This window comes from Ostrea edulis, chromosome 6 (genome assembly GCF_947568905.1).
Source record: "Ostrea edulis chromosome 6, xbOstEdul1.1, whole genome shotgun sequence".
NCBI lineage: Eukaryota > Metazoa > Mollusca > Bivalvia > Ostreida > Ostreidae > Ostrea > Ostrea edulis.
This window is the reverse complement of record NC_079169.1, coordinates 53054431-53109430: the sequence shown is the minus strand read 5'-3', so window position 1 is coordinate 53109430 and position 55000 is coordinate 53054431. Positions and strand designations below refer to the sequence as shown.

Sequence of the window (55000 nt, the reverse complement as noted above, 5' to 3'; positions counted from 1 at the left end):
TTATTTATATGGCGGCCACCACTCAATTTAAATCATTTATATGGCTGTTGCCAGTTATTCAACTCCTCTCTCTTTCTCTATCTCTCTCTCAAAATAAAAGGGGTGCAATCCCTCAGCCTAAAACCACGGGGCTGACCCTCCATTTTTTTTGACAACGTTCAATTTCTGTTATTTTCACATGCAAACTAAGTTATTTTCACATGTGAAATAAGATTAATTGGCGGATTGGCCCCCACCCCACTCTTTTGGTGGTAGTAATGAATGGTAAAAATGTAATAATGAATTAACTGATCAATTGAAGGATGAATGGAGCCCCCTCCCTCCAATTTAGGAGTACGAAGTTTGGGCAAAAGAGACAGTTTAGGTTCCTTTTCTGCTTGTCAACAATTGTAGAAGACAATTTCTTCTCCGACTGTCCCTATATACTTTGAAAAACGATGCTGCGTCTTTGCGTACTATTCTAAATTTTTCCAAAATAATCACTCAGCGATACGTATTACATTGTTTTTGCAATTGGCAGCTGCCATATATAAATTAAGTGGCAGCCGACAGATAATAAGTGGCGGCCACCACATAAATTAACTGGCGGCCGCCAGTTAAATAAATATTAATTCTATACCCTGGCACCTATCGGCTTCCGTATGATTGCATGCTAATCATGGCCCAGTTGTTTTTGAGAAGATATTTTTCACCCAAATATTCCAATGTATAAGTTTGAATGTATTGTGACCTAAACCTACCTCCTGGGAGCCATGATTTGAACAAGCTTGAATCTGCACTATACTCAAGGATGATTGAATATCAATATGACTCAATCTGATTAAAATCAGATCCTAGAATACGCTTACAATCGCTACCTAGTGTATCAATCTAAGTGAGCGGATCTCAGGATCTGGTTTTAATCAGATTGAATATGACTAATCTTGGTCCTATATCAAAATTCCCATATACTGCCATTTCAAAAATTTGATCCCCTATTCTCCAAGGCCATAATTTGAATCTGCATTATATGAGGATGTTTACATATTAATGACTAATCTGCATGCCCTTCCCGAACCTGAAAACCTACCATTCCAGATCCAGCTACAAACAAGCTTTGAAATTTTAGCATTATGTCCGCGTAGCACTCTCGCTTCTCACCGCTGCGATTCCCCTGGTCAGGAGAGGGTATGGTGGTCACCCACTGCGATTCCCCTGGTCAGGAGTGGGTGTGAGAGGGTATGGTGGTCACCCACTGCGATTTCCCTGGTTAGGAGAGGGTATGGTGGTCACCCACTTGGACACATGTATTTGTATAATATACTGAATAAGGATTTGTTTGTTTTTCTTCCTTTCCTTTTCTATAGCAATGTACAAAGAATATGTACCTATGGAAACCATTGTGTTGATCAGCACACTTAACAGAAAATATACGGGAAAAGTTTCTAGAATGTTTGATGAAATCAGTCGCCCATAAACTGGTGGCTTCTTCTTCATTCAGTGATGATAAGTGTACAGTCATTATGTGCAGAACTTCTGAGAAAATCATAGACAGGAGGCCCACAGATCTCACTGGTCACCTGAGCATAAGTTAAAAGTAGCGGTCCCAAGGCTAGAAAATCTATTACAATTTTCCTGTCATGCATTATCTAAGCTAAATTTCAATATTCTGCAGCAGTATAAAACATTCGGATTTGTTCTTTTAAAACATAAATGCCTTCAAAAGTGCCCATACTGATGAAAGACCTTACATAATATTATATGTTCTCAGTCTATACGGCTATTTGGACCCACCCCAGAGTCAGAGCCCTGGCAATTTTGGTACATCCCTCTCTGCTTTACATGTATCAGCAAAGGGAAGAAGTCTTTCAAATAATAGAGACATCTAATTACTATAACCATTTTGGCCCTACCCTGGAACCAAATCTCTTACCCATGGGATCATCAAATTCACTATTTTGGTAAAGGACTAACCCACTCCTAAATATCTACTTATAGTTTCAATTTAGTATCAATAGCATTAAAGAAGATGTCATTTAAATGTTTTACACATAAACACTTTATGCCAAGTTTGGCCCCATCCTAGAGTCAGAACCACTACCCCAGGGATCATGTTTACCATTTTCGTAGAGGCATATCTGCTCTTACTTACTAATACTTAGTCCTCTTCGTCCCTTACAGAACATAGGGCTGAAACAGTCATCCTCCATCTAACTCTGTTTTGAACAATTTGTTTGGCTTCTCTCCAGGTGGTTCCAATGATATCTAGTTCTTTCAGCCTTGTTCTTCTCCAGCTGTGTGTTGGTCTCCCTCGTCTCCTGCATCCCTGTGGATTTCAGTCCAACGCCTGTTTTGTTATGTTGTTCACAGGTTTTCACATGTAGTCCTCACTATATCTGGTCTACATGACTATTATGTGTTTAGCTTTTCTTGCAGATGTACAGTACAATTGTAGAGAATAATTTTGAAAATTGGTCAATTTTTGCCTTACCCTTAATGCTCCAGGGGTGCACGAGTCCTGGAATTTACAATCTATGTCCCCTTGTCTCAAAGATGCTTCGTACCAAATTTGAAATAGATTGGAATGGTAGTTTTCAAGAACTAAGGAAGCTCATTACATCAAAATTTTATTTGATGGCTCGTTAAAACACCTCTCACAAGCTCTAGATCGTTTTATATGGTTTTTTGTGAACTTTTCCAGAATGATAAAAAAAGGCATTTTGTTTGCAAATGAGAGATTCTAAAGTCCAAATTTTGCTGTGGTTTGGTGCGTATTTAAACAAGCCATCAAATAAAATTTTAGTGTAATGAACCACCTTAAAAATGTTTGATTGTTAACCCATGATGGAAGACAGCTGCAGACCAATAACAGTGGGTCACCTGAGCGACTCAGGTGACCTAAAAAGAAATGAACTAATTCAATGTTTTCAGTTTTATGATTTATCTGTTTTTATATCTGAATACTCTGTAACATGGAAATAGTGGACAACAAATAACAGTAACCATGGCAACATCTTGTCATATCATGGATAAAAATGTTATACACATATTATAATTTGTATACTAGTGAACAGCTATTTCAGTAAACGATCTCAGTAAAAGACATTGTACAAAAAAGCATGATTTTAACACACAAAATTACAAAAACACCAGAGCATTGAACAGAGCTGATCAGGCCTTACAACCAGGTCTACTGTGCATCGTAATATTTTGTGATATTACACATAATATATTTAGTGATATTACACATCATAATATTTCGTGATATTACAGTACTACATGTACACAATAATACTTAAGTGATATAATTACTTATCCTATGTTAAAGATAACTTGTTACGCGGTACATTCAACAGAATAGCTTAAGATTTTGACCACCTTCTATTGGCATTCTACTAAATATACCGATTATTCATTTATAGAATTTATCAATGAACTGACCTTCTGCTGAATAGAAGAACTTGATGTGTAATATCCAGACATTGCTATGTTAGATACCATTGTGTAATGCTGCGGTATGGGGGGCATGCAAGATACCGTAAATCACCTATATTCCGCAAGACTTTACTGCAGTCTCGTCCTGTCAGATTTAACATCGAGGCACTATTTTTGTGAATGTTCCCTTTGTTCATTATAGTTACTAAATATAGGAAATTTTTCAAAAGAGTTCTATATTCACATCATGTTCAATTTGCAGTAAAACAAATTTTCCAATAATATGAAATACAAATGGATGTAGCTTCCAACTCTACATTCACAGTGCAGTAAGGCACTTCACATTGTTACTACTATCTACTGCCTTGCCCCTACCCCCAACCCCAGTATAACTCTGTACATACCCCAGTATAATGCTGTACAGGCCCCAGTATAATACTACTTCAATAAGAGACGCACAGTAAATGAAATATAATAAAACATGTATCAAGCTCTTCTTCACATAGAAACTGACATACAGGAGATGGAATACTGGGATAGTGACAAATCACAGACACCTTATGATTCCAGACACTACGAACATTATCCAATCTAAATTAGCTGTCCATGGCAACCCCTCCCCCTCCCCTATTACAATACCCTCTGATCACAAAGTGACAGAAAATAACATTTATTAATGGTCACCAAAAATTAAGAGCTCTATGGGTGGATTAAACCAACCGACCTTCACCCAAGGTCTTTCTGAGGGGCATGGCGGATTGAATACAAGTCATTCTTTCTGGGAAACCACCCTCTTATTTTAAACCCATAACTCTTGAACAATAAAAATTCAAAAAAGCTATAAGAAAACAATTTCAAAATGTTTGACTTTTACACAAGGTCAAACTGATGGAGTTGAGAGGGGCTTTCATAATAAAGCTATTATCCAGGTATTTCAGTCAAATCCAAAAGGCTTCACAAGTTCTTGGGCCTTTTGAACTCAGTGTCCATGTTACACATTAAGAACACAAGGGGTATATATGAACCTGAAGAACTTAGACTGGGCTGCTGAATCAATGCTCACTGAAACTTCTAGTATTAAGGGATAGCCTATTCAGGTTTTAGGACAATTCTTTTTTGAATATATGATTTTTAGCATCTGAATTAAATACACTGATCCACAGCACAGCATAAACTCTACCCACCATAGTTACGTCAAATCATCAACCAAAACTCGGACAAAAAAGTAAACAACGGCAGCTATTGCAAACACTTTTGAGATAATCCTGGTTTAAATTTCAAGTTATTTTTTATATTTACATTCTACTTTAATTTTTATCAAAATTCCCAGCCGTTAAAATAGATGTACATATGTACTATATTTATCAAGATCCATATGCACATTGTTCACAAATGCATCATATTCATGAGGAAATGGCTATCACCGCAATTAATAAAGATACCAAAGACAAAAATGTAGATATAGCCAACGTGTAACTGTATCTCTCCTGTATCCTTGCATTCAAAGCCACAACTTCAAGAAGTACGAATATTTCCAACAAAATGAAGCCTTCGGGCAACTTTTAAAAGGGACTACACCCCAAACACTGGAAGCATAAGCTTTCATACAATGAATTTTTTCTGATCAAACAAGCTTTTGCCAAGTACAATTGAAATCGGACCCCTGATTCTGGATACGATGATGTATAAATGTTTGCAGATAAACAGATAGCAAACAGATAATGCCAAACTTCAATAAAAAAAATTGTGATTTCTCCTAATGTCCCTAGTAATTCTAACCTACTATCATCTGTTATACTGTTGTCAATATTAGATTCAGAAAGCAACTTTGATCTTCTTGCTTCCATCTGATGTTATATACAATCTATCAAAAGAATGACTAGGCTACATGAATAATAAAAATATGAATCAGCAATAAGTCATTAAAACTGAACTGGATTCAGATAAAAGGCTGAAAAGTAAACGAGTAACAACCACCAATAATTGTATAATGCCTGTAATTACAATGCAACAGCCACTTCTTTTAAAATCCGATAAAACAATTTAAAATCATAAATTTCTCTAAACTTTACATAAATATTAAAAGCTCAAAATAAAAATTTTCTCCATAATTTTTTTTTTATCACATACGATAATGCAAAGACATCTTCAATAGTTCCTTTTCTGGCATTAGTTCACCCCATCATTCACCTGTGCCTAAGTTACATCACTTGCACACAAAAAAAGGTAACAATGCCTTTATAACAATTGACAGGGATGAACACATATAAACTCTGTCGGCACATAAAAGTGTTACAAAGCATGCTTCAGCACACAAATACACATTCTAATATTCTATGCAGTAAGCACACAACCTGTATCACATGATGAGCTGCTTTTAGATAAGTTTGCATGACCACTTTCCATTCGGGTTGTTAGAAAAGCTTTCTATCTCTACCCACTGATGTTGGTATATTACAGAGAAATTTCGAACAACAATTTCACAGACAACATTCAGACTGGCTGATCTCTTAACCACACTGGTACACACCTTCTGAATTTCAGACTTTCAGTGTAGTTAAAGCTTTTTTATACATATCTTACAAAAACAATTTACTCTAAGGAAAATTTCACAGGTAGCTTTTCCTTGCTCCGTGCATTTTTTAAATTATCTGACATTTCGAAGTCAATTTCCGCATACCCTTGAACCGGTGGCCCACTGTCGTCCGGGGACGAGGGATGGCGAGTCTGGCGGAATTTTTGCTCTACTGGAATTTCTTCACTTGATCCAAGGTCAAGCTTGGCATAGTTAAGCATGGGCATTGCTGAAAGCTGCTGGCTGGATGATGATTTCCCCCCTGCGATTGGAAGGGACATTTCTTCATACTCACTGGCCAGGTCAGAACAGCTACGACGATTAAATAACTCCTCCTCTCGTCTGACATCACGACACTGTTCAGATTCCACTGCCACACATGGCATACTGTTTTGTTTTTGAAGCTCTTGATTTGATGTCACAGAGAGCGGAAATGGTATTTTCAAATTTAAAGATTCACAGCTTCTCTCATTTTCTTTATTACTTTCTTTGAACACACTCTCATGTTCCTGTAGGGAACTAACACTTGTCTTTTTCTGGAGTCCAGTGCTCCCTGTCTGATCGCAGCATACTCCATCTTTCCCTGAGCTAGATCTTGGTCTGCTGTCCGTTCTTCTGTCTGTTCTACTGCCCTGCCTACTGTACAAATCTCCATCCACTGACGTCCCCTCCCCCTCGCCCCTGCCTGGTGGCCTGGAGAGAGATGTCCCATCTGCCTGATTTCCCCTGCCTGGTGGTTTGGAGAGAGACGTACCGTCCGCCTGATTTCCCCTGCCTGGTGGTTTGGAGAGAGACGTACCGTCCGCCTGATTTCCCCTGCCTGGTGGTTTGGAGAGAGACGTACCGTTCGCCTGATTTCCCCTGCCTGGTGGTTTGGAGAGAGACGTATCGTCCGCCTGTTTTCCCCTGCCTGGTGGTTTGGAGAGGTACGATAGATCAGAATTCCGTTTCTGGTCTCCGAAGTCCAAGCCCACATACCCGTCATCTTCCTCCCCACTGTCCAGTAAAACAGTCTTCAAAGGGAGCACCTGCCTCACCACTGCCTCACTCTTTTCTTTCTTGCTATCATTCCTCTGTTTCTTCTCCTTCTGTTCATTGCTAGACTTGATTTCTGCCTCTGTTGGAACACTGCCCTGTGATTTATGAACACCTGCTTCCTGTTTTCCTCCAGTTTCCTTCACTAACCTGTCTTCGGACTCCTTATTGATGTACGACCGTGCAACTGTGGGACTTTTTAGAGAGGGTTCCACCGAGTTGTAGTCTTCTGGGGCATACTCCATATAGGAATAGTTTTCTGAAGAGTTAATTTTTGGCTGGGTGTTTGAGTTTTCTGAAGGGCTAACTTTGGGCTGACTGTTTGAGCTTGTCTCTGCAGTCTTCACAGATTCATTTTCTCCAGCTTTATCACTCTCACTACCTTTCTGACTTACTAAAAGCATCTCGCAAAACAAGGGGTCTGTAGACATACTATACTGAGGGAGCTGGACGCTTGGTTTTTCAACTGTTGTTTTGGACACAACTGAAGAATTGCATTCTGTGTTGACCACCTGTGGATTTTCTGCATTATTTCCTACTTCTACAGTACCGGGTTCATAATCAATATACTGATTATCATCTGATTGTTTTGCAGTCTTTTTGTCCACATTTTTCTGAGTCTCACTGGGCACTGTGCTGGTTTTGGGACTGTGCCGGCCAAGTCTGGTTCCCTTGTGAGATTTCTGATCAGCTTTAAATGATCCAGACCTTGGACTTGGCCTTGTATATGTGCCAAAAGAATTAGATCTGGAATCTGGATTTTTATCTGACCCAAATGACCCTGATCTAGATCCAGGTCTTCTTTCAGAGGAAAGTGAATTTGACCTTATACTTGTTTTCTTATCAGAAACTGACCCCGACCTTGTCTCTTGCACTTGGTTTTCTCCAGAAATCCCAGGAGCATATGGAACATAACTTTCATCCTCTGATTCCCTTCCTGATCCACATGGACTCCGGCTTGCTATGGATGATCGAGAATTCACATTTAAACTAGATGATTTTTGAGCAATTCCATCACTGGATTTGATTATTTTTATGCTTGGTGATGTGTCCTGTTTTATTCCAAAACTGTTCATGACTGCAGGTGAAGAACTAAGGCTTTGGTTAGATGAACTCCTAGAATGGCAGGCACTAGACTTTCTACTTTTAGGTGTTCCGATACTCATGTCTATATATCCGGTGTCATTACTTTTTTCCAAGTGCATGTCTACATATTCCGAGTTCCTACTTGAGAGACGCAGAGATTCAGAAGACGATGCCTTGGATGAGATAGACAAATGTCCAATAGAATCATTAGACGTACGGTGAAATAACTGTTTATCCATACCTGGATTACGAACAGATTCAAAGGACCCTACTTTCCTTCTTACATCATGAGCAAGTTGAGCTAGTTTTGATTGTTGTCCATAGCTTGAAGAGCGCTGACGGGATTGTGACAAGATTTTGCCCACACTAGAGGTCCGGGGTCTATAACTTTCACTTGTGGCTCTGGGTCTATACTCCATTTCCACCATTGAGTCCTCTGAGAAAAGAGATTGGCTCATTGGACTGGAACCTAAGGACGATTCAGTGTTCATGTACTGATGAGTGGCTTGTGCTTTTTTCTGAGCGATGAGATGTGGAGCACTCTGCCAGCGGCCATTGTCTGTTGTGTCTTCCTTGGTTTTCGGTTCCACGTAACTAGTGTGGTGACGCAGTGTTTTGGCAGTGGGTCGTGACCCCACAGAGAAGGATCGTTTTGGCAGATCACCAGACATGGAGTCGTCGGAGAGGTAGCAGATCATTTTGGCAGGGCGGAGATTGTCTGTGTCTGGGATTGGACTGTGTGTGGAAGGCGTCATCGGCAGGTAGGCTTCTCCACCTAAAATACACCAACAATATTATATAGCAGGCTTCTCCACCTAAAAACATCAACAATATTATCTAGTAGGCTTCTCCATCTAAAAAAACCAAACAAAAATATCATATAGCAAGTATAGTAGGCTTCTCCATCTAAAAAAAAAAAACCCTAATAATATTACATTGTAGGTTTCTCCACCTAAAACCCACCACCAATATTATAAATTAGCTTTTCTACCTCAAAAATAAAAATATTATATAGTAGGTTTCTCCACCTAAAACCCAACAACAATATTATTATAGTAGGCTTCTCCACCTAAAAAAAACACCAACAATATTATATTGTAAGATTCCCCACCTAAAAAACACCTACCATATCATAGAGTAGGCTTCTCCAACTAAACAAACACCAACATATAAGTGGATTTCTCCACCTAAGCACACATTATATAAGTAGTCATTTCCACCTATAAATCATCATGTTTTCCATTGTTAATCACCTCGCATACCTGACAAACTTATATTAATCAAAATACTCTTGGCAAAAATTATTTTGATACAGTAAATTCAATACAAATGGGATCATATTACTGGATTAGCAGATTTCAAAATGGTACGCAAGAAAGTGGCCCATGCATCGGTTTCAATAATTTCTGTTAATTGTATCATGGCTGCGGTGTTTTTCCTTTTATAAAAAGTGTACAATAACTGGAGATACACCAGAGGGCGGAACCATCATTTGCATATTTTTTAAAACTATGCTGTGTAAATAAACTATTGAACACCACCTGACAATTTCAACACATCATGAATTTCAAATTAGAATTCACTATCAGTAGATCTAGGCTCGCGGCCTTGTCGATATCCATTTTATCATCTCCCAGTTTAATTTCACGAAATGTGTGATCCTCACATGCTTGTGAGAAGATCCTCATGGTCATCATTGAATAAAAACTGTACACCCACATCGTGTTACAAATCATCAATGATCATAGTTGAGGTGCTCAGTGATCAGACACATTCTGCACATCCGCCCTCACCAACTATCGGGCGATAAGTGCGCGATGAGCATGCATGGCGGGGAGAGGAAAATACCCAAGCGATCACCTGACAAAAACTTTACTTTTCATTGGGGTAATTGAAAAGATCATGCAATAACCATTGGTCACATGACAGATATTAAATTTTTAATTGGTCATGATACAAGTAAGTTATTGAATATTCTTTTCGGTGTATCTCGATTTATTTGGACAAAGGGCCGAGACTCGTGCTTCGCACTCGTCACCACCCTTCATCCAAATAAATCAAGATACACCGAAATAAATATACAATAACTATTACTTATAGTATGTCCTCAAAAGTGATATTTTGCACTTATGAAAAAAACAATGCACATGTATGTATGTACTTGCAAGTGTTTTGTTTTGATCTAAATGGTAATGATAAATTTCATTCCACAAAAAAAGATGAAAGGGTATTCTTTGTTTTTCACTTTGCTCTTTTAATATCGAATGCATTATGGTAGAAAGAACTTTTTTTTTTTACAGATATAATACATTAGGGATAAACAAAGTAAATCATCAAGCCCATAAGGAAGTTAGCTCCTGAGCTTTTGAGCACAACTGCACAGGATGCTTTAACTAAGCATTTACTGGTTCAATACTGATCCCATTTGTGCAAACATATTACACATCTATTACTGAACCCTATCCAGTTGAAAAATTTTGTGTCAGTTCAAATTTTGAAAGGGTTTGGCAGGGACTATATTTTGTGGCGGAAAGATGGATTAATCAATAAGTTCTAAATCTGCATGATATTACTGTTTCTGTCTCATCCGATATATCTTCTATTTTCATACTCCTATACATGTATTTCAGTTTTATAATTCATGAAACATGTAGTTCAGATTAGGAAAAAGTTCAAATGTTGTAATTTATTAATTTGGTTGATGTATTTTTTTAAAACAGAACACAGATTAGGCTTTATAAATTAATTTACTCGAAATTTTGAATAAAAATTCAGTATTTTCGCAAATAATTTAAAAATTGGATCTCTAACCTCCACTTTTTTTAGTTCCATTTTAAATTTTGAAAATTATGTTAAATTTTAGAAATTGACATTGCTCCTAATATGTCCTTTTAAACTCTCAAATTTGATATTGTGAATTTTTTCGTATATTGAGTGCAAAAAGGTCATTATTTATTTCCATTACATGTACTTGTATTAAACCTGTATTGTTAAAAGACATGACCATGTATCTATTTTATGTAATGATCATTTTGTATTGCTTATGTTGTGTTGACACTAACAGACAAATAAAGTTTAATTGAAATCTTGAGTAAATATTAAGTGCAAAAAGGTCTTGTTTAAATATCAAGCATTGTGATCCCAGTTTTTCTTTTAAATTTCCTAATTCTCCTTCAATGTAGAAATAAACAAGAGGCCCAAGGGCCTAGAATCGCTCTTCTGATAAATTGTACAACCCCACCATTTCTATTCTTAGCCTCTTAGTATTCTAAATCCTTAGTTAAATCCTAAGAATTCAAAAAAGTAGGTCAATTTGACCTACTTTTTGGTTTACACATTTTGAGAACCCAAGAAATATCAACTGACAAAGTTTGATGATTTTAAGCCAATTAGTATCTGAATATTGAAATATAGCTGTCAAATTCCAATCGTAGGTCATGGTGACCTACTTTTTGGTCAGCGAACTCCGAACATGCAAGACCCATCAACTGACAAAGTTTGATGACTGTAGGTCAAATAGTATCTGAAAATATATAAATATAGCCGTCCAATTCCAAAAGTAGGTCAAGGTGACCTACTTTTTCGTCAACACCCTTCAAACATGCAAGACCCAACAACTGACAAAGTTTGATGACTGTAGGTCAAATAGTATCTGAATTATATAAATATAGCCGTCCAATTCCAAAAGTAGGTCAAGGTGACCTACTTTTTGGTCGACACCCTTCGAACATGCAAGACCCATCAACTGACAAAGTTTGATGACTGTAGGTCAAATAGTATCTGAAATATATAAATATAGCCGTCCAATTCCAAAAGTAGGTCAAGGTGACCTACTTTTTGGTCGACACACTCCGTAGACTCAAGATGCATCAACTGTCAAAGTTTGATGATTGTAGGTCAATTAGTGACTGAAATATATAAATATAACTGTCAAATGCCAAAAGTAGGTCACAGTGACCTACTTTTTGGTCGATACACTCCGAAGACTCAAGATGCATCAACTGACAAAGTTTGATGAGGAGACCACAAAATCTACTAAAAGGAAAAAATGAACAAGATTGTATTTGTTGAGAAAACCATAAAGCCTGATATCCATGAAAATTAATAAAACAACAGTATACATATATGCATGATATAATCATACTTCCTCCCTCCTTAATCTGGGGTAGAGGTTGACTGGAGGGGCCCATCTCCATATAGCCTGGCTCTTTGTTCTGCCTGATGGGGATAGGGGCTGAGACCGCTATCCTCCCAGTATGCCCTGCTCCCATCGAGATATAACCACTATTCGTCTGCGTCAGAGCCGCTGCAGAAAATACAAGCATTCACAGAATAAAAGCCTTTCTAATTGTCCTCTTATCATCAAGGAATTATAATTCTAAATTGTCTTTCAAAGTCAAGAATTTCATAGAATCTCTAGATCTACTGTAACGGGACTCAGAAATGCAACCTCACCTTTGTCTACATGGGGACTGGACAAGCTCATGTCTATGTACCCAGGGTCGGGGTTAGTGCCCATGTTACTCACTGTCCCTGGCTTCATGTCCATATACCCGCCCTCCTGCTTGGGCACTATTTCATGATCTGAGGTAGAAGACCCTGCAAAGAGATGTCATGGTAATACTGACTAGATATCAAGGTAATATGTAACTTTTTATCTCCTATTGGTTATCCCAATGAAGATCCATTAATGAAACTTCACTCTAAAACTACTACAGTTAAACACTCCTATAGTAAAGTACTAGGGACAAACAATTTCGATTCATTATAAATGTAATTCTTAAAATCCGGTTAGTTCATAATATGTTTCTAAACTACAGGGATTAAAAATCAATTTAATAGAAGTGTGAATTCGTTATAAGCATGAATCATTATAAGTGTGAATTTGTTATAAACATGAATTCATTATAAGCATGAATTCGTTATAAGTGTGAATTCGTTATAAGTGTGAATTCGTTATAAGCATGAATTCATTATAAGTGTGAATTCGTTATAAGTGTGAATTCGTTAAAAGCGTGTTTGCTGTAGCCAACTTTTACTGTACTTTGGAGGTCTGAATCAAACATAAAGTATATTCTTTAATTCTAAGAGTGACCAGTGCTTAATCTTGATATCCTATTGTTTACTATCGACCTTTTTTAAAACTTTTAATTAATAATCATTGAAAAATTAGATCCTCAATATCATACATGCATGTTGAAAATCCTTTGTTTGCTGGACTTGATATTACTTGAATGGTCACTGGTGATGTCCAGCGGTTAGTGTCTAACAACCTCAACCAGCAGTCAGCATCTTAAAACAACATCTATCACAACCTCACTCAGTGGTGTGAGGTTGATGGATACTGACCACTGGGTATTACATGTTAGACACTGACCAAATAGTGAGGATGATAGACACTGACCACAGGGTGAGGGTGTGATAGACACTGACCACAGGGTGAGGGTGTGATAGACACTGACCACAGGGTGAGGGTGTGATAGACACTGACCACAGGGTGAGGTTGTGATAGACATTGACCACAGGGTGAGGGTGTGATAGACATTGACCACAGGGTGAGGGTGTGATAGACATTGACCACAGGGTGAGGGTGTGATAGACATTGACCACAGGGTGAGGTTGTGATAGACATTGACCACAGGGTGAGGTTGTGATAGACATTGACCACAGGGTGAGGATGTTAGATATAGAACACAGGGTGATGATGTTAGACATCGGCAGCAGGGCGAGGATGAAAAGTACTGACCGCTGGGTGAGGTTGTTAGATATTGAAAACAGGGTGAGGATGTTACACACTGACCACTGGGTGAGGATGTTACACACTGACTGCTGGGTGAGGTTGTTAGACATTGAACACAGGGTGCGGTTGTTATACGCTGACCACTGGGTGATGTTGTGATAGACACTGACCGCTGGGTGAGGATGTTACACGCTGACCACTGGGTGAGGTTGTTAGACATTGAACACAGGGTGAGGATGTTACACACTGACCACTGGGTGAGGATGTTACACACTGACCACTGGGTGAGGTTGTTAGACATTGAACACAGGGTGAGGATGTTACACACTGACCGCTGGGTGAGGATGTTACACACTGACCACTGGGTGAGGTTGTTAGACATTGAACACAGGGTGAGGATGTTACACACTGACCACTGGGTGAGGTTGTTAGACATTGAACAAAGGGTGAGGATGTTACACACTGACCACTGGGTGAGGTTGTCAGACATTGAACACAGGGTGAGGTTGTTACACACTGACCACTAGGTGAGGTTGTTAGACATTGAACAAAGGGTGAGGATGTTACACACTGACCACTGGGTGATGTTGTGATAGATACTGACCGCTGGGTGAGGATGTTACGCACTGACCACTGGGTGAGGTTGTCAGACATTGAACACAGGGTGAGGATGTTACACGTTGACCACTGGGTGAGGATATTACACACTGACCACTGGGTGAGGTTGTTACACACTGACCACTGGGTGAGGTTGTTACACACTGACCACTGGGTGAGGTTGTTAGACATTGAACACAGGGTGAGGATGTTACACACTGACCACTGGGTGAGGTTATTAGACACTGAACACAGGGTGAGGATGTTACACACTGACCACTGGGTGAGGTTGTCAGATATTGAACATAGGGTGAGGATGTTACACGCTGACCGCTGAGTGAGGATGTTACACACTGACCACTGGGTGAGGTTGTTCGACATTGAACACAGGGTGCGGTTGTTATACACTGACCACTGGGTGAGGTTGTTACACACTGACCACTGGGTGAGGTTGTTAGACATTGAACACAGGGTGCGGTTGTTATACACTGACCACTGGGTGATGTTGTAATAGACATTGAACGCTGGGTGAGGATGTTACACACTGACCGCTGAGTGAGGATGTTACACACTGACCACTGGTGAGGTTGTGATAGACACTGACCGCTGGGTGAGGATGTTACACACTGACCGCTGAGTGAGGTTGTTACACACTGACCACTGGTGAGGTTGTGATAGACACTGACTGCTGAGTGGGGGTAAGATATGTGTACATACCTGGTCTCTCCACTGGGTAGTCCCGGAATGGTGACACGGACCGCTGGGAGGGCGACATAACAAGATATGAGTTTGGGTTCTCTACAGAACTAGGACTGCGAACCTCCAAATGTCTGTAAACAGAGGATTTATTTCTCAGTCAGGTCAATCTGTATAACAATCATACATATCTCAATCAGTCAGGTCAATCTGTATAACAATCATACATATCTCAATCAGTCAGGTCAATCTGTATAACAATCATACATATCTCAATCAGTCAGGCCAATCTGTATAACAATCATACATATCTCAATCAGTCAGGTTAATCTGTATAACAATCATACATATCTCAATCAGTCAGGTCAATCTGTATAACAATCATACATATCTCAATCAGGCAGGCCAATCTGTATAACAATCATACATATCTCAATCAGTCAGGCCAATCTGTATAACAATCATACATATTTCAATCAGTCAGGTCAATCTGTATAACAATCATACATATCTCAATCAGTCAGGTCAATCTGTATAACAATCATACATATCTCAATCAGTCAGGTCAATCTGTATAACAATCATACATATCTCAATCAGTCAGGTCAATCTGTATAACAATCATACATATCTCACAAGATATTTGAAATTTTGTCAATGGTTTACAGTGTTAATTCCTAGACATAGGAAATATCAAGCTGTTCACCATTCCTAAAACTGGGTCAATACACACATATTCCAAAATGTTCATTAATTGTCAATGATTGGCCATCTACTTTAAAACACAAGAGCATCTGATTGGCTACTGTGCATTGAAAATTTCACCCTGGTTTGTTTTTTGCCATTTTGGGGCAAGTATTGTATATTAAGTGAAAATTTTGGCGAGATACAACTTTGGCAATTTTCTCATAAAATTTGCTAGATATCTTCAGGAAGAGCTAATTTTAGCAATTTCATAATTCAAAGAAAGATAACTATTACCTATGATACGGAATAGAATGTTAGTGATAATCAATTTGAGCGATCTCCACACCCTCCATAATAATGTCACAATGAAATCCTTGCTAAAAATTTTGCTTATACGGTATTAAACTGGGCTAATTCAACAAATCTACGTAATTCTAAAGTAACAAAATATCTCTGGGTGAATTTCAAAATAGTCAAAGGACAAAAACTAGAACTGTCCTAATGGGACTAATACTCCCCGCGGGGCATATAAGATGATGGGAAATATTTAATGCAAGCACATTGGATATTTTCACATTATCTACAGGGCAATCAATGTGAATGCAGAAGTGTATATTCTACAGTACAGCAGTACATGAAATATTAAAAATATGCTTAATACAAGAGGCCCAAGGGCCTAGAATCACTCTTCTGATAAATTGTACAACCCCACCATTTCTATTCTTAGCCTCTTAGTATTCTAAATCTTTAGTTAAATCCTAAGAATTCAAAAAAAGTAGGTCAATGTGACCTACTTTTTGGTTTACACATTTTGAGAACCCAAGAAATATCAACTGACAAAGTTTGATGATTTTAAGCCAATTAGTATCTGAATATTGAAATATAGCTGTCAAATTCCAATCGTAGGTCATGGTGACCTACTTTTTGGTCAGCGAACTCCGAACATGCAAGACCCATCAACTGACAAAGTTTGATGACTGTAGGTCAAATAGTATCTGAAATATATAAATATAGCCGTCCAAATCCAAAAGTAGGTCAAGGTGACCTACTTTTTGGTCGACACCCTTTGAACATGCAAGACGCATCAACTGACAAATTTGATGACTGTAGGTCAAATAGTATCTGAAATATATAAATATAGCCGTCCAATTCCAAAAGTAGGTCAAGTTGACCTACTTTTTGGTCGAAACCATTCGAACATGCAAGACCCAACAACTGACAAAGTTTGATGACTGTAGGTCAAATAGTATCTGAAATATATAAATATAGCCGTCCAATTCCAAAAGTAGGTCAAGGTGACCTACTTTTTGGTCGACACACTCCGTAGACTCAAGATGCATCAACTGTCAAAGTTTGATGATTGTAGGTCAATTAGTGACTGAAATATATAAATATAACTGTCAAATGCCAAAAGTAGGTCACAGTGACCTACTTTTTGGTTGATACACCCCGAAGACTCAAGATGCATCAACTGACAAAGTTTGATGATTGTAGGTCAAATAGTGTCTGAAATATAGTAATTTAGCTGTCAAATACCAAAAGTAGGTCACGGTGACCTACTTTTTGGTCGACACAAATCGAAGACTGAAGACCCATCAACTGACAAAGTTTGATGATCCTAGGTTTTACAGTGCCCAAAATATGCATCTAAAATTGAAAATGTGAAATTTGAATATCTGCAAAATTCAAAAAGTAGGTCACTGTGACCTACTTTTTTATAAATATGTTTCAAGGCCTCAAGATGCATCAACTTACAAGATTTGATGATTCTAAACCTCTCGGTATTTGAAATAACAACTTAAAATATATCTAGAAATGATAAACCATAAAATTCAGAAAGTAGGTCACGGTGACCTATTTTTCAGTTGACGCATTTCAAGGTCCCATGATCCACCAACTGACAAGTTTTGATGATCATAGGCTTCAAAGTGTCCAAGATATGCATCAAAATTAATTTTAAAATAAATACCTGCAAAATTCAAAAAGTAGGTCACCGTGACCTACTTTTGAGACAACTTGACACAAGGTCCTAAGATGCATCAACTGTCAAAATTTGATGATCCTAGTCCTTATAATGACTAAAATATCAAAGATTTAAGGAAATATAAATTTAGGTCAACTTTGAAGTGACCTTGAGACCACGCCCTTTGCCCCAGGGTAATGCCTTGAATAATTTTTAATCTACAACATATCCTCATCCTTATGTGTAAGTTTGGTGATAATCTGCCCAGTGGTTCTTGAGAAGAAGATTTTTTTAGCAACCACTACTTTTGTTTGTATTTTCCTGATTATCTCCCCTTGTTAAAGGGTCACATCCCTCTATTTAGTATGTATGAAAGCCCTTGGGCCAATGATACCCTGTAACAAATTTGAAAAAAATTGGCCAAGGGGTTCTTGAGTTATAGCCCTTTTTCTAAAAAGTTTACGCACACCGCACAAATGGCCATAGCATTAGCTCTTTGAGCCTTCGGCTCAGAAGAGCTAATAATCAATGAATACTATTTGGCACATTTTAGGCTGTACGATTGCAAATCCCTGGTCAACTCTTCTAGTCTTTAGTTTATATTCACTTTGTTAAAGATCATTATGTTATGCCAACTTTACTTTGTCATTGATTTTGTCAGTAAATAAATGACATTAGCTCAAGTATTGGTATTATTGTAATCTTTTCCACTGGTATAACAACTCTAAGTAGCTGCAATAAAGGCAGTTTACTATGAATCCCATTGCCAGGGATAGTTGATATTATAAATACTATCTGACAAATAAGTATTCAACACACATGAGCCACTTTATGTTTTACCGAGAAGTCACAAGATTGCAGATACAGTATGTGGATGCCAAACCCGAAAATGTCCGTAACTTCCATAACTGTTAAAATATTTCAATGAAAATAAAAGATGCACAACTACATTATATATATAAGATGAGAATAAAGTTTGAATCAAATCTGTTCAACGGTATTGGAATTAAACTCTGGACAAAGTGCGCAACCCCCAAAATGAAAAGAAAATGTGCGTAACTTCTATAACTGTTAAAATATTTCAATGAAAATAGGAGATGCACAACTACATAATATATAGAAGATGTGCATAAAGTTTGAATGAAATATGTCCAGCGGTATTAGAAATAAACTTCGGACAAATTGCGCCTACGGACAAACGGACGGACAGACAGACGGACAAAGTGATTCCAGTATACCCCCCCAAACTTCGTTTGCGGGGGGTATAATAAAGTAGTTACTTGATAAGAGTGATATCTGGTCCCGGGCTGGAGCCATATAACTCCGACTTTTTGCTGGTGAAGCTGTCATGACGAGGTTTCTGCTGATCCATGCTGTTGGACAGCCCCCGTTCACGGAACGAATCTGATGGAATTTTATGGGAACTGAAATATACAACATAAAAGACTTCACTGTCTGCAAGAAAGAAAAAACTTTTTATACATCAAAGTTCTATACCATTACAATCGTGTACAATAAATACCCAGGTACCTAGATCTTGGCATATAAACTTTTCTGAACATGCTTCTTGTAAATAAGGAAAACTCATTGGATCCAAATAGATGTTAAACTTCAGTTTCTGGAGTTTATATACAAATGAAGTCTAGAAGAAATTAGACAACAAACTTCTGAAGTAAACAAAACTTGCGTAAATCAGAGACTACGTAATTTGTGTGTCTGAAGTTGTAGGTAGTTTATGATCAAGAAATCATTCCTATGGTAGTAACTCAATAATTTCCCAACATGGTACTAGCAGGAAATGACAGGGGATATTGATAAATAATGCAATGTCGGTGATGTCTCTTAATCAAATCAGTGGGTAGGAGTGCACCATGTTCATTCTGTGTTTGACAGATGCATTGTGGGATGTCTGTGCTTGAGGATACAATTTATCAATGTCCAAATGAGATAAGACAACAAGTCAATCAAAATATTCAAGCACTAACCTAAAATAATGACAAATTTATTGTTCATGATTTTTTTCTTACATGCTCATATACCTGAAGTGGTTCATGATGAAGAAATTTTAATGGTATTTCAAGTTTATTGATCATTTCAATTTATGACAAAATGTGTGAACAAAATGAAGTTATATGCCTTGTAAGCACATTTCAAAACACAGAAAATGGTACAAGAACTGAAGTCATCATTAAATCTAAGCTTAAACAATATTTTAATCAGATATGGTTGATCTGACAACCCTGTTTACAAACTATATATCATAAAAGATTGAGTAACAAAAAAAAGTTTATCTTATTCTCACTCCTGCCATTTTATAAGACTGGTGAGAGGTAAAGGAAATCTCTAAGTACTCAGACTGTGAAATTTCTCTACCTCTCTAGTGACACATGCATAACAAAAAAAGAATCCATTAAATCTTCTAAATATAAAGTATGAATGAAGAGTAAATCGGAAGACAGCCATTCTGAAGTGCCACTCTGAGATATTTAGCAGTCACTGTTAAAAATCATCTCAGAGAAAGATGTTGAGTATACATGCTACTATTCTATCTGATAGTATAGTTAAAATTAAAAAAAAAAAAACAGATCAAAGATAGATATACAAAAGAAGAAAATAAAAATCATATCCACCAAAACATTCAGTCATTCAACAGAAAACAAAAACACATTATGAAATTCAAGGTGTTTTTTTTCAATAACAGAATCCCACAAAAAATACAAAACAATAGCTGTCCTGATGTATACAAAACAAGAGCTGTCCTGATGTCATTAAGAACTTTAGGCAAGATAACTGGGGTAAAAAGATTTCAGATCATAGTCCTGGTTTTGTTTTATTCACAATAGATGTTTCATTTCCTGTTGACAATCACTGACCCTTAAACCACCACTTTACAAATCAATACTGGTCAGCTGAGTGTTTCCTTACTAAGCTGATTAGTGAACAATTAACCACATCAAATGTTTAAATTATATAACATTACTAAGAATTAACAGGTGTTTGTCAAGGAGAGAAACTTTAAAGGAAAGAAATCAAGAAATTAAGTGAATAACAAGGGTGGCTTCATACGAAAACGTATTGTATATTTCATAATGTCTGTAGGAAATTTTTTTGTACGAGATTCTATCCCAAGTTCAGTTGATAATGTCTGTAGAAGTTTTTTAAAATGACATTCTATAAGTTGATAATGTCTCTAAGTTTTTATATGACATTCTATCGTTAGTTGAGTTGATAATGTCTTTAAGTTTTTATATGACATTCTATCGTTAGTTGAGTTGATAATGTCTATAAGTTTTTATATGACATTCTATCGTTAGTTGAGTTGATAATGTCTATAAGTTTTTATATGACATTCTATCGTTAATTGAGTTGATAATGTCTCTAAGTTTTTATATGACATTCTATCGTTAGTTGAGTTGATAATGTCTCTAAGTTTTAATATGACATTCATTATAAGTTGAGTTGATAATGTCTTTAAGTTTTTATATGACATTCTATCGTTAGTTGAGTTGATAATGTCTATAAGTTTTTATATGACATTCTATCGTTAGTTGAGTTGATAATGTCTCTAAGTTTTAATATGACATTCTATCATAAGTTGAGTTGATAATGTCCATAAGTTTTTATATGACACTCTATCGTAAGTTGAGTTGATAATGTGTGTATAAGCTCGTAGAGAGGTGCCATTTTGAGCATGTTTGGTTTGTATAGATAATAATATAGCTCGAGGCTCATACCATGCCCTTACCCTTCAGTTTTAACAAATTCAAAACAAATCACAAAGTAGAGCATGTAAACAGCATTCAGCTTCCATATTTAATAGAATGCATGTTGAAAGCAATAACACAAATTTTTTCTCAACATGCATTAAAAGAAACAAGGAAAGAGTTTGCATGAAACATAGTATGTACATGTATTAGGTTGCATCATAATCTGTGCTTTTTTTTTTTATACATGCACATTCTATACATACTTGCTTTTCTTAGTTTCACTTGTGGTAATTATCGATGGCTTGGGAGGATTATATACACCTGCACCTGAAAACCGCCCTTCATTCTCATAAACATGGCTGCTGTAAAATGCCAAACCAGTCAGCAGTCAGTTACAACAAACAATTAACAAAGGACGGCTAGCTAGGCGACATCTACTTCACAACTTTCATATTGAAAAGCAAAAACTGTACATTTATATTACCTAACCTACTACATGAATTGTAACCAGTCATTTCTTACGGTTTCCCTACTTTTGTTTATGTTTTTGCATATCATTAAACAGTCTAACTGTTTCAGTCACAGAATGAACCGTTACATATCATTAAACAGTCTAACTGTTTCAGTCACAGAATGAACTGTTACATATCATTAAACAGTCTAACTGTTTCAGTCACAGAATGAACTGTTACATATCATTAAACAGTCTAACTGTTTCACAGTCACAGAATGAACCGTTACATATCATTAAACAGTCTAACTGTTTCACAGTCACAGAATGAACCGTTACATATCATTAAACAGTCTAACTGTTTCACAGTCACAGAATGAACTGTTACATATCATTAAACAGTCTAACTGTTTCACAGTCACAGAATGAACTGTTACATATCATTAAACAGTCCAACTGTTTCACAGTCACAGAATGAACTGTTACATATCATTAAACAGTCTAACTGTTTCACAGTCACAGAATGAACTGTTACATGGTTAAAGTGTTTCATCGACATTCAAGTGATCAAGACATTTATCAAACGACAGCTTCCCTTTCAATATGGCTAGATTCAGCGACGTCACAGACAACGATTTGCCTGAATTATAAAAAAGAGAGACTCACCGAGTACATAAACATAATTAAAAGGAGCATTGGATGTACTCGTATGTTATTATAGTGTTATTATCATGTGTTATGATATAGATACAATAACAATAGTTATATCTATATAACAGTATGTTATTATCATGTGTTATGATATAGATACAATAACAATAGTTACATCTATATAACAGTATGTTATTATCATGTGTTATTATATAGATACAATAACAATATTTACATCTATATAACAGTATGTTATTATCATGTGTTATTATATAGATACAATAACAATAGTTATATCTATATAACAGTATGTTATTATCATGTGTTATTATATAGATACAATAACAATATTCATATCTATATAACAGTATGTTATTATCATGTGTTATTATATAGATACAATAACAATAGTGATATCTATATAACAGTATGTTATTATCATGTGTTATTATATAGATACAATAACAATAGTTATATCTATATAACAGTATGTTATTATCATGTGTTATTATATAGATACAATAACAATATTCATATCTATATAACAGTATGTTATTATCATGTGTTATGATATAGATACAATAACAATAGTTATATCTATATAACAGTATGTTATTATCATGTGTTATGATATAGATACAATAACAATAGTGATATCTATATAACAGTATGTTATTATGATGTGTTATTATATAGATACAATAACAATAGTTATATCTATATAACAGTATGTTATTATCATGTGTTATTATATAGATACAATAACAATAGTTATATCTATATAACAGTATGTTATTATGTGTTATTATATAGATACAATAACAATATTTACATCTATATAACAGTATGTTATTATCATGTGTTATGATATAGATACAATAACAATAGTTATATCTATATAACAGTATGTTATTATGTGTTATTATATAGATACAATAACAATATTTACATCTATATAACAGTATATTATTATTATGTGTTATTATATAGATACAATAACAATAGTTATATCTATATAACAGTATCTTATTATCATGTGTTATTATATAGATACAATAACAATAGTGATATCTATATAACAGTATGTTATTATCATGTGTTATTATATAGATACAATAACAATATTTACATCTATATAACAGTATGTTATTATCATGTGTTATTATATAGATACAATAACAATAGTTATATCTATATAACAGTATGTTATTATCATGTGTTATTATATAGATACAATAACAATAGTTATATCTATATAACAGTATGTTATTATCATGTGTTATTATATAGATACAATAACAATATTTACATCTATATAACAGTATGTTATTATCATGTGTTATGATATAGATACAATAACAATAGTGATATCTATATAACAGTATGTTATTATCATGTGTTATTATATAGATACAATAACAATAGTGATATCTATATAACAGTATGTTATTATCATGTGTTATTATATAGATACAATAACAATATTTACATCTATATAACAGTATGTTATTATCATGTGTTATGATATAGATACAATAACAATAGTTATATCTATATAACAGTATGTTATTATGTGTTATTATATAGATACAATAACAATATTTACATCTATATAACAGTATATTATTATTATGTGTTATTATATAGATACAATAACAATATTCATATCTATATAACAGTATGTTATTATCATGTGTTATTATATAGATACAATAACAATAGTGATATCTATATAACAGTATCTTATTATCATGTGTTATTATATAGATACAATAACAATAGTGATATCTATATAACAGTATCTAATTATCATGTGTTATTATATAGATACAATAACAATATTTATATCTATATAACAGTATGTTATTATCATGTGTTATTATATAGATACAATAACAATATTTATATCTATATAACAGTATGTTATTATCATGTGTTATTATATAGATACAATAACAATAGTTATATCTATATAACAGTATGTTATTATCATGTGTTATTATATAGATACAATAACAATAGTGATATCTATATAACAGTATGTTATTATCATGTGTTATTATATAGATACAATAACAATAGTTATATCTATATAACAGTATCTTATTATCATGTGTTATGATATAGATACAATAACAGTAGTTATATCTATATAACAGTATGTTATTATCATGTGTTATTATATAGATACAATAACAATAGTGATATCTATATAACAGTATCTTATTATCATGTGTTATTATATAGATACAATAACAATAGTTATATCTATATAACAGTATGTTATTATGATGTGTTATTATATAGATACAATAACAATATTTATATCTATATAACAGTATGTTATTATCATGTGTTATTATATAGATACAATAACAATAGTTATATCTATATAACAGTATCTTATTATCATGTGTTATTATATAGATACAATAACAATATTTACATCTATATAACAGTATCTTATTATCATGTGTTATTATATAGATACAATAACAACATGTTCCCTATGCATCGTCCCTTGGTACCTTTTGTTGTTGTTCAGACATATTGTACTTAATTACAATGTTTATAATGTTTATGCTCCTAGGGGCCCATTATTTGGCAATAAACTATCTGTATTTGTACTTACAGTACGTTATTATAGTTTATTATTATGTGTACTTATAGTACATTATTATAGTTTATCATTATGTGTACTTATAGTACATTATTATACTTTATTATTATGTGTACTTATAGTACGTTATTATAGTTTATTATTGTATGTATGTATAGTACATTATTATAGTTTATTATTATGTGTACTTATAGTACGTTATCATAGTTTATTATGTGTACTTATAGTACATTATTATAGTTTATTATTATGTGTACTTATAGTACGTTATTATAGTTTATCATTATGTGTACTTATAGTACGTTATCATAGTTTATTATGTGTACTTATAGTACGTCATTATAGTTTATCATTATGTGTACTTATAGTACATTATTATACTTTATTATTATGTGTACTTATAGTATGTTATTATAATTTATTATGTGTACTTATAGTACGTTATTATAGTTCATTATGTGTACTTATAGTACTTTATTATAGTTTATTATTATGTGTACTTATAGTATGTTATTATAGTTGTTTATTATGTGTACTTATAGTACATTATTATAGTTTATTATTGTGTACTTATAGTTTATTATTATGTGTACTTATAGTACGTTATTATAGTTTATTATTATGTGTACTTATAGTAAATTATTATACTTTATTATTATGTGTACTTATAGTGCATTATCATAGTGTATCATTATGTGTACTTACAGTACGTTATTATAGTGTATTATTATGTGTACTTATAGTACATTATTATACTTTATTATTATGTGTACTTATAGTACGTTATCATAGTGTATTATTATGGGTACTTATAGTATGTTATTATAATTTATTATTATGTGTACTTATAGTACGTTATTATAGTTTATCATTATGTGTACTTATAGTATATTATTATACTTTATTATTATGTGTACTTATAGTACGTTATCATAGTTTATTATTATGTGTACTTATAGTACGTTATCATAGTTTATCATTATGTGTACTTATAGTATGTTATCATAGTTTATCATTATGTGTACTTATAGTATGTTATTATAGTTTATCATTATGTGTACTTATAGTACGTTATTATACTTTATTATTATGTGTACTTATAGTACATTATCATAGTTTATTATGTGTACTTATAGTATGTTATTATAGTTTATTATGTGTACTTATAGTACGTTATCATAGTTTATTATGTGTACTTATAGTACATTATCATAGTTTATTATTATGTGTACTTATAATACGTTATCATAGTTTATTATTATGTGTACTTATAGTATGTTATTATAGTTTATTATGTGTACTTAAAGTACATTATCATAGTTTATTATGTGTACTTATAGTATGTTATCATAGTTTATTATTATGTGTACTTATAGTATGTTATTATAGTTTATTATTATGTGTACTTATAGTACATTATTATAGTTTATCATTATGTGTACTTATAGTACGTTATTATACTTTATTATTATGTGTACTTATAGTACGTTATCATAGTTTATTATTATGTGTACTTATAGTACATTATCATAGTTTATTATGTGTACTTATAGTACATTATCATAGTTTATTATGTGTACTTACAGTATGTTATTATAGTTTATTATTATGTGTACTTATAGTACATTATTATAGTTTATTATTATGTGTACTTATAGTACATTATCATAGTTTATTATTATGTGTACTTATAGTACATTATCATAGTTTATTATGTGTACTTATAGTATGTTATTATAGTTTATTATGTGTACTTATAGTACGTTATCATAGTTTATTATGTGTACTTATAGTACATTATCATAGTTTATTATTATGTGTACTTATAATACGTTATCATAGTTTATTATTATGTGTACTTATAGTATGTTATTATAGTTTATTATTATGTGTACTTATAGTATGTTATTATATTTTATCATTATGTGTACTTATAGTACATTATCATAGTTTATTATGTGTACTTATAGTACGTTATTATAGTTTATTATTATGTGTACTTATAGTACTTTATTATAGTTTATTATGTGTACTTATAGTACGTTATCATAGTGTATTATTATGTGTACTTATAGTACATTATTATAGTTTATTATTATGTGTACTTATAGTACGTCATTATAGTTTATTATGTGTACTTATAGTACGTTATCATAGTTTATTATGTGTACTTATAGTACATTATTATAGTTTATTATTATGTGTACTTATAGTATGTTATTATAGTTTATTATTATGTGTACTTATAGTACATTATCATAGTTTATTATTATGTGTACTTATAGTATGTTATTATAGTTTATTATTATGTGTACTTATAGTACGTTATTATAGTTTATTATTATGTGTACTTATAGTACATTATCATAGTTTATTATTATGTGTACTTATAGTACATTATCATAGTTTATTATGTGTACTTATAGTATGTTATTATAGTTTATTATGTGTACTTATAGTACGTTATCATAGTTTATTATGTGTACTTATAGTACATTATCATAGTTTATTATTATGTGTACTTATAATACGTTATCATAGTTTATTATTATGTGTACTTATAGTACGTTATTATAGTTTATTATTATGTGTACTTATAGTATGTTATTATATTTTATCATTATGTGTACTTATAGTACATTATCATAGTTTATTATGTGTACTTATAGTACGTTATTATAGTTTATTATTATGTGTACTTATAGTACTTTATTATAGTTTATTATGTGTACTTATAGTACGTTATCATAGTGTATTATTATGTGTACTTATAGTACATTATTATAGTTTATTATTATGTGTACTTATAGTACGTCATTATAGTTTATTATGTGTACTTATAGTACGTTATCATAGTTTATTATGTGTACTTATAGTACATTATTATAGTTTATTATTATGTGTACTTATAGTATGTTATTATATTTTATTATTATGTGTACTTATAGTACGTCATTATAGTTTATTATGTGTACTTATAGTACGTTATTATAGTTTATTATTATGTGTACTTATAGTACGTTATTATAGTTTATCATTATGTGTACTTATAGTATGTTATTATAGTTTATCATTATGTGTACTTATAGTACGTCATTATAGTTCATTATGTGTACTTATAGTATGTTATTATACTTTATTATTATGTGTACTTATAGTATGTTATTATAGTTTATTATGTGTACTTATAGTACATTATTATAGTTTATTATGTGTACTTATAGTACGTTATTATAGTTTATTATTATGTGTACTTATAGTACATTATTATAGTTTATTATGTGTACTTATAGTACGTTATTATATTTTATTATTATGTGTACTTATAGTATGTTATTATAGTTTATTATTATGTGTACTTACAGTACGTTATTATAGTTTATTATTATGTGTACTTATAGTATGTTATCATAGTTTATTATTATGTGTACTTATAGTACATTATTATAGTTTATTATGTGTACTTATAGTATGTTATCATAGTTTATTATTATGTGTACTTATAGTACATTATCATAGTTTATTATTTGTACTTATAGTATGTTATTGTAGTTTATCATTATGTGTACTTATAGTACATTATCATAGTTTATTATGTGTACTTATAGTACATTATCATAGTTTATTATGTGTACTTATAGTACATTATCATAGTTTATTATTATGTGTACTTATAGTATGTTATTATAGTTTATTATGTGTACTTAAAGTACATTATCATAGTTTATTATGTGTACTTATAGTACGTTATCATAGTTTATTATTATGTGTACTTATAGTATGTTATTATAGTTTATCATTATGTGTACTTATAGTACTTTATTATAGTTTATCATTATGTATATTTATAGTACATTATTATAGTTTATTATTATGTGTACTTGCAGTGGGCCTGAATTTCATGTCAGATTGACAGGGCTCAACATTTACCTTTGTCTGATTGTCCATCTACAGTTTATTTTGTGGTTGGACAAGTCAATATTCATTAATAACACTTGTCCGTTTGGACAAGTTGGGGTGGGTTTTTTTTACCATTATGGAATAGTTTTATATTTTAAGAAGAAACACAATCCCTGCAAAACCCAATCATAAAAGTTTAAACATGCTCATCTTATTTTTAAAAATCACAATTATTGAGTGTAATCTGGTCTTCATTGTGAACTATACAGGCTATGAGCAGGTGTGTAATTTAACCAAAATTCACCCAATAAGAACCAAAATAAGAACCCCCATCATCTCATTCAAAAGTAACCAATCAACAAACCCCCATCATCTCATTCAAAAGTAACCAATCAACAAATCCTCATCATCTCACTCAAAATTAACTAATCCACAAACACCCATCATCTCATTCAAAATCAATCAATCAACAAACCCCCATCATCTTATTCAAAATTAACCAATCAACAAAACCCCAGTCATCTCATTCAAAACTAACCAATTAACAAACCCCCATCATCTCATTCAAAATTAACCAATCAACAAACCCCCATCATCTCATTCAAGATTAACCAATCAACAACCTCCATCATCTCATTCAAAAGTAACCAATCAACAAACCCCCATCATGTCATTCAAAAGTAACCAATCAACAAACCCCCATCATCTCACTCAAAATTAACTAATCAACATACCCCATCATCTCATTCAAAAGTAACCAATCAACAAACCCCCATCATCCCATTCAAAAGTAACCAATCAACAAATCCTCATCATCTCACTCAAAATTACCCAATCAACAAACCACCATCATCTCATTCAAAAGTAACCAATCAACAAATCCTCATCATCTCACTCAAAATTAACTAATCCACAAACACCCATCATCTCATTCAAAATCAATCAATCAACAAACCCCCATCATCTTATTCAAAATTAACTAATCAACATACCCCATCATCTCATTCAAAAGTAACCAATCAACAAACCCCCATCATCCCATTCAAAAGTAACCAATCAACAAATCCTCATCATCTCACTCAAAATTACCCAATCAACAAACCCCCATTATCTCATTCAAAAGTAACCAATCAACAAACCCCCATCATCTCATTCAAAAGTAACCAATCAACAAACCCCCATCATCTCACTCAAAATTACCCAATCAACAAACCACCATCATCTCATTCAAAAGTAACCAATCAACAACCCCCATCATCTCATTCAAAAGTAACCAATCAACAAACCCCCATCATCTCATTCAAAAGTAACCAATCAACAAATCCTCATCATCTCACTCAAAATTAACTAATCCACAAACACCCATCATCTCATTCAAAATCAATCAATCAACAAACCCTCATCATCTTATTCAAAATTAACCAATCAACAAAACCCCAGTCATCTCATTCAAAATTAACCACCAGAGAGCAAGTCTGAACACAGTCCATACCTGTAGGACAGAACCAAACAACACATTACTCAACATAATCACCAGATGAAATAATGACACAACCTATAGCTGTAGGACAAAACTAAACAACACATTACTCAACACATTCACCAGATAAAATAATGACCACAGTCCGTAGCTGTAGGACATAACCAAACAACACATTACTCAACACACTACTCAACACATTACCCAACACATTACCCAACACAATCACCAGGGAACAAGTTGTCCAGACTAGCTAGTACTTTTTAAATGCCTCACAGCAAAACCCAGACTAGGTACAGATTCTAACTGACTCCAGACAAAACAATGCTTGTACCATCATGTGCAGACACCATCTAGCCAGCTAGTAGGACTAAAGCAACACAAATTTAATCTTTTAATCTGTATTGACATCCCTAATTGCCACAGATCTTGATACAGTTGCCTAATTATGATCGGCATCATGCTATCTAACATTGTAAAAGATCTCTCTTCATTTTAACAGAATCATTTAACCTAAGTATATTACTCCACGGAGATATCTTCACTGTCTTGATAGAGTCAACTACTACTAGTCTGGCCACCATATTGAAACATTAAATAACCATGGCAATCTGCTATCCTATTGGCACACCTTTTGTTATACAAAGATAGTAAGTTTCCTGATCAATACTTCATTAATCAAATCAATATTCACAGCACATATCGATATTTTGACACATTGTTCTAGCCCTATTAGCCAGAAAAGTTTATTTTTTCCCATAGTACATAAACACTCATTTTGTTTTTACCAGTTATACATAAACTATGAATATATTTATATATATGTATACCTGGCAGGGCTAGTGCTGATGGGGGGCACTGAGGGCACATCGGGGGAGAGTGCACTGCCTGGGCGGGACATTTTCTTTTTTTTATTTCTCAATGAGCTAAAAGAATGAAAAAAATTGCATACTATAGCAAACTAAAATGACTAACAAAACAATGAATGGAGCGGGCGACTCATCTACTACTGCTAGGGAAGCACCTGGTTTTGTCATGTTTGCTGTTCACAGAAAAATCTTTCATAAAATAACTCATAGTATTTTCATTTTTAAAAAGATATTTTATTAATATTGAGTAACCCTTCAATCAAATCACTGAAGTACGTATTTATACTATGTAAAGTAAATAGAATTTCCCCATAACTAGTAATTACAGCAAGAGTCACAATGATTTTCCCCTGACAATAATACACTGTAGTTCACGAATTATTACAATGAGAGTCAATTGATAATTTTACCCATGACATAATTACAAATGGAGACATTGCTTATTTATTAACTAACCTTTGTCCATGACTGCCCTCTCGACTTCGAGTTTCGTGGCCATCAATCTCAGCATCCCTCAGACGACCAGAGGAACTTGTGTTACTCCGAGAACGGAATGGTTCTCTCATTGCACTAAAACAATTAACACACAAAGTATTGATATTAGCAATCCCAATAAAATTCTACATTGACACTTTTTTTTTTACAAATAGTTATTCAACTAGTCAATGTTGTCATTATTTTACAGATGGGCGGACAGACGAACAGTCACAGAGTTTTTTAAAGGTCTTGATTTCAGGGGACTGGGCCTTTCTGATTGGGAAAAATAGCAACATTTGCTGGAAATTGGGAAAAATGTTCTGTGCATGGATAAAAGAACTCAACCTTTTAAGGAATAATTGGACTCCTTCTGACTTGCATTTTGGTTCAAAGCTTACCTCATTTAAATAATCAGAGGCCAAAAAAATTAGGTTTACTTGCCAATGCCAATTTTGAAGCAAAAATTGTAATCTGTGGGCCTGTGAAGGAAATCTATGAACGATAAGGCTACCCTGTTGTGATCTGTTTTCATTGTTTGGGAATTTTAAAGCACAAATTGGGAAAAATATCTGATTTTTAACATTGGGGATGGGGCCTTATTTCGGCCCCTTACAGACCCTAAAAAATCCCTGATGTCAGACAGACAAAAGAGAGGAGAGTCATGTTTATGTCCAGTTATAAAAATATAAACCTGATTGTATAACACTATATGTTAAATAAACCTAACTGAATCATTGTATGTATTTTATGTATATGCGACAGTGCACCTGTTTAAAGTTTGTTTTTTTTGTCTTGTAGAGATTCATTTCTATTCAATTCTTTTACAATATTTGTTCCCCGCCCCCTATTTTTGTTTTTAATATGGACATGTCCTAACAAATGAAATATTATGTATTACCAGGTAATTCATCTGTCAGAAACACCCAGAATTAATTCTACTTATTATGTGATTTTTTTTTTTTTTTTATAAAACATCAATTAAAATACTGGCTACCTGTCCATGTGTTTGTACCTATAAGTGATAGGCAAGCCACACACAGAATGTCACTACCAAAGAAAGAATTCATAAAGTGAAAGTAGCCGATTACAAATTTAATGACATCAATCCAGAAATTTGCTGTAACAGGGTTTTTCACTACACTCTGGTTATCTGGGTTTTTTTGTCTTTCATACCATAGCACTTATAGACTTAAGTCCCTCTAAATGTGACGACACTGCCTCACACACAACACGGCCATTATATCCACTCTGCATCTTGTTTGTTCCCCCACTTATCACCTGATATCACGCAGTCATCACCGTGTGGCCAAAACAACACACCACATGGGCGTCTAATTATTCTCCCTACCTACTGCAAATAGCGTGGAGACAATTATCAATTTCTTCTTGTTTACCATACTTAGCATAGTAAATAACAAATCTATTCTATAATGGGAAAAACATTGCCCAAGTGCAGAATATTTTCCAGTCATGGAATCCACATTGGTTTCTCTTGAATCTATAAAATGTGTGGAATTGTTTCAAATCATTTTTAACCTTTGAAGTAATAATGAAAATAAATAAAGATGTTGAAACTGAAGTGTCCCATGGAACAATGTCACTTTTCAAAACCAATCTTACATTGATTTATGATCAATATTCTCTCCAACTTACACGTAACTTAGTGAAGCTAATTGTATGACTATGGTTTACCTGATGTGTGCTCAACTACCCTTGAATTACGTAGAAATCTACAAGCAGTGAATTACAAATTCTGTAGACCTCAGAGGCACTTAGTGCTGCTACTCCAGTAATCTAGAGGTTCTGTGGACCTCAGAGACACCTATCACTGTTACTCCAGTAATCTAGAGATTCAGTGGACCTCAAAGACATGTAGTACTGCTACTCCAGTAATCAAGAATATACATGGACCTCAGAGACACCTAGCGCTCCTACTCCATTAATCTAGAGGTTCTGTGGACCTCAGAGACACCCAGCACTGTTACTCCATTAATCTAGAGGTTCTGTGGACCTCAGAGACACCCAGCACTGCTACTTCAGTAATCTAGAGGTTCTGTGGACCTCAGAGACACCCAGCACTGCTACTCCAGTAATCTAGAGGTTCTGTGGACCTCAGACACCTAGCGCTGCTACACCAGTAGTCTAGAGATTCTGTGGACCTCAGACACCTAGTGCTGCTACTCCAGTAATCTAGAGGTTCTGTGGACCTCAGACACCTAGTGCTGCTACTCCAGTAATCTAGAGGTTCTGTGGACCTCAGACACCTAGTGCTGCTACTCTAGTAATCTAGAGGTTCTGTGGACCTCAGACACCTAGCGCTGCTACACCAGTAATCTAGAGATTCTGTGGACCTCAGACACCTAGTGCTGCTACTCCAGTAATCTAGAGGTTCTGGGTAAATGCTTTTATTTCATGGTTGCATTAGATCTAAAGTGTTTTCTGGTTTTCATTTTTAAATTATTTGCCTATTTCATTTTTACCTTAATAATACTGTGGAATTAATAGATTTCATGGGAGCTCAATTTTCATGGATTTCAAACCACACTGAACTACACAATTATACAATGTTTCAATGTACGGAAACCATATCCACAAAATTACATCCCAACCAAAAAAATAAAATCTCCACAATCCACGAAAATTGGCACCCACAATTTTAAATCATCCCACTGTAGTATGAAGGTTTATTACTCCAGTCACATCGAGGTTCCATGGTGATAGGCTTCATTACTTCAGCCACCTCAAGTTCCACGATAATTCATTTATTCTGTGTTTAATATCATACATATTTTTATGTTTATAAGGAAGCCAAGACTCTCCCTTGTATGAGGGACCTCGTGCATGCTGAGATTTACTCACCTCAAAAGCACCTCATGCATGCTCTGCGCTATATATGCATCGTCCACCTGCATCCACAGCTCTCCAGAACCGGTTGGAGAGTGGCGGCCAAGCTCCATAAAGAAAAATCCATCCTTATGACCACACCTCCTTATGTTCATCATCTTTAAAGAAGTGCATGTACCGTATATACTCGCCTATAAGTCAGATTTTTGGAAGTTAAATTTCGATTGAAAAATTCTATGTCCAACTCATAGGAGTGTCCTAAGAAGATTAGTATTTTTCTGGACGGCGTAATGTATAACCTAGTATTTTTTAAACAACAAAAACATGGACGAAATAAACAAAATAGTAACCGTTTAATTTGTTGAGAATAAAAAGTTAGATATCGATGACATATCCCAAAATATTATTGGAACACAGATAAATACATAAGAGTATTATTGATATGAAATTGATTTGTTGTGGAAAAAATATTAAATATCGGCGCATTTCTCAAAGTATTATTTGAAACACAGGTAAAAACATTAGAACACTGATTTGAAATTGTCAACCGACTCTTGAAAAAGTTAGGCCGATTTATAAACGGGTCAATGTCAATTCCTTCCAAAATAACCTAAAAACTAGACAACCAATATATAGGCATACCGACTTATAGGCGAGTATATACGGTATTCTTACCTCAATATATAAGTAACAAAAGGTGCTATTTTCTGGTGTAAATATATACTTTCTAGTCTTACATCAGTTTAAAACCTGATCTGATTTTTTAGTTGATAGATATGTGTATTATGAACTTCTACAATTGACAGCCAACATAACATACTGGAATTGTGAATGTCATAAACAGATAGCAAAACCCATGATATATAATGAAGCCCTGTCAGAGATCGTGTAGCACTCACTTGGATTTCGAATTCTATTTTACTGGAGTTATTTTTGACGAAGCAAACTGTGTCCTGGAGACAGAAGCGGTACCCCCCAGACAGGTGTTTGCTGACCCCTAGACCCTTGGGTTTTATCTCCACCTGCCATATGTAATCTGAAATAAAAAAAAACATATGATGTATGCAACGAAAATAAAATATATGTGCATTCCCGGTTTCCAGACCCCACCTACATTTTTGGTACATACCCTAAATATTTTATTAATGATATACATGTATATTCATAAATGCATAAAAATTTGAAATTTTGGCTGGAATATTTTTCAATTCACGCTTGAGTTTCTGTTAAGTGATTTATTAATTGTGATTTATTAATTGATATTGATCTACATAATGTTTGAAAAGTATTTGTAATCATGTAGAGAGGCCTGTATTTAAAGCGTATCAAAAACTAAGATTTCGAATAAAATGTTTTAATAAAATAAACGTTTTACCTACCTACCCTACCTAATTTTTTAGGGAGGGAAATAGGAAACATACATATATATATTTTATTTGGGGCTGAAACACATTAACTATGGTAGACTATCCCATGTATCCTTTAAAAATTTACCATGGATGTAGTTTTCTTCACTAGCTACCATGACGACACTTTTCTGTGCACTACAGTCACCCACATGAAAAGATGTTTTAAGACACAAAATACCCTTTGATGTTTCTGATATCATAATTATAAACATGTAGGCTTAGACACAGTACATTCTGTTCAAGATTTAAGCATGTCAAATGCATCCCTAGGGCATGACCTGTCCAAGAATACTTAATGGTTACTTAAATTTACTATTAAAAGAATATCTCGTATGTCATAGTCTAACACCTTTTAGCTATAAGGCAAGATATGTATTAGTAGTTAATGTAAATAAGCATTAAGGTATGGGGGTGACCTGAGCTGCATCAGCTTTATTTTGTTGAAAGGAGTTATCACATGTTTCAGAAGTACACAAACCATATAAGCAAATCTTTCTTATGCATAAATTAATCAATTCTGATACAGTGTCGCCATGGTATATCACCAGCTTTTGTCCCTGCCCAATTTAGTGTTCTCTTAAGGGTGGCATTATAAAGAGCTTTCATGTTGTACAGTACATTTGTATACGTCCAGCTTTCATGTTGTACTGTACATTTGTATACCAGCTTTCATTGTTGTACAGTACATTACCCTGTGGGGATCCAGGTTAGAATAGATCTTCAGTACTCCCTTGCTTGTCGTAAGAGGCGACTAAATGGGGCGGTCCTTCGGATGAGACCGCAAAAACCGAGGTCTCGTGTCACAGCAGGTGTGGCACGATAAAGATCCCTCCCTGCTAAATGGCCATAAGCAGCAAGCATAGGCCTAAATTTTGCAGCCCTTCACCGGCAGTGGTGACATCTCCATATGAGTGAAATATTCTTGAGAGGGACGTTAAACAATATTCAATGTACTGTACATTCGTACCAGTTATCATGTTGTACAGTATATTTGTATACCAGCTTTCATGTTGTACAGTACATTTGTATACCAGCTTTCATGTTGTACAGTACATTTGTATACCAGCTTTTATGTTGTATGGAACATTCATACCAGCTTTCATGTTGTACGGTTTGGTTGGCTAAGTGGTTAGATCACGTATATATCTAATATCATTATGCAAGGGTCCCAGGTTCGATCCTCAATTGATTCAAAGATTTTTCTCCCTTCTTTGCTACAATTACTTAGTAATGTCCATATATATACAACTTTCTGTAATACATAAGAGCTGACCTTATAGTTTTACTAGCCACAACCAAGAACTATCAAAATATGTTAACTCTAAAACAGACCTGGTAATACACCCCCAGTTTTCTTTTGTAGGAGTAAGATAGGATGCAAGTGCTGAAGTTGTGCATAAAATGTCACGAAAAATGACGTATTATTGAGACTCATCGCATGTGACTATGATGTGGGAGTTTAAAGTACCACTAAATTGAAGAGTACATCAATGACTATCAGCTCCAGCTGTCTGTAATGATTTCCTGATAAATGACCGATTAACTCGCATGTAAACAGCTTTACATCATCTTTAGGTTCATAAACAAGAAGGGAGTACATGTATTTCACACTATATGAAACTAATACTCAAGTAGTGTGGTTATAAAGCAGCATGACTAGATAAGAGTGAAGTTTTTTAATAGTGATCTCATCCTTCCAGTAAATCACTAAAGACCAAATTAATTTTAATAAACATACTTCAATTCACTCAATACCCTATAAGAGTACGAGTGTTGTTCATTGTTACTGCTGTGTTACTGTTTCCTTCTTGATTTATGTACTTTTAATCCTGGTCATTGGTATGTAAATCTAAACCATGCTGATATAGGTGGTAAAGAAGATCTTAATTCATGTGCAAGTTCAGACACGACAAACAAAAACTGGCCTCTATGAAAACTAATAATTTCACAGTCTACATTAATTAATGAATTCTTTATCAATGTTTTCTACATAATTAAGGAAGATTCATTTCTTGATAATTTATAGATAGGGTTGAAACGATATGCCCTCTTCATAATACGATGCCATGATTCGATATTTTCAATATGATACATTTTATGAAAGAAACCAATAACTTTGAACAAAATTTTAATTACGAAGATTCAGTCACAATTTTAAAAACAAACTGTTTCCAAACCGCCGAATGTTAAGATCTATGCCTGTTGGCGCTGTAGTTTAAACTGATGAAGTTCATTGTTTTTCTCAGACTGAGGCTAACAACAGTCTGACCGTTATCGATAGGCCTGGGGTAAATTACATAGCAATGTAAAGCATTACATTACCATTAATTAGACAATTTGACATTATTATTACCATTACCCTATTTTGAAATGTAATGCATTACATTACACATTACTTGAGAGTGCATTACATCATATTACACATTACATAACATACTGATATTAAAGAAATGGCAGAAAAAATATTTCTTTAAAATGATTGATGAATTTTAGATATATATACAGTAACATGCAATAGGGCTGAAATGATTCACCGAAATATCGATACTCTTCAATATAAACGCTTGATTCAATGTTTGATTTATTGCCTCGATTTTCGGTTCGATATGGTTAATACAAATGGGTTCAGTGAAATACATCAATCTCGGCCTGTACTTATTATGTTTACCTGCATGAGGGACATAATAGCGTTGAATAAAGTTCAGAATGTTGTTTGCCTTGAAGTTGACGAAAATAATAATGAACTTTATTAGTTTAAACTACAGAGCCAACAGGTGCCTTACCGTTTGGTAGTTTGGAAACATTTTGCTTTTAAAATTAAGATTTTGATTCTTGGTAATTATTTTTTTCTTCGATGTTATTATTGGTTTCTTCTGTAAATTGTATCGTATTGAAAATATTGAATCGTGGCATAAGTATTGCAATATGTATCATATCGTGAAGGGGGCGTATCGTTTCAGCCCTAACATGCATACAAAATATTCATCAATGTTAGTGTCGACTTAAATACTAGTAGAACTCAAATGTTTCATTAAACACTGTTACCTCATAAAGACGATATACATGATGATGAAGTTGATCTTTTGTTCATAAGGTTTAAATGTCAATCCCTAACTAGTATAGTTTTGCGTTTTAATGTAATAATAATTCCAATGTAATATAAGCATTCTAATGTAATAAGCCATGAACTTTATGTAAAAAACAATGTTCCACTGTATATTTGGGAAAGGTTCTGCCATTTTCTTTCATAGTATACAGACCATAATGAGGATATATGGAATTCACAATACCATTAACTTGTGTTACCATGCACTTACAATAGTAAGGGTAGGGTTATTGTGAGTTTACATTAGTGAGGGAAGGATTTTCATGTGTTTACTTTAGTGAGGGTAGGGTTATTGTGTGTTTACTTTAGTGAGGGTAGGGTTATTGTGTGTTTACAGTAGTGAGGATAGGGTTATTGTGTGTTTACTTTAGTGAGGATAGGGTTATTGTGTGTTTACTTTAGTGAGGGTAGGGTTATTATGTGTTTACTTTAGTGAGGGTAGGGTTATTGTGTGTTTACTTTAGTGAGGGTAGGGTTATTGTGAGTTTACTTTAGTGAGGGTAGGGTTATTGTGTGTTTACTTTAGTGAGGGTAGGGTTATTGTGTGTTTACTTTAGTGAGGGTAGGGTTATTGTGTGTTTACTTTAGTGAGGGTAGGGTTATTGTGTGTTTACTTTAGTGAGGGTAGGGTTATTGTGTGTTTACTTTAGTGAGGGTAGGGTTATTGTGTGTTTACTTTAGTGAGGGTAGGGTTATTGTGTGTTTACTTTAGTGAGGGTAGGGTTATTGTGTGTTTACCGTAGTGAGGGTAGGGTTATTGTGAGTTTACCGTAGTGAGGATAGGGCTGCTGAACATCTGTCAAGTATTCATTTTGATGCTCTAGTAATAAGTCCAGCCAAATCTGAACCTCTGCTGTATCCTTGATGACCACTGCAAAACACTCGTCCACCAAGTAGAGAGCGATGCAGTTTTTCTGACGCGTATCGGCCTTTTTGTTGATGTTAAAACAGTGGTGGAGTAATATCTGTCGCTTTGGCAGCTGGCCTGCTTTAAATTTTTTCTCGGAGTCATGGTATTCCAGTCTTGCCGGACCACTACTACTGGTAGAGCGTAACACAAAAAACTTGTCCTTCTTTGTCTGAAAGTGTATAAAGAAAATCATTTCATTCGTGTGTATTGAAAGTAATCATCTAATGTATGTATTGAAAGTAAGCATTTAATTCATGTGTATTTAAAGTAATCATCTAATTCATGTGTATTTAAAGTAATCATCTAATTCATGTGTATCTAAAGTAATCATTTTAATTCATGTGTATTTAAAGTAACCAATGCATAAGGAAAGGAGATGGACCAATTAAATTTTGAATGATTTTAATCAAAATAAATGTTTATTGTCAAATAATGATGAAAGTAAACTACATCAAATTCATATGACTGGTAAATGATTAAATGCAGATCTTTTTCCATTTGAAACTTTTTAGAAGAGTTGTCTTCCCTTGATAAAAATAATTTTTCATCTGATAAACCTTTTAAAATGATAACATGATTACAATAAATACACCATCCATTTATTATCTAGATGTGAATTTACAGAAACATGAGTATTAAATATTGAATTTCTAAAGCTTTCTCTACTGTTACATTGAAAACAAAATTTTGTTCAACTATCTATTGAATAAATACTTTATTGAAGAATACACCCATATATGGATCAAGCAAACAAATGAACAAATTAGGAACAATGAACACTCAGATAATATACATATATATCGTCGACTGCCCAGTTTCGGTGACCTTAATGATAAACCGCGATTTTCTCATTAATCACTTGGATTAAATAAATAAATTACACACCTACCTTTAACGTAATTAAATTCCTTTACTTTCATCCAAAAAATTCCAAATTTATTGGTACGTTAATTGAATATATATTGAATATATAACAAAAAACATGTCACTTCGTGGTCCTAAAACGGTGACATCACCTATTTCGGTGACCATTGTTAATATAGGCTTGCCAAGAGTTTGTTATTATGAAAACATGTATACAGGAGGAATGTGCAACTAAACGTCAATGAATAAAATAACATAGTGTAGAATTCTAGACTTTTGGTATACTTTATATCAATTTGAAAGTTTGCTTGAAAAAGTAATAAGTAAATGGGCTTATTTTTGGGGTGCTCATGTTGATTTTTTGCATACTCTCCTTCTAGTGGTTCATTTTCGGGGAAAAATTGAAGACGTGTTCTGTGTATGTTTGCAAACACTACGGCGAAATTGATGATGAAATCAACACCCGGAAACGACAACGCGCACGTGTAAACAAAAGGTCACCAATTCTGGTCAGTCACCGAAATAGGGCAGTCGACGATAATATAGGGGTGAAACAATGCATCGCGATGCAGCCGAATCACGATATAGTGGTCTCGATTCGATGTTCGATTTATTCCGTGTCTGTTTCAGTTCGATTTGGTTCGATACAGTTCTAGAATCCATAGCACACATTGTTTTTGATAACACGGTTTCTGATTAACCAATGGAATTGAAAATTGTCCAATCAACATACGAGTCATCGTCAGAAACCCACAGTTGATTACGCTTTGTTCCTCTCTCCATCACAAGAGGAACGAAGTGTAATCAACCGTGGGTTTCTAACGATGCATACGAGTAAACTTTGCTGTATCAAATTGGATGCAGTTGAGTTGAAAAATGCACCCCCAATGTATAAATCCTGGGTATATGGCGACATTTCGGCTTTAGGACAAGTGATAAGAGTGTTGCTTTATGTTAAACGTTTTTACATTATGTAGAATTTATTTGCAGAGAGCAATAAATATAAAGAAACAAAAAATCTTAGCATTATAAAGAATTTGGTACATGCTATTGTATCGAATCGAAAATCATCGAATCGAGACTAAAGTATCGAAAATCGAATCGAATCGAGAAGGTACTGTATCGTTTCACCCCTAGACGATATACACATACATATGCTTCCACACATACATACATACACATACACTCGCATATAATATGCAATTGATCTAAGAAATTTACTCACTTATTACACCTACATGGAACTTTATTTCTTAATTCTAGTGATTTGTTAAAGTACAAACCGCCGATATAACTTCAAGTGTTAAAGCCCCATTTGAACTGAAACTTCTAGCCTGTTTTAACCCTGTTGATTTCCATTTTAAAAGGCAATATTATAGTTCAATTTTAAATTTGAATGTTGATTCTTAAAATAATTTAAAATATCTTAGTAACAAATAAAAGTATTTATATAATAATAAAGTATGTTGTGGCATTAATAAAAAAAAATTATCAATTAGCACACATATACCTGTTATCAACATCAGAAATTGCAATTTTCCTTAAACTTCACAAAAAGTATGAAAAAAGAGTTATTGTCCTTGGATTCAATATTTTGAAACATATTATTGATTATTCATACATAACTTAGACTTTTGAAACATTTTATGGTTAACAAGATTTCTTACAATAACTATTGAAAAAGACTCCTAACAAAATCTATGTTCCTGCCATGCATAAATCTTGTTAAACCATTGACTTTGCGAAATCTTATGACGTCACATGAGAGTGTAACTATGTTAACCATACTGATTTCCATATATTCATATTTCAATACTTTCACTCAATATTTACACTCAGTTCAGTCAACCATTTTCACACAAATATTTTTCTATTAGATGTTTTGGATGAGAGCATTCCACTTCCATAAGAGAAGCACTGTTTAAATAGTTTTTATATTGCATTAAACATTAAAAATAAAACTCATTTAATGTTGACAGCCAAAATCTTGACCTTCTGAATGCAAGTTTTGTTATTATCTATATGTAAACAAAGACTTGAGTCTTTTACAAACAAACCAATGAAATGTTAATTTTGTGATAAAGCATCTTAATTTTGCACAATCACAAATTTAACTTTTAGATGACACATTTGACCTAAAGAATACTTGAAATGTATTAAATATTATAAACTTATATGGATATCCATTTCTCTTGAAAACTTCATAAACAATAACATACCACAATCGTTTCTGTGATGATGCATATTAACCTTAATTTTTTGTGACACCTTTTAAGGAGGAATGCTACACCAGAGAAATTTGAAGTGGAGGATATGTACAACAGTATTTTGAAATTGAAAACTTTTAAATTTACTTTATTAAGTCTAAAAATGCAGGTTTAGTAAAAAGTAATCTGAAAAAAAATTAAATCCCCTGCCAGATTCGAACTCGCGATGTACAGTTCAGCAGTCAACATGTTAACCCACTGAGCTACTCAGCTAGGCAATGAAATCCAAAAGAAGAGATAAATATTGCTGATATTTATATTTTCATTCATGCTTTAAAAGGAAGTCAGCCATTATGATGCTGAAGAGTACCCTCTTAAACATTAGACAGTAGATTTTGATGATTTGATCATTAAAAGTGAAAACAAAATTTTAAGGAAAATTGTGAATCAGTCCCTATAAATCTACAATCTATCAATACTTGTATTACTTTTTAACACTCACAAACTTATTTCACATCTAGAAGTGTTAAAAATAGTGATTAGGGCTTAAAACTAAATTTTTATGTCACCAGTCCAGTCGGACTGATAGAGTATAATTTCAACCAGTCCGCAGAAAAATTTGCAAGTCCACCAGAGTTTTCCAGATATAATTAAACATATAATTTCATTAATGGTATCAAATGAAATAATAGAATTTAACTCGATATGCCTCAGACAATATTGTAATACTTATATGAGATTTTTATTTACTAACTCATTCAAATTGGGTTCATTTGATATCTACAGAGGAATGCCAAATGCGTGTTAGATTCGATAAGTAGACTTTCCAAAATGACGTTTTAAAAAATTAACAGTCCCATCGGACTGAATAAAACAAATGTCAGTCAGTCAGTCTTTTAACCAGTCACGCACTGATGGGCATATGTTAATTTTGAGCCCTGTTGATCAATCACTGAATGCTCAAGATTATGAAAACCAAAAGCAGTCATTATATTATTATGAATAAATATTATAATATCAACAGGGTTTGAACTCAATAGCTCCTCACAAGCTTTTCAGTTCAAATGGGGCTTTAAAAAAATATTAAGAATAAGTTGAAAAATATGTCAGGATTTTTTTTAATATACTAAATTTTCGAGGTGGCTATTTAAAAATACAGAGATACAAGACTAGAATTGTGCACAGAAAACGTTGTTCTGTAAATTGGGTTTTTATAAGGAATGGGTTTGTATTTTTCTGGTCTAAATCAGAAGTTTTTATAAGGTATAAGTTTGTATTAATAACTGAACCAATGTCAATAATAGTATATAAGTCCTGTGCACATTACTTTTTTTTTAATGGATTAAATGAACTTTTCCTACACCGTACCTTTAATTTCTTCAGATATCCTGTTTTGAGTATATCTGACCCTGGAAGCTCAAAGACCATCATAGACCACCTGTTAGTGCTGGCGCGACTCACATTGTCGTCCTCGGAATCAAAGTGCTCCATCATCTTCCCCTCGGACTCTGTCTACAAGTGCTGACCACACATACCACTGATGGGACGTTTCTGATCCGCTCTATTCCCACGCCGAGCGATAAAGCAGGCTCAAAAAAAGCCTTTATCAGCTCAAACTCATTCATATATACCGTACCATTACATTTTGCAAATCCATCTCTACAAAGTTTTTTACAACCAAAATCAGCATGGCCTGGCCTGGGGTGTCAAACTGGGACCGAGACCCCACACTGCGTGGCAGGCTGCAAGTCTAGCTGTTCTAGCATCAACTGGTACACGATGGCTGAATCTCACTTCAGTGATTTCATCTAACTAAGAACATCTCGAAATTTTGCTTATAGCAATCTATTAGCCTAGTGCTTTGCTGTTTTAATATGTTTGCCAAGGACAAGAAATAATATAGTAGCCATATCTGTCACGTGACTCGAAAATTGCTAGAAAAATTTGTAAACAAATTCTGCGCATGCGTAAAAATAATGATAGCTCGTTCTACAGTCTAATCTTGATGCAATCCTTTCTCCTTTTTGACCGAAAAAAAATAATCTTAGATGCAGTTTTTGTGTGTGTGTGCATGGCTTAGTAAAATTTATCTTCTTTGTCTTATCAAGTGCTACCTACCTCACTATGATAAAACTTAAAATTTTAAACCATAATTTTATTTATATTAAATTTACATATATATATGCTTAATAGAAATGATTATGTTTAATACAAAATGAGATGTGAAAAATACTGAAAACTGTTTAATTGTGTTTAGAATCAGCGGCGTAGCTTGGGGAAGATAAATATGGAAGCAGAAAGGGCAGGAGAATTGGGGGGCCACCCTGGTGGGGGCCCAGGGGGCGAAGCCCCCGGAAGCTGGTGCATTTTAGATGATTAAGAAAGGTATTTTCAACGTCTCCAATACACATTTTCTTTAATTTTAAACACAGGCACATGGGGTAAGGACATCGTAACTTCCTTTAATTTAAAAAAAAAAAAAAACAACCGATTCTCCATTAGTTGTAGTACAATTTTTTTTTTTTTTGAGATGTTTTGTACTCTTTTTATTCAATTCAATTCAATTCTTTATTGGCACTAAAGCACATTATATAAGAATGTGTTGTTAGCCATACATAGATACACATATATATTGATACATTACAAAATATCAAACTGTTGAAAACTTATTTCTAACATTAAAACAGTCTCTGATGTATAGACAGGTTTGTTTTGTAGATACAAGGTTATGTGGATTTAGTAAACAAAATAAGGTATTAATATCTAGTAGTTTTGAATGCATTTTTCTAATATGTTCATACACAGGACAATCAAGTAAAAAATGTTTTTCATCTTCAACAATAGTTTGACAATGAAAACAAAATCTATTTTCTCTAGGAATGACAGGATTACAATATCGACCTGTTTCTACATACAACTTATGTGCACTTATTCTTAATTTGGTAAGATAAGAAACTAAATTCTTAGGAAGTGGAAGACATAAATATGGTTGGATTTCTAGTTTCATAACATCATGGTTGAATAATGTACTATAAAATGAGAGCTTACCACTTTGAGTGTTGTTAATATGTTGAAGTTCAGAAAAGAATTTATTTTCAAAGAATTTTTTAAGTTTAGGAATAAACATTTTACATTCAGTGTCAACGTTAACATTTAACATCTTTTGTATTGATTTTATACAAGTTTGCCAGCATTTTTTATTTTCACTAGCCAAGTGTACATCTTCCAAGTAAGCATTCCTTAGTAAAACATTGTGATTATCATTAGATTTTGCTAAATTTTCCAATCTAGAATAGTATTTAATAGCAAGCTGGTATATTTTGGCATGAATAGGGAGAACACCTAATTCCATTTTTGTTGCCAAGTTTGATGCTTTATCATGTACACCTAAGATGTTTTTCAAGATAAAATTCTGAATTTTTTCAAAAGGAGTTTTATCAAAATTATTGGGGTTTGCATTAAAGTCAGAGATCCAAATTTCTGAGGAGTATGTTAAAATTGGGACAATAATTGATTCATATAGTTTTAACCACAAGTTTGGTGAGAGATCAGAGCCAAAAGGTAGTTTACGCTTCAAGGCAAAGTAAGCTTTTCTGGCTCTAGCAGCAAGAACCTCACAGGCATGTTTTAAATTGCCATTTGATTGTAAAATTATACCAAGATATTTGTACTTATCAGTTACATCTATAGTAGAATTGTTATAATAAAATCCATAATTGATCTTTGTTTTCCTGGTAGAACAAACCATCAACTAAATTAAATGTGTTTAAGATAAAAATGAAATCATTCAGCATTTTCGAACAAATATTTATTTCTGTTTTATATTATCTAAAATCTAATATTCATTTTAACTTGACTTTCTTTTTTTTTTTTTTTACGGCGACAATGTGGAAGCACATGCTCCCGTGCTTCATAGGAAGCTACACCACTGAGAATTAACTGGTAAATTAAAAAATCTGCTTTAAGTATATTTTACCTATGTAAATAAAAACATTACACGAACCTTGTTTACAAAACAAAATACTGGTTTCAAATCACAAGGTCAAAGGTCATGACTCAAATGACTGGACATTTGGAAATATTTGCTGAAGTATATCTTGAGAGATCAAACTTCTATTAACTTATGTTTGCCTCAGACTTATAGATAACCCTATATATTTCACGGTTATTACAGACATTCTGAATGGAGATCTGATCTTTTACAATATCGTCACAGACATGGGGGGGGGGGGGGTTAATATGTTTGTTCTTTTTCCTATCATAGTAGTTTTGCTGTGCTTCAGTTCTCGTACTTGTAAGCGCCATTTCTAAAATTAAGTAATGGAATTTCTGGAATCATACGTTACATTCTGATAAAATATTTTTTTATTTGATTTTCTATAAGATTGCATTCATAGTTCTATATCATTAGAGATTAATTAGTAATTAGTTTCTTATATGATAGATTATAAAAAGATGCTGAATTCTAGCAAATTGATAAATGTAGAGTTTCATAGTCAGACAGTATAGCCGAAGAAAACATGGCCTATATATTTCTTGCAGAGGATATTTGTTTATACCATTGTATACAACAACAGTACATTTGTTTGTTCAATAACATATTGTTGATATTCAACAAACATATTACTGATGGCGAGATTTTGTTAATATGTTGTGCATTATTTAATGTCGAATCCAGCATTTAATTAATAACATTTACGTTACTTTGAGTAACGTATGTTACTAGCATTCTACTCAATGTAATGTTTACATGATGTCGGAGGAAATTCTAGGTATTTAGAAAATGATATATATTCTTTGATATCTATGGAGCGCCAAATTAGCATACACTCAAATAATTGATAATATCTTCAATTATTTGAAGATATTATCAATTCAAGTATTGCTCTCTTTAATTGAATTAATGCGCGCATTAAATCAACTACTGCTCTCATCAAATGAATTAATGCGCGCATTAATTCAATTATTGCTCTCTTCAATTCAATTGATGAGAGCATCAATTGAATTAATGAGAGCAATAATAGATTTGATGCGCGCATTAATTCAATTATTGCTCTCTTCAATTCAGTTGATAAGAACATCAATTTGGCAGAAATATTGCTCGCAATAATTAATTTAGAGCTCGGTATAAATAATATGATGATATCTTTAATTTAATTGAAGATATCTTTAATTGTTTACAATGCTTTTGTATAAGGAATTAATGCGCGCATCAATTCTTTTAAAGAGAGCAACAATTCATTTAAAGAGATCATTAATTCAATTGTGGATATGTTGAATTGAAGATATCTTTATTTATATAGTTGCTCTCTCTAAAAGAATTATTGCTCTCTTCAAATGAATTAAAGATATCATTAATTCAATTGAAGAGAGCAATAACTGAATTAATGAGCGCATTAAATGAATTATTGCTCTTGTCAAATGAATTAATGCGCGCATCAATTCAATTATTTCTCTCATCAATTGATTTAAGGTTGATCGATCCTCATGTGATGTCATAGGTTTTTGCAAAAATCTTCATCAAATTAAAATTTCGCATAATAGAAATATATCATTCAGAGGAATTATATTCACTGCATAAAATAAAAAAATCTGGTAAACTACTGATACTGAAAAAAATTATATTTTCCATAGATAATCAATTATTTATGATTTTAAAAATGTTGTCAAGGGCAATAACTCCTACGCTGGTATTTCTTTTACTGCATGTTTATCATACATGATTTCCCCAATATCCACAATTAATTCATACATTTTTATGAATTATCAGGGTTTTTTTTTAAACTGTTGACATTTAAAATTTGTCATTTCAACAAGTTTTTATCTATTATAAATATTATGTATAACGAAAATGTGTGATTTTCTGATGTTAACATATACTTCTGTTTTTGTATGTCTGACAGCTTTAAAAATTGGCACCATACACTTTTTCTTTGGTTATTAATTAAATTTAACTATATTGAGTGGAAATTAATACAGTTTTTCCACTTTCAACCATTAATATTGATAAGTCACATGAGGATCAACACACCTTAATGCGCGCATTATATCAATTATTGCTCTCTTCAATTGAATTGTAGCGCGCATCAATTCAATTGTTGATATCATTAATTCATTTGAAAAGATCATCAATTCAATTAATGCGCGCAATAATTCAGAATTGAAGATATCATTAATTATTTGAAGAGATCTTTAATTCAATTGTTGCGCGCATCAAATGAATTGATGATATCTTCAAATAATTGAAGATACCTTCAATTATTTGAGTTTATGTTAATTTGGCGCTCCATGGATATCAGAAGCGAAAATCCTATCTGTATGCGCAACCAATATTGTTTTTAAAAAATATTACAGTTGTTGCACCAGTATTTAAAATAAAAATAACCCTAATTCTCAAAATTTAACACTAAGTCTTATCGATTCTAGAACTCAAATATTCATAGTAGAACGACACTATGAAGGTGTTCTGTATATCACGTGATACAGACAGCTTACAGTGACTTCTTCAAAAGAAATGTTCATATTCTTATTCTCTGTACACTACGAGATTTTCATAAAGGGATTAACATTTGTATGCAAATAAATGTTGATAAAAAGTTTATTGCACCCGTTGCAGCCAGTCCAATGCATGCATTTTCTCCCAGCTCCAAAATATAGACAGTTTCCATAATCAAGTTTAGATGTTACACAGGCGTTTACCAGGGTTTTGCAAGCTTATAGTATGTTGTAGCGTCTTATCCGCCCGATGTTGAAAATCAGATTGTGACATGATTTGTCGACTGATGACATTTGTTTTACCATTGCAAGAATACGACTGGATTTTTCACGCATTTTGTACTCTTGATATTATGGTCCCCCACTTTGAGATGTAGTGTAGAATCTGTTTCGTTGAGAATTTATTAGAATTACTTCAATCTTAACGGGTCTAGTTACGAGGTCGCCGAAACAGAACACATATGTCCGATTCAGAGGGAAGTCCATTGGCTTTCCATCCATTACCGACCCCAATTCAAGATTTTGATTGAATGCAAGCCGAGTCGACCATTACGGTCTGAATCGAAGTCGCGATTTGTGGTGCCAATTTAAAGATCAGAACACCCCCCCCCCCTTACGGACAACACCAATTCAGTTGAGCTGCAGCACATCTCTAAATTACCTCCCAAATGACATCAAGAAGTGAACTTGAACATTTCTTGATACTTAAAACTCATTCTTATCAATAACAGAGGTGGATCCAGAAATTGCGGTTACGGGGGGGGGGTGCCACTTTATGAGGCGGGGGGTCTGGGGGCCGCCTTGAGGCCCCCAGTGGATCCAGGGCGAAGTCCTGGTGGGGGCCCAGGGCGTGAAACCCCCGAAAGCTCCTGTATTTTACAGATTTTAAAGGGCTGCGCCCCCCCCCCTTAAATCTGCCACTGAATAAGCTTTTTAGATTCTTACATGTATTAAATGTGACTGCACCACGAAAAAGAAAAAACAAACAACCCCCCCCCCCCAAATAAAAACCCCACCAACAACAAAAAAAAAAAAAGAAGAAAAAAAAGAACAAAACAAAAACTTTGGTTCAGAGTTTCTTTTTTCAAAGGTTTATTCCTCGTCTGACAGATGAAGGTCATCTGTGATAAAATCGGTAGCGGTATGCGATGTTTTTGTATAAAGGAAAGGAGAAAATGCCACGGATTAGAACGAGATTCGAACCCGGAAAATCTGAGTTTTCTAATTATGAGGTACTCTACCAACTGAACTATCCAAATTCGTCTGACCGCTATATTCCTCCCTCCATAAATGAGTTCAATCTTTGAATATATTAACTCAAGATTGTTTATCCCTATAGCAGGCATTTTCAGTTGCAGGGGCCGTATACGTAAAGAATGGTATTTATCATCATTGTATATTCATATAGCGCTTTCTCTAATTTAGAAGGCGCTAATACATGAAAAATAATCAAAACAAACACAAAGAACAATAGATACAAGGAAAGGGACATACAATAACACTGATATTGAGGTCAACATTGTAACTATGAGAAGGCAACATTTTGTAAAAATAACTGTATCCATAGATATCGAATTACAGACTAAATGCAAGCTTAAAAAGATATGTTTTAAGTTTGTTGTTAAGAACAGCTAATAAACCTTCGACACGTCAGACAGATTTCACCCAGTGATACCTTGTATTTGCAAATTAGATCATAGCGACCATAGAATTAGATCACCATAGCGACCATAAAATTAGATCACCATAGTGACCATAAAATTTGCGAAATGCAGAAATCCATGTAACATCAACTTATTTGTCAGTGGCCAGACTCAAGTTAAAAAATTGACCACACGATAAACGAGCTCTCGCGTATCTAACATGTTAATCAAGCATATTAACATTTGTTGTTAATCGATCAAGACATTCTTTAATGCTATAAACTCAGGATAGATTGGTATTCATTGAATGCGTTAAAGCATTTAGAATTATAAAATAAGTTTGGAACTTTGCAGAAAAAGTATAAAAACTTGATGATTTTTCAGTTTTACCATCTTCCCAAGTCAAGATGAATTACACAGCCATGATTTGGGAAATTACAACTTTACAATGCATATCAATGAAAATATCAGGCAGAAGGGAAGCTTTAGGACGATGATTCTTTAAGAAAATATTCCGGATCGAGATGGGCAGCGAAGGTCATACAAATTACCATGGAAAATGGATTAGAGTATTTGTTAAGAATTCACCAGGTAATATTATTCTATGTCAATATATATATCATTATTTCTATATCATTTACATATCTCTTTGAAGAATCAAAATGTCAGCACCGATCAAAATTTACAGATATGTTTCACAGTTTAATTTGTTCTATGGCAATCCATGCAAGAGTTATGCGGTGGCTGATTTACTAATGTAAAGGCTACATTGTACAAATGAAATTCTGTACTGAAATGCTTATATTAAGGTTGATCAATCCTCATTTGATATCATAGGTTTTTGCAAAAATCTGTATTGAATTAAACTGTGCACATGATATAGATATATCTTGTAGAGGAATTCTATTGATCACTGCGTGAAATAAAAAAAAATATTGGCAAACTATTAATACTGAAAAAGTTTATATTTTCCATAGATAATCAATTATCTACAGTAAAAAAATAAATGCTGTCAAGGGCGAGAACTCCCATGCTAGTGTTTCTTCTACTGCAAGTCTATTATACATGATTTCCTCGATATCCACAATTAATTCATAAATATTTATGAATTGGCAGGTTTTTTTAAACTGTCGACATTTAAAATTGTCATTTCAACAAGTTTTTAATCTATTTTAATCATTCCGAATAACGAAAATGTGATTTTCTTAACATATACTTCTGTTTTTGTATGTCTGACATCTTAAAAAATGTGGCAATATACATTTTCTTTGGTTATTTATTAAATCTATTTATATTGAGTGGAAATTAATACAGTTTTCCCCCACTTTTAACCATTAATATTGATAAGTCACATGAGGATCGATCCACCCTAAGTATCACGAAAGGAAAAGTGAAAATAACGAAGTGTAATCAATCTCATAATTCCTACAATATAAAGAGCAGGACAAACACACCAGAGGTGGGATCATGAGCCTAGGAGGAGTAAGCATCTCCTCTTGACCGGTCACATCCGCCATGAGCCCTCTATCTTGATAAGGCGAACGGAGTACGTAATCCGTAGTCAAAATCAGTGTGAAAAGAACGCACTAACAATTGGTATGAAACACGTCAGATAGCGTTTGATCTAATGACAGGATGCATTTTTAAGTACTTTATATATTAAACAATAAAAAAAAGTTGGGAAATGCTGTTTTGAAAGGAGTACGTTGAAACACCTTTACATAACGTCAATGTATTTGTCAGAAGCCTGTCTAGATTTAAAAATTTGATCACATGCAGAACATGCTCATGTATATCGAATTAATTAAGAGACCTATATAACACCCGTTGATATATATATATATATATATATATATATATATATATATAAAGCACTAGAATGACCAACGACATGAACAATTGGAATTGTCAAATTTTCGGGACAATCTGTCCCTTCGTCAGGACAGGAAAGGATTACATTATGGAGAAAACGCAAATATAATAACAATACATATATATATATATATATATATATATATATATATATATATATATATATATATATATATATATATAGATTTCTTTTCATGACGTATGCGTATAAAAATTATAATGGAAGAACATTTCTATTGCAAAAGTTATATATATATTTATATATATATATATATATATATATATATATATATATATATATATAAACGGGTGTTATATAGGTCTCTTAATTTATTCGATATACTGGAGCATGTTCTGCATATGATCAAAATTTTTAAAACCTCTCTCTCTCTCTCTCTCTCTCTCTCTCTCTCTCTCTCTCTCTATATATATATATATATATATATATGCAGGTGATAATGGGATATTGCTATTTAAATATGGGAAATTGATAATGGCCAGAGAAGCTGAAGTCATCCCGTTTGTCATAAAGTTGAGTTGTTAGTTTGCCGTCAACATCAATGTTCACTAAATACGAAGCAGAGGTGGAAGACTATGTGTTTTTTTTTTTTTTTTTTAATTTCCAGTTCACTAATCGAGATATGTCGAATCGTTATGTACATGTACATACATATATGAATGAAAGTGAGTAATTATAATGATCTATATCTTTGGTTCGAAGTTCGGCCCTAGCTTGTGCACGCGAAACGATTTCCTTCTGCATTGTTTACACATAACTTTTGCAATAGAAATGTTCTTCCATTATAATTTTTATACGCATACGTCATGGAAAGAAATCTTGATTTTCGTGATGTATAATATAAATCGATCTATACTCTATATCTAGGCCTAGTTATATATATAAAATTAGTTCTTTTTCTTTTGTGGATTCTTTTAGGCAATCACTCAAAATAGAGAATTTCCCCCACATATCCATTGTATTCAAAATAGGATCTCAAAATAAGTTGTGATTTGATTAATGAGTTAAAATAAACGTCGTTATCATTACTTTTCGTATGCATCGGACATGGTCCATCATTACAAGTACTTTTGGTACGAGTTAACTAATTTTGACCTACTTTTTCTACCCGGAAGTTGAAACTGAGAGAGACATCATTAGGGGAAATTTCCGTCATTTCCAGGCTAAAATAGAGGAAGAATGGGGCCATTGTTTGAGTTTTATCTAACAACAAAATGGCAGCCATCTTAAGATGACACTGGTTTCTTAATCCTTTCCCTCCGGAAATCACGACCTTTTGATCTCAAAAATAGTTTCTCTAAAAATGTCAGTGTCGGAGATGGAAATAGTAGACACGAATGGCGAGAGTATAAGTCTTGATGATAAATACAAGAAGATACCTCTAGATGCATTAAGGGTCAGTGCAAGAAAAAAACTATCTTTGTATTTGAACGTTCAAGCTGAAATTGTTAATGACGCCAACGGACTAGTAAGTGATTACAATGGCTTGGCCGAAATCGTGGGCTTTGGGTTCCTGGAAATCAAGGACTTTGAGCGACAAAAAAATCCTACAGATGAATTACTGACAGAATGGACAAACCGTCCAGATCTCTCTCCTACCGTTGGGAAGCTGTGGGATTATTTAGTGGAGTTGGGCCGCTTTGATGTGCTTCAAGACTGCAAAAATCTCATTAGTTAGTGATT

At 33.4% G+C, this 55000-nt stretch overlaps 2 protein-coding genes across 4 annotated transcripts in view; one reads left to right on the top strand and one right to left on the bottom strand.

The window, feature by feature from the left end:
• Nucleotides 1-2903: 2903 nt before the first annotated feature.
• LOC125646739 (insulin receptor substrate 2-A-like) lies at nt 2904-45250 on the bottom strand. 3 transcript variants are annotated; one of them, XM_056139992.1, is made up of 12 exons: nt 44657-45250; nt 40077-40386; nt 35692-35828; nt 34808-34950; nt 31928-32041; nt 31433-31528; nt 21764-21862; nt 19074-19217; nt 15165-15277; nt 12566-12709; nt 12255-12416; nt 2904-8885 (listed from the first exon to the last, which is right to left on the bottom strand). In XM_056139992.1, exons 1-12 carry the CDS (start codon nt 44780-44782, stop codon nt 6007-6009), a joined length of 4467 nt encoding a protein of 1488 aa, XP_055995967.1. In that variant the 5' UTR covers nt 44783-45250; the 3' UTR covers nt 2904-6006. The 3 variants fall into 3 exon arrangements, with proteins under 3 accessions (XP_055995967.1, XP_055995968.1, XP_048729212.2); XM_056139993.1 differs by having other exon boundaries at nt 21764-21859; XM_048873255.2 differs by lacking the exon at nt 21764-21862.
• Nucleotides 45251-54399: 9149 nt separating this feature from the next.
• Nucleotides 54400-55000, top strand: part of LOC125645535 (myeloid differentiation primary response protein MyD88-like) — a 22524-nt gene continuing 21923 nt past the window's right edge. Inside the window, exon 1 of the mRNA XM_048871100.2 lies at nt 54400-54990. Within this exon, the coding sequence (XP_048727057.1) occupies nt 54621-54990 (370 nt within the window). The 5' untranslated portion in view covers nt 54400-54620. The remainder of the gene's footprint in view (nt 54991-55000) is intronic.

What these genes read in the sequence shown, in the direction of transcription:
- LOC125646739 (XM_056139992.1), bottom strand. Translation starts at nt 44,782, where the DNA reads ATGATGGAGCACTTTGATTCCGAGGACGACAATGTGAGTCGCGCCAGC. An exon ending in GCAGCCCTATCCTCACTACG is followed by an intron (nt 35,829 to 40,076) that starts GTAAACTCACAA and finishes TTTTTATTTCAG; the next exon opens with ATTACATATGGCAGGTGGAG. An exon ending in ATGCATGAGGTGCTTTTGAG is followed by an intron (nt 32,042 to 34,807) that starts GTGAGTAAATCT and finishes TAATTGTTTTAG; the next exon opens with TGCAATGAGAGAACCATTCC.